Source organism: Rhinoderma darwinii, chromosome 5, assembly GCF_050947455.1.
Source record: "Rhinoderma darwinii isolate aRhiDar2 chromosome 5, aRhiDar2.hap1, whole genome shotgun sequence".
NCBI lineage: Eukaryota > Metazoa > Chordata > Amphibia > Anura > Rhinodermatidae > Rhinoderma > Rhinoderma darwinii.
Window position 1 is genome coordinate 253,588,686 of NC_134691.1, and position 72,089 is coordinate 253,660,774.

The 72,089-nt window shown below is 43.3% G+C and overlaps 1 protein-coding gene across 1 annotated transcript; it reads left to right on the plus strand.

The window, feature by feature from the left end:
- Window positions 1-7,329: 7,329 nt before the first annotated feature.
- On the plus strand, window positions 7,330-27,165 carry LOC142652581 (protein FAM200C-like). The gene is made up of 3 exons (XM_075828234.1): window positions 7,330-9,116; window positions 25,928-26,018; window positions 26,785-27,165. The coding sequence occupies exons 1-3, from the start codon at window positions 7,330-7,332 to the stop codon at window positions 27,163-27,165; spliced, it is 2,259 nt and encodes a 752-aa protein (XP_075684349.1).
- The last annotated feature ends 44,924 nt before the right edge of the window (window positions 27,166-72,089 follow it).

Below are 72,089 nucleotides of genomic sequence, written 5' to 3' on the forward strand. Positions count from 1 at the left end.
CCTTATGATGTCGCCCCTGGAGCTGCTGCCGGTCTCTAAATAGGCAATTGGTCCAGTAGAATTTGGATTTATTTTTTTTGTGAACCAGCTTAAAAAAATACAAAGCTTTTGTATTAGGGCCTGTTCACATCACCGTTCGCTTCCGTTCCGTCTGAGGTTTCCGTCGGGTGAACACCGCAATGGAAAGTGAAAGTGGCAGTACAGCTTCCGTTTCAGTCACCATTGATCTCAATGGTGACGGAAACATCGCTAATGGTCTCTGTTCGTCACCATTCCGGCTGGTTTTCGGACGGAATCAATAGCGTAGTCGACTGCGCTAATGGTAACGGAAACGGAAGCTGTGCTGTCACTTTCACTTTCCGTTGCGGGGTTCACCCGACGGAAACCTCAGACGGAACCCCGGAACAGGCACTAACACAAAAGTTTTGTATTTTTTTAAGCTGGTTCACAAAAAAAAAATAATTCCAAATTCTACTGGACCAATTGCCTATTTAGAGACCGGCAGCAGCTCCAGGAGCGACATCATAAGGGTAGGAACACACTAGGCGGATATGCTGAGTAAAACTACACAGGTAGCCGCAGGGAATTCTGCCAGCAAAACCGCACCAAATAGTGGCGCAGGTTTCGTGAGGCATGTCCGCTGCGGGAATCCTGCAGGGAAAAAAAAGTTTCGACTTGCCCCGGCAATATTTTAGGTGACGCATCTCTCTCTTCTGAACGTAACCCCGCCTCCTGGGATGACGCTGTAGACCATGTGACCGCTGCAGCAGTCACATAGGATGAAACGTCATGACAGGAGGCCGGGCTGCGCTAAGAATAGAGGATCGCGTCACCAGGACTACGGCCGGGGTAAGTCTAAACTTTTTTATCAATTTAAAAAAGTACCTTTTTTTTTTCTCATTTGTGATTTTTGCGGCAGAACCACAGCATTTCCACAACAGAGGAGCAGCGATTCCACAGAATAAATTGACATGCTGCGGCTTAAAAAGTCACACTGCAGGTCAATTTTTTTTTGCAGCGTGTGGGTGAGATTTGATCAAATCTCATCCACTCTGCTGCGACTGTAATACGCTGTGGATTTTCCACAATAAAATGTGTTGCATAAAATCTGCAGTGATCATGCCTAGAGTGTTCCTACTCTAAGGCCGTATTTACACAAGCGTGTGCTTTTTGCGCGCGCAAAAAACGTGGCATTTTGCGCATGCAAAAGGTCCATAACAGCTCCGTGTGGCAGCAGCGTATGATGCGCGGCTGCGTGATTTTCGCGCAGCCGCCATCATTATGACACTCTGTTTGTATGTTTGTAGCACGTGGTGCTTTTCTGTTTTCATCCATAGTTTATACTGCTGCGGAAGTGCTGGGCGTGATTTTCACGCACCCATTGACTTCACGAAAAATGCACAAGTATAGGACATGTCGTGAGTTTTAGGCCTCATTTACACGAGCGTGTGTGTTTTGCACGCATAAAAAACGCAGCGTTTTGCGTGCGCAAAAGGCACTTCACAGCTCCGTGTGTCATCCGTGTATGATGCGCGGCTGCGTGATTTTCGCGCAGCAGCCATCATAGAGATGAGGCTAGCCGACGTCAGTCACTGTCCATGGTGCTGAAAGAGTTAACTGATCGGCAGTAACTCTTTCAGCACCCTCGACAGTGAATTCCGATCACCATATCGAGTAACCTGTTTAAAAAAAAAGAGGTTCGTACTTACCGAGAACTTCCCGGCCGTTGCCTTGGTGACGCGTCCTTGGTGACGCGTCCTTGGTGACGCGCCTCTCTTGACATCTGGCCCCACCTCCCTGGATGACGCGGCAGTCCATGTGACCGCTGCAGCCTGTGCTTGGCTTGTGATTGTCTGCAGCTGTCACTTAGACTGAATTGTCATCCCGGGAGGTCAGACTGGAGGAAGAAGCCGGGAGTTTTATCGGTAAGTCAGAACTTTTTTTTTTTTTTACACGTTCACGTATATTGGGATCGAAAGTCACTGTGCAGGGTGCTGAACCAGTTTAACTATTTCAGCACCCTGGACAGTGACTGTCTCCTGACGTCGCGTCCCGCAACATTTTTTGCCGGGTTCGGCCAAAACGAGTTCGGCCGAACCCGGTGAAGTTCGTTTCGCTCATCTCTAAGACACTCCTTTTGGATGTTTGTAAACAGAAAAGCACGTGGTGCTTTTCTGTTTACATTCAGAGTTTGACAGCTCATGCGCGAATCACGCAGTTCGCACGGAAGTGCTTCCGTGCGACCTTCGTGGTTTTCACGCACCCATTGACTTCAATGGGTGCGTGATGCACGAAAAACGCACGATTATAGAACATGTCGTGAGTTTTACGCAACCCACTCGCGCTGCTCAAAATTCACGCATCGTCTGCACTGCCCCATAGAGTAATATAGGTGCGTACGACACGCGCGAAAAGCACGCGCGTATATTACGCTCGTGTAAATGAGGCCTTACTCAGCGGACACACGCTGCGTGAAAATCACTGACAGTCTGAACGGCCCCATAGAGCAACATAGGTCCGTGTGAGGCACGTGAAAATCACGCGCATTGCACGGATGTATTACATGTTCGTCTGAATAAGCCCTAACAATAATGCCCAGTTCACAGAGCTTTTGGGCCTTGATATTGACTCGGACACTGCGTCAGAATCAGCACCAAACAACTTCCAATACCGCCTCCCATTGATTTAATCTGAAATCAATGGGAGCCAGTCGCGGAAAAAAGAAAAAGCAGCACGTCCTTTCTTGCCGCGGTTCCGCCTCTGACCTCCCATCGAAATCAATGGGAGGCAGAAAATGCATTTTTCGCTGCATTTTTTGTCTGCTGTCCTCAATCGCCGCGGGCAAAAAACGCAGCAAAAAAACGCGGCAAGATAGTGCGGGCAGGTCAAAATCTGCCTCAAAATTCTTTAAGGAATTTTGAGGCAGATTTTTTTTTTTGCTTGCAAAATACTCTGTGTGAACAGGGCCATACATAAACAGCACTTTGAGATACTTTACTCACTGTGTCAGAAGAGCTGCTGGCTCCCACTCCAGTCCTCTTCAGGCGATGTCTTCCAGGCGATGTCTTCGGTCCAGACGTCTAGTCCTTCACCTCCAGCCAGGCTCCAGGTAAGTTGTGTCCATGTGTGTCCGCGGCTGCGCGCGCTTCGTTTGCGGGTGCGCGCGAGCTGTCGCGGCTGCGAGCCCCAGAGCTATCGCGGGTGCGCGCTTCCGGGCTTTCGCGGGTGCGCGCACGGGCGATCTCGAGTGCGGGCGTTCGTGGGTGCGCGCTCGCGTACGCTCGCGAGTGCGCACGCGCGGGAGTTTCCTTGTGCGCGCGATCGGTCGCGCGGGCGGGTGGTTTGACGGCCCCCATGACGAGAGGGGGGGGCCCGCAGCTCACGACATTCTTTTGGTGAAAAAAACGGGCCCCATTACAGGGGCCCGTTTTTTCCTACCAAAGGCAAGTCGCGGCAGTTGCCGGGCCCCCCTTTCAATTAGGTTTAGCCGGGCCCCTCACACCAGTACCCCTAATACCCCCTGATGGCGGCCCTGTATGTATATAATGTACAGGGCCACCATAAGGACAATATGGCTAGTAATGATGTCAGATGCCTGGCTAAAAGTATGAAAAAATAGGCCCGTGCAAACCAGCTGCCCACCCACTACCTGCCCATCCATTGCCTGCCCACCCACTGCTCGCCATGTTTGAGATAATATAATTGTACTTTGGGGAAAGGAACAGTCACCATTATGTCGAGGGGCCGATACCTTTCTCCAAAGTAAAATTTTCTTCTTACAGGGCCGTAGAAAATGTTGGGCCCATAGCAAACTTTTGAAAGGGGCCGCCACCCTTGAACATTAACATTTACCGCACATTAGACATTTATGGCGTATTTACAGAATATACCAAAAATGTCTGATGGATGAGGGTCCCAATTCTGAGACCTGCACCTATCTCCAGAATGGGGGTCCCTAATTCTATCCCACCTGGTGATTAAGGCTGGATCCAGGCTGAGAACGAAAAAAGAGGTGCCCGGGATTACAGAAAAAGCGGAGATTGCTGTGTTACAATGTTTCCGTAACTCCCACAGAGGTTAAAAGAAGTTGTGAAAACAGTGGAGCACAGCAAGCTTGGCTGTTTCCGTAATTCTCTTTTACCGTCACGCAGAAAGTCCTAGCGCTGGCTAGTGAGTGTCAGGACCTACATTGTGTGCCAGGTCTAATAGTGCACCCCCATGAGAGAGCGGGTCCCGTACTCTGGTGGTAGTTTCGCCAGAAATTTCTGATGATGGTGCTGATTAAGTATAAGAGAGTTGAGTAATGGAGCCAGGAGTGGAGCTGTAGGAGCTGACAGAAATTGAGAACTGCACGTGTGGAGGAGATGGAGGAAAATTTGGAGTTTATAATATAAATAATTTGGATATAGTTTGTTGAAGAAGAGGGGGTACCCTACGCAGGGAAAATGTGTGCCTAGACATAGTTTCCACCGGCAAATAACAGCTGTTCACTGGGGAATAGAGAGACTCAATCCGCGGTGATCACCAGGTTCTTTTTAAAATAGCCTTATCTTCAGGAGATAACTCCTTTAAGATTGCAATAATGGGCTGATTGCCTGATACCAAGCATTGGCCACCTTTAGAACCTAAAGGCCCTTTTGCACAGGCCGATGATCGGGGGAACAGAACGATCTCTCTTTCGTCCCCATACATTACAATGATTACTCTATGTAAATAAAGAATCAAGCGCCGAATGACGTGCTCTCGTTTACGGGCAGAAATCTGCCATTGTAAACCTAATTTTTTTGTGTCCAAAATTATCAGTTGTGCTGAAAATATTATTATAAAGCTAGAAGTACAATCTTCATGGCAAATTTAGCTGTAGAAGAAATCAACCACAACAGTGTATTCATGACTATATAGTTGACCTTTATGGAGCTCCACTCTTTACATGGATGGCTGTTTCATTGGTTTTAGATCCCTCACATCCATGTATAATTTATACCTTTATAAAGCAATCAGAATCCAGCTTCACTTTCAGGCATGAGTTTTATGTTGGCCACAGAGTTGTTCAATCTGCCCGGTTTGGTCAGACAAAACACAGTCCAACACTTCTTTCTGCACGGTGATGTACATAGAGTAAAAGGGGACTCCTTAACAAAAATCGAACAGTGGCTCCTGGCTGGTTCTATTTCAAGCCAACCCACCCCACCATTATGGGGCATAAAAGCCCAGTGCTTGTAGTACTTCCCTATCTATCTCTTCACAGAGATTATAGCAATATTATCTTATTGATGTGTCCTTCTCATTTGTTTGCTACCATTGCTTCAATTATAGCTATGTTGAATCTTGCGTGGGTTCATACAGCCTTAAGGAAAAGGGATTGCTCTAATATGATCTGAATTTCCATTCTCATTGGGCCCTATAGCAACTCCATGGGCTTCATCTATTGTATGTACATCATTGTTACTCATCTTAAGGGTATGTTCACACGGCCTATTTACGGACGTAAATCGGGCGTTATTGCCCCGAATTACGCCCGAAAATAGCGCCTCAATAGCGCTGACAAACATCTGCCCATTGAAAGCAATGGGCAGACGTTTGTCTGTTCACACGAGGCGTATATTTACGCGCCGCTGTCAAATGACGGCGCGTAAATAGACGCCCGCGTCAAAGAAGTGACCTGTCACTTCTTTGGTCGTAATTGGAGCCGTTATTCATTGACTCCAATGAATAGCAGCGCTAATTACGGCCGTAATTGACGCGGCGTTCAAGCGCCTGCACATGCCGTTACGGCTGAAATTACGGGGATGTTTTCAGGCTGAAACATCCCCGTAATTTCAGCCGTTACGGACGCCCTCGTGTGAACATACCCTTAGTTTACAATCGGTGTCAAATAAGGGTATGTGCACACGTAGTGACCAAAAACGTCTGAAAATCCAGAGCTGTTTTCAAGGGAAAACAGACCCTGCTTTTCAGACGTTTTTTGACCAACTCGCATTTTTCGCGGCGTTTTTCGCGCTGTTTTCGCGGCGTTTTTTACGTCCGTTTTTGGAGCTGTTTTCATTGGAGTCTATGAGAAAACAGCTCCAAAAACGTCCAAAGAAGTGTCCTGCACTTCTTTTGACGAGGCTGTATTTTTACGCGTCGTCGTTTGACAGCTGTCAAACGACGACGCGTAAATAACAGGTCGTCTGCACAGTACGTCGGCAAACCCATTCAAATGAATGGGCAGATGTTTGCCGACGTATTATGCCTCGTTTTACGTCTGAAAATAGGCCTACAATATGTCGGCAAACATCTGCCCATTACGACGATGCGTAAATAACAGGTCGTCTGCACAGTACGTCGGCAAACCCATTCAAATGAATGGGCAGATGTTTGCCGACGTATTGGAGCCGTATTTTCAGACGTAAAACGAGGCATAATACGCCTCGTATACGTCTGAAATTTGGCCGTGTGAACATACCCTAAAAGCAAATTAATGGAATGTGATAGCGGTATTTCCACTTTAAGGCTGGGTTCACACGACCTATTTTCAGACGTAAACGAGGCGTATTATGCCTAGTTTTACGTCTGAAAATAGGGCTACAATACGTCGGCAAACATCTGCCCATTCATTTGAATGCGTTTGCCGACGTACTGTGCAGACGACCTGTTATTTACGCGTCGTCGTTTGACAGCTGTCAAACGACGACGCGTAAAAATACAGCCTCGTCAAAAGAGGTGCAGGACATTTCTTTGGACGTTTTTGGAGCTGTTTTCTCATAGACTCCAATGAAAACAGCTCCAAAAACGGACGTAAAAAATGCCACGAAAATGGCGCGAAAAACGCCACGAAAAATGCGAGTTGGTCAAAAAACGTCTGAAAAGCAGGGTCTGTTTTCCCTTGAAAACAGCTCTGGATTTTCAGACGTTTTTGGTCACTACGTGTGCACATACCCTAAGGAATATAGCTCTGGAAAATAATCCCATCCGTTTTCTATATTTAATGATCATGAACAGCAATCATTGATTCTAATGACTGATGAATTTAGATGTCGACAAAAAGTGTTTGCTGCCACTGGGTCAAAGAGGGCTAATTCCATCCTTTTTCATGTATGACCATAGATCAGTGGTTCTTAACCTGGGTTCGATCGAACCCCAGGGGTTCGGTGAGTCAGTCTCAGGGGTTCGGCGGAGATCAAGACAGACACCCGACTCATATGATTCGTGATGACACGCCCCGCTTAGCCATCATTGGCTGCAGGTGATCACGCAACATCGCTTGGCCTAGTAGTCGAATTGTGACTGTCGTGATGGTACGTCGTGTGATTTCTTTCTTAATATTTTAATCCCTTCATACTAACTATGTCGAGCAAAAAAAGAAAGTGGTCGGACGAATATGTACAATATGGATTCACATGTATAACGGAACGTGATGGGAGTCAGCGTCCTAACTGCATGATTTGCAATGCTAGGTTGAGAAATTCTAGTCTAGCACCGGCAAAACTAAGAGAACACTTCCTTAAGCTGCATGGAGATGGACAATACAAGAACACAACGCTTGCTGAATTCAAGGTGAAGAGAGCCAGATTCGATGAAAAGGCTACTCTGCCTGTTCTCGGCTTTGTACCCATCAACAAACCGATCCTCACAGCATCGTACGAAGTTGCTTACCTGATCGCAAAGCAGGGCAAACCACACACCATTGGTGAAACACTCATAAAACCAGCTGTGTTGAAGATGGCGAATATCATGCTGGGAAAAGCGGCTGAAGTTAAGCTATCCCAAATTCCTCTTTCAAATGACACCGTTAGCGACAGAATAGAGGACATGTGCAAAGACATCTTGGCTCAAGTAGTTGCAGATCTGATTTCAAGCCCGGCAAAATTCAGCCTTCAACTCGACGAGACCACAGACGTTTCCAATCTAAGCCAGCTTGCTGTATTTGTGCGCTATGTGAAAGACGACGTGATAAAGGAAGATTTTTTATTTTGTAAACCTCTTACGACAACAACTAAGGCAGCCGATGTGAAGACACTTGTGGATGACTTCTTCAAAGACAACAATCTTCCGTGGGATATGGTTTCTGCAGTTTGTTCGGACGGAGCTCCAGTCATGCTGGGAAGAAAGTCTGGTTTTGGTGCGCTAGTGAAAGCCGATGCACCACACATCATTGTTACGCATTGTATTCTGCACAGGCATGCGTTGGCAACAAAAACCTTGCCTCCAAAACTGGCAGAAGTATTAAAAATTGTAGTGGAATACGTGAACTATGTGCGAAATAGTGCTCTGAGGCACCGCATCTTCAGTAAGCTGTGTAAAGAAATGGGCTCTGAATTCGAGGTACTTCTGTACCATTCTAACGTTCGGTGGTTATCCCGGGGACAGGTGCTGAATCGTGTTTTTGCCGTGCGTGTGGAATTAGCCCTGTTTTTGCAAGAGCACCAACATCGTCATGCAGATTGCTTAAAAAATTCTGAGTTCATTCTCATTTTAGCGTACATAGCTGATATCTTCGCAGCTCTCAATCATCTCAATCAACAGATGCAGGGCGGTGGAGTCAACATCATCGAAGCGGAAGAAAACCTGAAGGCTTTTCAAAAAAAGCTATCGTTATGGAAACGACGAACAGAGAACGATAACTTCGCAAACTTTCCCCTGCTGGACGACTGTGTAAGTAAGATCGAAGATGTATCTGGAATCGGAGACATTTCTGTACCCGCGGAACTGAAGCAAGCAATTGCCACGCACTTAGATGAGCTTGCAAAGTCTCTCGACGGATACTTCCCTACAAGAGAGTCATATCCAGCATGGGTGAGACAGCCGTTCACGTTTAGTGTTGAGACAACAGATGTCAATGATAAATACCTCGATGAAATCATTGAAATTCAGCAGAGCCAGGTTCAACAGCAACTCTTCAGAACAACAACGCTCTCAACATTTTGGTGTCAACAAATGGTAACGTACCCTGTTATTGCTAAGAAAGCTCTGGAGATTTTCATACCGTTTGTTACAACATATCTTTGCGAGCAATCCTTTTCGAGGATGCTGGACATAAAAACGAAGAAAAGGAACAGACTTTGTTGCGAAAATGACATGAGAGTGGCACTTGCCAAGGTGAAGCCGCGCATTTCTGAACTGGTCTCTGAAAGGCAACAGCAGAAGTCACACTGATTTCCAGTAAATATTCATTATTATGTTTTTGTTTTTGTGTGAAAATCATGTTTTAATGGTTTTGTTCTTTGAACACTGATGTTGATGCACGGTTCATTTTGTGCACCAGTAAAATATATACCTATGTTTTGAATTTTATTTTTCCAATTAAGAAGGGTTCGGTGAATGCGCATATGAAACTGGTGGGGGTCAGTACCTCCAACAAGGTTAAGAACCACTGCCATAGATGTTTGGAGTTTGGAAATAATTGTGTCCATCTTTTGAGTTGTAAGATTTGCCTTGCTTCTCTTTCTATAATCAATGTCAAACTATGTACATGGCAACGGGAGCTTCCTATAACTGTCATGACATATATGATTTTCTGCTAACCAAACAGAAGGAGCGTACAGACCACTGAATTATTGATGGAAACTTTTTCTCAGAACTTTGAGTCCACAAACACTTTTTATCCTGCAACTATTTTACTCAAAGAAAAAAAATCAATTCCTGACTATTTTATTAAATCTATGCTATTGATCTTGATAGCATTGTCTTTTTTTAGAGAATTTGACAGCATATGCATGGTACTCCTTTATTCTTTACTTGATGTACAGCAGACAGAAAATCTAGTGTAGCATCAGAAACACACGTGTGTGTGTGTGTGTGTGTGTGTGTGTGTGTGTATATATATATATATATATATATATACACATATATATATACACACATATATATATATATATATATATATATATATATATATATATATATATATATATATATGTATATATACACACACACATGCATACACAGTGTGTATATATATATATACTGTATATATACTAGAAAAAGATTTAGGAAGAACGGTGCTTCCTTCTTATTTCTAACTATATATACAGGGACGGCCTTTGGGGTGTGCGACCTGTGCCATCGCACGGGGCGCATCACTCCAGCAGGTGGAAGTGCGCTGGCTCCCTTCCCCTGCTTGTGTTTGTGAAAAGCCCGGGCCCAGCGACTCTGCAGCTGCCTTTCTGCCCGGGTGATCCTTCTCTACTCAGTGGCGTAACTACCACTGTCACTGTGGCAACCATAGCGGCTGCTAGCGACGCCACAGGGCATGAGGGCACCCGTGCCGCCTGTGGGACTGCCCCCCCCATGCCCGGTGGTGCCGCTAGCAGCCGCTATGGCTGCTACAGTGGTAGCGACGCTGCATTCAATAGTATATGCGTCCTTAGTTCGCAGATACCTAGGCTACAAGCTGTTCGGCCTGCAGCCTATCAGGCGCATGGACAGGATTGCTGCCCATGCTGGCATGATGACATCACTGGAGCACGCCGCTCTACGCAAGGATCCCGTCGGCATTGTAAAGCAGCTCTGTTCGTCGTGGGAATGGGGCCTAGGTGGGTATAAAGTTTTTGTTTTATTTGTTAAGGGAGCACTGTCTACATGGGAGAGGTGGGGGGCTACTGTTTACAAGGGGGAGGTGGGGGGCTGTATAGAACTGTTTACAAGTGGGAGGTGGGGGCTGTATGGCAGAATCTACAAGAGGGCTGTATGGCAGAATCTACAGGGGGCTGTACTGCACAAAATACAGGAGGGCTGTATTGACAATCTACAGGGGGCACTATATACAAGGGGGGATGTGTGTGGCACCCAGGGGAGGGGAGGGGGGACATTATACTGTGGGGGGGCACTAAGGGGGCATTATACTGTGTGGGGGCCAATAAGGGGACATTATACTGTGTAGGGGCACTACATTGGGCAATATACTGTGTGGGGGAACTATAAAGGGCATTATACTGTGTGAGGGCACTAAAAAGTATATATAAAATACAAAACAGGTAGTATGTCCAGGTGGGTGTAAGGATAGAAAAATTTAGTTTTATTAGCCCACGTGCAACACTTCGGCTCCACACACTAGAGCCTTTCTCAAGCTTGAGAAGGGCTCTAGTGTGTGGAGGCAAAACGTCGCGCATGGGCTAATAAAGCTCTATTTTTGTATATAAGCGTCCTCCCAGGATTGTTTTAACTCCGTTTGTTTTAAATATGATTCAATAAATCTAAATTTTATTGGAACGAGCGCTGAATATAACGTTTTACCAAATTTACTGCCTTTTGTATCTGCTGCCGACGCAGAAAATACACGATATCTGCGAGCACCAACAGGATCACAGCAGGGTACGAAATGCTTGAGAATACGGTGAGCGAACCTATGTTTTACTCTTTTGTGTACTATTTTTTCTATTTTTCTATCCTTACACCTGGACGTGCTACCTTTTTTTTGGCAGTTTGGGGACAATGGTCAAATCCCTGGGATCTGCACCCACCCACTTGTATATTATATATATATATATATATATATATATATATATATATATATATATATATATATATATACACAACCGTTCAAAAGTTTAGGGTCACTCAGAAATTTCCTTATTTTTGCAAGAAAAGCACAGTTCAATGAAGATAACATTAAATTAATCAGAAATACACTCTATACATTGTTAATGTGCTAAATTACTATTCTAGCTGCAAACGTCTGGTTTTTAATGCAATATCTACATAGGTGTATAGAGGCCCATTTCCAGCAACCATCACTCCAGTGTTCTAATGGTACATTGTGTTTGCTAACTGTGTTAGAAGGCTAATGGATGATTAGAAAACACTTGGAAACCCTTGTGCAATTATGTTAGCACTGCTGTAAACAGTTTTGCTGTTTAGAGGAGCTATAAAACTGACCTTCCTTTGAGCTAGTTGAGAATCTGGAGCATTACATTCGTGGGTTGGATTAAACACTCAAAATGGCTAGAAAAAGAGAGCTTTCATGTGAAACTCGACAGTCTATTCTTGTTCTTAGAAATGAAGGCTATTCCATGCGAGAAATTGCCAAGAAACTGAAGATTTCCTACAACGGTGTGTACTATTCCCTTCAGAGGACAGCACAAACAGGCTCTAACCAGAGTAGAAAGAGAAGTGGGAGGCCCCGCTGCACAACTGAGCAACAAGACAAGTACATTAGAGTCTCTAGTTTGAGAAATAGACGCCTCACAGGTCCTCAACTGGCAGCTTCATTAAATAGTACCCGCAATACGCCAGTGTCAACGTCTACAGTGAAGAGGCGACTCCGGGATGTTGGCCTTCAGGGCAGAGTGGCAAAGAAAAAGCCATATCTGAGACTGGCTAATAAAAGGAAAAGATTAATATGGGCAAAAGCACACAGACATTGGACAGACGATTCGAAGTTTGAGGTGTTTGGATCACACAGAAGAACATTTGTGAGACGCAGAACAACTGAAAAGATGCTGGAAGAGTGCCTGACGCCATCTGTCAAGCATGGTGGAGGTAATGCGATGGTCTAGGGTTGCTTTGGTGCTGGTAAAGTGGGAGATTTGTACAAGGTAAAAGGGATTTTGAATAAGGAAGGCTATCACTCCATTTTGCAACGCCATGCCATACCCTGTGGACAGCGCTTGATTGGAGCCAATTTCATCCTACAACAGGACAATGACCCAAAGCACACCTCCAAATTATGCATGAACTATTTAGGGAAGAAGCAGGCAGCTGGTATTCTATCTGTAATGGAGTGGCCAGCGCAGTCACCAGATCTCAACCCCATAGAGCAGTTGTGGGAGCAGCTTGACCGCATGGTACGCAAGAAGTGCCCATCAAGCCAATCCAACTTGTGGGAGGGGCTTCTGGAAGCATGCGGTGAAATTTCTCCAGATTACCTAAGCAAATTAACAGCTAGAATGCCAAAGGTCTGCAATGCTGTAATTGCTGAAAATGGAGCATTCTTTGACGAAAGCAAAGTTTGAAGGAGAAAATTATTATTTTAAATAAAAATCATTATTTCTAACCTTGTCAATGTCTTGACTATATTTTCTAGTCATTTTGCAACTCATTTGATAAATATAAGCGTGAGTTTTTATGGAAAACACAAAATTGTCTGGGTGACCCCAAACTTTTGAACGGTAGTGTATATATATATCTAGATCTATCTATATATATATATATATATATATATATATATATATATATATATATATATATATATATATGTACACACACAAACAAACAAACATACTAGTCCTTCTCAATTAATTAGAGTATCATCAAAAAGTTTATTTATTTCAGCAATTCAATTCAAAAAGTGAAACTCATAAATTACATAGATTAATTACACACAAAGTGATCTATTTCCAGCATTTTTTTTTACTTTTAATGTTGATTATTGCTAACATTAAATGAAAACCCAAAATTTAGTGTCTCAGAAAATTTGAATATTGGGTAAAAGTTGAATATTGTCGTCACATGATTTCACACTCTAGTCAGCTAATCAACACAAAACACTTGCAAAGGTTTCCTAAGCCTTTAAAAGGACTGGTCTGTTGCTCAGTGGTCCAAAGTCCTGTTTCCAGATGAACGTAAATTTTGCATTTCATTTGGAAATCAAGGCCCCAGAGTCTGGAGGAAGAGTGGAGAGGAACTCAATCCAAGTTGCTTGTGGTCCAGTGGGAAGTTTCCAGTCAGTGATGGTTTGGGGAGCCATGTCATTTGCTGGTGTTGGTCCACTGTGTTATATCAAGTCCAGAGTCAACGCAGCCGTCTACCAGGAAATTTTAGAGCACTTCATGCTTCCTTCTGCTGAAAAGGTTTATGGAGATGCTGATTTAATTTTCCAGCAGCACTTTGCACCTGCGCACACTGCCAAAAGTACCAATACGTGTGCTTGATAGGCCAGCAAACTTGCCTGACCTGGTATTGTCAAGAGGAAGATGAGAGACACCAGACCCAACAATGCAGACGAGCTGAAGGCCGCTATCAAATCAAAGCAACCTGGGCTTCCAAAACACCTCAGCAGTGCCACAGGCTGAACGCCTCCATGCCACGCCGCATTGATACAGTAATTCATGCGACAGGAGTCCTGACCTAGTATTGAGTGCATATACTGTACATACTTTTCAGTAGGCCTACATTTCGGTATTAAAAATCATTTTTGAAATTGGGCTTATTTAATATTCTAATTGTCTGAGACGCTAAATTTTGGGTTTTCATTAACGGTTACCATAATCATCAACATTAAAAGAAAATAAATGCTGGAAATCGATCACTCTGTGTGTAATGAATCTATATAATATGAGTTTCTCTTTTTTAATTGAATTACTGAAATAAATTAACTTTTTGATGATATTCTAATTCATTGGGAAGGACTAGTATATATAGTTAGAAAAGAAGGAAGCACCCTTTTTTCCTATAAGTTTTTCTTTTTTTATGACCACCTTTCCAAGACTTAAAAGTTCCATATTGCCCACCAAATGCTAGGAGAAAAATAAAGCTGGAGATCATAGCTTACATACTATATGCATAAGATTTACAAACCTAAAACAAATTCACATGAAAATATGGCTTGATCTCTGACAGAAGATATGTATAGATTTACACAGTCACTAAATCTTTAAAAGCGTGAAATCAATGCTATTCAAGGCACCAACATAAGTGCCAATGTCACAGTATGAGTTATACCCAAGCCTGCACAGAAAGTGGTGATACTTAGTGGTGAGAACTGATGAACTGTCAGTTACTTGACAGGTATTAAGAGCAAGAAGAAGACACACACTCTCTCATTTGTTGGGATCAATAGACTTGGTGTAGCTCTGGGTGTTATTTGATCAGCCTTCTTCAACCAGTTCTATGTAAGTGAAGGAGAATTCTACTTCACACTGTGAGGCTGTAGTTTGCTTCAAATACTAAGCTATCACTCCTAACTTCTTAGTGTGAAAATGATGAGAATTCAAAAAATAATTCAAACTAGTTTCTCCCCTTATTTATTGTCATTATTAGATTATGAGGAAATTGTATGCCCATTCATAAATATTAAATCTTAATAAAGCTTATCTAATGTTGAAAAATTGTACATACTGTATTTGTAGACTATTGAGAATACATAAATAAACTATGCACAAGCGTTTTATGCATTTACAATGTTTATCTGTGATGTGAATGACAATGTTTTTATTAGCCTTAACCCGTTAGTGACCGGCCCATCGTGTTTCTACGTCGGTCACTAACGGGCCTTATTCCGATGCCATAGACTATTTACGTCGCGGCATCGGAATAAGTAAACAGAGCAGGGAGCTGTCAAATCTCCCTGCTCTCAGCTGCTAGAGGCAGCTGAGGGCTGGGAGCGTCCCTGCTCTGCCGGGTGAGATCGATATTAGTATCGATCTCACCCGTTTAACCCCTCAGATGCGGTGCACAATAGCGTGCACCGCATCTGAGTGGTTTTGGAGAGAGGGTGGGAGCTCCCTCTCTCTCCCACCGACACCCGGCGATACGATCGCCGAGTGTCTGTGTCTCCAATGGCAGCCGGGGGTCTAATAAAGGCCCCCAGGTCTGCCTGGAGTGAATGCCTGCTAGATCATGCCGCAGGCATGACCTAGCAGATGCCTGTCCGTGTTAAACGAACAGGCAGTAATACACTGCAATACAAAAGTATTGCAGTGTATTATAAATGCGATCGCAGAATCGCATATTATAGTCCCCTAGTGGGACTAGTAAAAAAGTGAAAAAAAAGTTTAATAAAGTTTATTTAAAAAAAAAATTGAAAAAAAATGAAAAACCCAGCTTTTCCCCTTACAAAATGCTTTACTATTAACCCCTTAGTGACCAGCCCATTTTAGGCCCTAATGACCAAGCTATTTTATTCGTTTTTCTATAGTCGCATTCAAAGAGCTATAACGTTCTTATTTTTTCGTCTACATAGCTGTATGAGGACTTGTTTTTTGCGGGATTAGTTGTGCTTTTTAATGGCACCATTTTTGGGTACATATAATTTTTATATTAACTTTTATTAACCTTTTTGGGGGGGATTATAAAAAAAACTGAAATTCCACCATTGTTCTATGCGTTTTTAAATTGACGCCGTTCACTGTGCAACGTAATTAACATGTGACCTTTATTCTATGGGTCGGTACGATTACGGCAATACCACATGTGTAGAGGTTTTGCACAATAAAAACACTTTTGAACTAAAATTATTTGTTTTTGCATCGTCGCTTTCCAAGAGCCGTAATTTTTTTATTTTTCCATCAATGTTGTGATTTTTTGGGCTTGTTTTCTGCGGGACAAGACATAGTTTTGAATGGTACTGTTTTGGGGTGCGTGGGACTTATTGATTCATTTTTATTATGACTTTTTTGGGGGGCAATGGAAAAAAATTGCAATTTCGCCATGGTTTTTTGTGTTTTTTTTTACGGTGTTCACTTTGCGGTTTAAATTACATATTAACTTTATTAATGGAGTCATTACGGTCGCGGCAATACCACATATGTGTACTTTTTTTTTTTTTTTACACTTTTACTAAATAAAACCACTTTTTATGGAAAAAAATGGTTTTATTTATTTTTTTACTGTACTTTTTATTATTAATATTTATTTCACTTTGATGACTGATTTTATTAGTCCCACTAGGGGACTTTACTGTGCGATATTCCGATCGCTGCTATAATGCTCTGGTATACTTCGTATACCAGAGCATTATTGCCTGTCAGTGTAAATCTGACAGGCAATCTGTTAGGACGTGCCTCCGGCGCGTCCTAACAGGCATATGTCCAGGGCAGACCTGGGGGCTTTTATCAAGCCCCCGGCTGCCATGACACCCCATCGGAGACCCGCGATTGCATTCGCGGGCCGCCGATGGGTGACAGAGGGAGCGCACTCCCTCTGTAAACAAAGTTAAATGCCGCGGTCGCTATTGACGGCGGCATTTAACGGGTTAAACGGCCGCGATCGAAGTAAACTTCGATCGCGGGCGTTGGAGCAGGAGCTCAGCTGTCATCAGACAGGAGAGCCCTGGCTCCTGCCTGCACGGGAGACCCGTGCAGGACTTAGACTAGGCTGACGTGAAAAGGCGTCAGCCTAGCCTAAAGCCCATTAGTGAATCACGTAAAAAGGCGTATTAGTGGTCACTAAGGGGTTAAAAAAACAAAATAAAGTTAAAAAGTTACACATATTTGGTATCGCCGCGTCCGTAACGACCCCGACTATAAATTACATTATTTAACCCGCACGGTGAACGCCGTAAAAAATGTAATAAAAAACTATGGAAAAATTGCTGTTTTCTGTGACTACTGACTTTAAAAAAATGTGATAAAAAGTGATCAAAAAGTCGCATCTACTCCAAAATGGTACCAATAAAAACTACAAGTCTTCCCGCAAAAAAAAAGCCCTCATACAACCGCATCGGCGAAAAAATAAAAACGTTACGGCTCTTCAAATATGGAGACACAAAAACAAATAATTTTGAAAAAAATGCGTTTTTACTGTGTAAAAGTAGTAAAACATACAAAAACTATACAAATTTGGTGTCGTTGCAATCGTAGCAACCCGCTGAATAAAGTTATTGTGTTATTTATATCACACGGTAAACGGCGTAGATTGAAGACGCGAAAAAGAGTGGCGAAATTTCAGGTTTTTTTCTATTTCCCCCCAAATAAAAGTTAATAAAAATTAATCAATAAATAATATGTCCCCCAAAATGGTGCTATTAAAAAATACAACTTGTCCCGCAAAAAAACAAGACCTTATACAGCTATGTCGGCGCAAAAATAAAAAGGTTATAGCTCTTGGAATGCGACGATGGAAAAACTTAAAAAATGGCTTGGTCATTAAGGTTTAAAATAGGCTGGTCATTAAGAGGTTAAAGGATATATAAACCTTTGTAGCCTTTTTTAAAATGTATTATTATTTAATGTGTGTGTTTTTTAAACCTTTCTCTAATAGACATTTATTAAAAATTTTATTTCATTTTTGCACTGTAGTCTCTATGTGTCCACTATACATAGAAGTTAGTCAGCTGGACTGACGGCTAAACTGACAATGTCTCCCGTGTGCCTCTAACATACAATATAATCCTAATAAATCAAAACTAAGTTGATGAACTTAGATTTGATCAGTATTATGGTTATATTGTGTGTTAGAGGCATATAGGAGCCACTATAAGGACTCATGCACACGACCGTAGTGGTGTGCACGGCCCGTAGGTTGCGGCTCAGACCGCTGTAAAGTGTCACCCGCGGACCGCTCGCAAATCACGAGCCGTGCACATGGCCAAGTACATTCATTTCAATGAGCCTGGACCGCAAAATGCATGGCCTATCTTTTTGCATTCCAGGTTCCAGGCTCCCGGACAATGCACAGACCGTGGAAACCACGGTCATGTGCATGGGCCCATAGCAATCAATTGGACTGCAATTCACCCGCAGATTTGCGGCCGCAAAAACACATTAGTGTGCATGAGGCCTAAGCCGAGTCGTCAGTACAGCTTGTAGAGTGGAAATAAGGAGACAATTGGTTTCTTTCGTACTTTATTAATGTGACTTACAGTAGTAATACGCTGAGTGGTCCACTCGAGGCCGGGGACCTCAACTGAACGCAGGAGTCCCACCCTGTACCGGTTGCATCTAATATTCATGTCCGACCGGACGGTCGTTGTTCCTACTGTGCCTCCGTGGGTCACTGCGGAAACCACCCCACTACCTCACGGCCTACTCCAGGAGTAAGGGAGGAGCCCTCTGCTCGTGGTTGCGCCACGAACTTAGTGAGCATCGCTGCTATGCCACTGTAGGTCCTAGTGGCGGTTAACCACTACCTTTCACAGTTTCACCGGTAACACACACGAGCGGTTTCTTGCAAACATCACAAGCATCCCAATTTACTCTACCGACAGGGAAATGGTGCCACAGCATTAGTTCGTAGTCCACAATTCAATTTGCAGGCTACCGTCCCTTTAAGACCAACTCGCCATTAACAGGTTCCCGACCGCTGGCCGTAAATATACGGCCAGCGGCCAGGGTCTCTAAAGTCCGGCGTATAGTATATATACGGCCGCACTTCAGAGACTGTGCACGCGCGATCGCGTGCACACAGCTCTATGCCCTGGCTGTTGCTAACAGCCATGGGCACTGGGCAGAATGTCAGGGGTCAATCTTTTGGCCCCTGAACATGTGATCGCTGTGACAACCAATCACAGCGATCACATGCATTTCTGCATAGAAAACAGTGTGCACGCGATCGCGTGCACACAGCCCTGTGCCCTCGCTGTTACCAACAGCTCTGGGCACTGGGCAGAGTATCAGGGACCAATCTGATGGTCCCTGATCATGTGGTCGCTGTGAAAACCTATCACAGCGACCACATTTGTTTTATTTTGACTTTTCTGGCAGTAAATCTCCTGCCTCTTTTCTTCTCCTCAAACATTGTTTCAGTTTGAGGAGAAGAAGAGACTCGGGAGAATTGCTGCCAGAAGAATACAGTGAAAAAAAATACAGTTACACTAAAACATTCTCTGTATAGATAGATTTCTATCTATCTATACAATCTATCTATCCATCTATCTTTTTTTCTATCTATCTACCTTTCTTTCTTTTATTCTATTAGAATAGGCAGGTAGGGAGTATATAATTATATATATATCCACATATATATAATATATATAGCAATAGCGGTTTATTTTTTTGTTAGCGGTAGTGTAGATATATATAGCAGTTAGTTTGTGTGTTTTATAAAAAAAAAAAAAAAAAAAAAAAATTTGTTTAGTTAGTGTTAGTGTTAGTTACGTTGTGGCGAGGAAGTTGTTTAGCGCCGAGGAGGCATACGCCATGCTGTGGTCTGAGTCGGAGACCGCATCAGAGATGGCGTCCGAGATGGAACCTGTTTTAGGTAGTGACGATGACAGCGTCACTTCAGGTTCATCTTCAGGGGACGTTGTCCCTGATGCAGTCGAAACTGCAGAACATGAAAGTGCAGGGCCAAGTAGCGCTGTAGCACGGGACAGCCTGGTCCCTCCAGTCCAGGCTCTTGTATGGGCACCTGCCCCATCTTTTGGGCCTAGAATCCACGGATTTACGGCCACTCCTGGCATAACCGTGGACAATACAAATTTTGTCCAAATGGATTACTTCCATTTATTTATAACGGACGACATCCTAAATCAGATTGTCCACGAAACAAATTTATATGCCACGCAATATATAAGGCAGAAACCTTCATCCACCCATGCCAGAGATTGGACGCCCACCAATTTGCAGGAATTAAAAAATTTTTTGGGGCTCACCCTAAATATGGGTATTGTCAAAAAGCCCTCCATTAGGTCTTACTGGTCAACAAGACCCGCCCAAGCCACCCCAGTATATTCTGCAGTAATGCCCAGGTCTCGTTATGAGACAATAATGAGGTTCCTCCACTTCAATGACAACGCACAGGCCCCCCCAAGTACCGATGCAAACCGGGATCGGTTGTTCAAAATAAGACCGCTAATAAATTCCCTGAATAATTTATTTCTGCAACTCTACACCCCTGAGCAGAATGTAAGTGTGGACGAATCCCTCCTCAACTTCCATGGCAGACTTAGCTTTCGCCAATATCTACCTTCAAAAAGGGCAAGATATGGCGTTAAGCTCTACAAATTGTGTGAAAGCGGGTCAGGATATACCACCGCCTTCAGGATTTATGAAGGGCGGGACCGCACAATAAATGTTCCTGGATGCCCCCCTGATCTTTCCACCAGCAGTAAGATCGTGTGGGAGATAATGCAGCCTCTGCTTCACAAGGGGTACCACCTGTACTGTGATAATTTTTATTCCAGTGTGCCCCTGTTTAGGCATTTGCATGCTGCAAGGACTGGGGCATGTGGTACCATGCGCAAAAACAGAATTGGTTTTCCACAGCAATTAGTGGGGAAGCGCATGGTAAAGGGGGACTCCTGTGCTTATGCATCTGAGGAATTGCTGGCGGTCAAGTTCAGGGATCGCAAAGATGTGTATGTGCTAAGCACGATTCATACCGCAGGAACAGTGGCAGTGAGGGAAAGAGGGGCAACATCGGACAAGCACAAACCAGTGAGCGTGTCCGAATATAACAAGTACATGGGGGGGGTGGATTTAAGCGACCAGGTTTTACAGCCCTATTTAGTAAAACGCAAAACTAAAACCTGGTACAAAAAGGTGGCCATTTATTTGTTACAGGTGGCCATCCACAACTCATTTGTGCTCTATAAAAAAAACAGAGGCAGAGACACATACCTGGATTTCCAGGAGAAAATTATTGAAGGCCTCATTTTTGATGTTCAGGACACCCGAGAATGCCCCCAGTCTGAGGATGTCACGCGACTGACTGAAAGACACTTCGTCAGTCGGATTCCCCCAACAGCAACCAGAAGCAACCCCCAGAAAAAGTGCCGCGTCTGCAGAAAAGACGGGCACCGCAAAGATTCCCGATATTTCTGTCCCTCATGTCCCTCGCAACCAGGCCTGTGCATTGAGCCATGTTTTAAAAAATACCACACTGTTCTGAATTATTAGATTTTAGTTAATTTGTTGAAAATATATTTGCCCTACATAACGTTTTTATTTTTCCCCTGATTTTACTCCAAGGGTGAGGGAGGGAATGGGTGGGGGGTGGATGTCATGTTTGATGTTTTCTAAAGTTCATCTGCTGGAGAGCTCCATTTGCATTAACCTGAAATTTCTTATTTTAGAAAACCCCAAAAAATAAATTCCCATTATACCGCTAGATGAATATTTTGGGATCTCTGCTTCAAGAGCAGATATTTTGGAAGTGTTATAGAAACTCTGTTGAGTTTTGTAAAACCAGCTTTGAAAAAAAGCGATTTGTGAAATAATCTTCTTCTATCGTCCGCCCTCCTACATCTCTATGTGATAAATAAGGCCACATATTTGGTATCCCCGTGCACGGGAGAAGTGGCAGAATGTGAACGGAGATTAATTTTGACCGTGGTCTATACCGTGTGTGAAAAATGCTGGTATAAACTGACGCATTTGCTAAAAAATTGCTAATTTTATTTTGATCCATCTTATTCAAGAAACTTTCAGAAGAAAACGGGACTGTCTAAAAATATGATAAACCCCTTGAAGGAAACCTTGTGGGGTCTACTTGTGTGAATGAAGTCATTTATGGGGTGTTTCTAATGTTTCAGCAGCATTAGGCCCCCCAGAAAACAGTATGCTGCTATAAAATCAAGTGCAGAATTCCTGGACCGAAAAGGCCAAAAAGCCTCCTTTTATGCCAAGCCCTGGCACATGCCCGTGAATAAAGCACACATATTTGGTATCCCCATGCACGGGAGAAGTGGAAGAATGTGAAATGCGATGAATTTTGTCCGTGGTCCATTTTGTGTGTGAAAAAGCTAGCATAAACTGGCGCAATTGTTAAAAAAAAAAGGTAATTTTATTTTGTTCCATCTTATTCAAGAAACTTTCAGAAGAAAACTGGACTGTCTAAAAATATGATAAACCCCTTGAAGGAAACCTTGTGGGGTCTACTTGTGTGAATTAAGTCATTTATGGGGTGATTCTAATGTTTCAGCAGCATTACACCCCCCAGAAAACAGTATGCTGCTATAAAATCAAATGCAAAATTCCTGGACCAAAAAGCCTCCTTTTATGCCAAGCCCTGGCACATGCCCGCACAGCGAATAAGGCACACATATTTGGTATCCCCATGCACGGGAGAAGTGGAAGAACGTGAAAGGAGATGAATTTTGGCCGTGGTCTATACCGTGTGTGAAAAATACTAGCCTAAACTGACGCATTTGCTAAAAAAGTGCTGATTTTATTTTGTTCCATCTTATTCAAGAAACTTTCAGAAGAAAACTGGACTTGCTAAAAATATGATAAACCCCTTGAAGGAAACCTTGTGGGGTCTACTTGTGCGAATGAAGTCATTTATGGGGTGTTTCTAATGTTTCAGCAGCATTAGGCCCCCCAGAAAACAGTATGCGGCTCTAAAATCAAATGCAAAATTCCTAGACCGAAAAGGCCAAAAAGCCTCCTTTTATGCCAAGCCCTGGCACATGCCCCCCCATTGAATAAGGCACACATATTTGGTATCCCCATGCACGGGAGAAGTGGAAGAACGTGAAAGGAGATGAATTTTGGCCGTGGTCTATACCGTGTGTGAAAAATACTAGCCTAAACTGACGCATTTGCTAAAAAAGTGCTGATTTTATTTTGTTCCATCTTATTCAAGAAACTTTCAGAAGAAAACTGGACTTGCTAAAAATATGATAAACCCCTTGAAGGAAACCTTGTGGGGTCTACTTGTGCGAATGAAGTCATTTATGGGGTGATTCTAATGTTTCAGCAGCATTAGGCCCCCCAGAAAACAGTATGCGGCTCTAAAATCAAATGCAAAATTCCTGGACCGAAAAGGCCAAAAAGCCTCCTTTTATGCCAAGCCCTGGCACATGCCCGCACAGTGAATAAGGCACACATATTTGGTATCCCCATGCACGGGAGAAGTGGAAGAACGTGAAAGGAGATGAATTTTGTCCGTGGTCTATACCGTGTGTGAAAAATACTAGCCTAAACTGACGCATTTGCTAAAAAAGTGCTGATTTTATTTTGTTCCATCTTATTCAAGAAACTTTCAGAAGATAACTGGACTTGCTAAAAATATGATAAACCCCTTGAAGGAAACCTTGTGGGGTCTACTTGTGTGAATGAAGTCATTTATGGGGTGTTTCTAATGTTTCAGCAGCATTAGGCCCCCCAGAAAACAGTATGCGGCTCTAAAATCAAATGCAAAATTCCTGGACCGAAAATGCCAAAAAGCCTCCTTTTATGCCAAGCCCTGGCACATGCCCGCACAGCGAATAAGGCACACATATTTGGTATCCCCATGCACGGGAGAAGTGGAAGAACGTGAAAGGAGATGAATTTTGGCCGTGGTCTATACCGTGTGTGAAAAATACTAGCCTAAACTGACGCATTTGCTAAAAAAGTGCTGATTTTATTTTGTTCCATCTTATTCAAGAAACTTTCAGAAGAAAACTGGACTTGCTAAAAATATGATAAACCCCTTGAAGGAAACCTTGTGGGGTCTACTTGTGCGAATGAAGTCATTTATGGGGTGATTCTAATGTTTCAGCAGCATTACACCCCCCAGAAAACAGTATGCGGCTCTAAAATCAAATGCAAAATTCCTGGACCGAAAAGGCCAAAAAGCCTCCTTTTATGCCAAGCCCTGGCACATGCCCGCACAGTGAATAAGGCACACATATTTGGTATCCCCATGCACGGGAGAAGTGGAAGAACGTGAAAGGAGATGAATTTTGTCCGTGGTCTGTACCGTGTGTGAAAAATACTAGCCTAAACTGACGCATTTGCTAAAAAAGTGCTGATTTTATTTTGTTCCATCTTATTCAAGAAACTTTCAGAAGATAACTGGACTTGCTAAAAATATGATAAACCCCTTGAAGGAAACCTTGTGGGGTCTACTTGTGTGAATGAAGTCATTTATGGGGTGTTTCTAATGTTTCAGCAGCATTAGGCCCCCCAGAAAACAGTATGCGGCTATAAAATCAAATGCAAAATTCCTGGACCGAAAAGGCCAAAAAGCCTCCTTTTATGCCAAGCCCTGGCACATGCCCGCACAGTGAATAAGGCTCACATATTTGGTATCCCCATGCACGGGAGAAGTGGAAGAATGTGAAAGGAGATTAATTTTGGCCGTGGTTCATACCGTGTGTGAAAAATGCTAGCATAAACCGACGCAATTGTTAAATTCTTGCATTTTTTTCCAATTTTGCCCACTTTAGTGAAAAAAAAAAAAATGATATATACTGACAAATGCCACTAAAACAAAGCCCTATCTGTCCTTTAAAAAGAGTGTAAAATTCAAAGATGAACTTTATTCACCTGCTGAGTTATAGTCATGTAAAGAAGCGCATAGCAAAATTGTGAAATTTGCTCTGGTCATTTAGCTGTAAAACAGCCTAGTCCTTAACCGGTTAAACAGCAGCTTTGCAGATAGCAACACACTCTGCTTCACCAGTACACTAGAATGTAACACTTAAAGGGGTTGTACGAGATTTTTTTTTTTTTTTACATTTACAACCACATTGCAGATATTTTAAATTTCTTAATCTACTTACACTTGCAGTCTTGCTTCGGTTCTCCACTCTGGCTGCTTTTTCCTGCTCATCACATGAGCTCCGACGTCCCGTTTTCAGCCTCCTCCACTGTCGTGTCGTATACCCATCACATGGTCTCGGACCAGAGAGACCTCGGAGGGTATACGACTCATCAGTGATGACGTCTCTTTTCTGCGGTGGCTTGGTCTTTAGTGCCCGCGCAGCCTATGTAGTTATTCACTGTGAGCGCGCCTGTGCATGTTCACAGGAATTTTGGACGGCACTTGCGCATTAGTATCCTAGTCTACTAGGAGCCTCAGAACGCTAGTATAGACTCTGCTCCGATGTCAGGGGATTCCACAGAGTACCGGAGCAGAGCCTATAATAGTATACCGTATAAGATTAATGTCTGCTGGGGTCCTATATCTAAGCCTACATTGTGCTAGGCTTAGATACAGGGTCTAACAAACAGTATCACACATGGACCCTGTATCTAAGCCTATCACAATGTAGGCTTAGATACAGGACCCCAGCAGATAGTAATCTTATACAGTATACTAGTATAGGCTCTTCTTCGTGACTCTGTGGAATCCGCAGTACAGGGAAGGATGTCAGCGGGGATGAGCAAGGACAGCACACAAACTCTTGTTAGGATCTACATGCACGCTCATTACAGCCTGCAATGCATGCTGGGAAAAGAAAAAGGAAACATCAACAAACCGAACTTGGAGTGCATGTAAACAAACGGCGCTAAATTCGAAGAAAATATGGGGTAAGTGGATTTTTTTTTAATATACTGTTTTATTTATTTTGTCTGTATAAAGGGAAATGTATGAAACACTGTATCTCAGACAACCCCTTTAACTTGTCTTGCAGGGTCTACTGGTTGCCTATAGGAGAGACTGAGTGTCATGTAGCTTTCAGCAGACTTCTTCACCATATCAGAGCTGCTCCGTTCAAAGAATCAGTAATACACTGGACTCTCTTCCGCTGTTCCTGGATAATAAGGATGCAATTCAGCCTCCATTCACTGCTTCAGGCTGAGGAAAGCGCTCACTCTTCCTCACAGAGTGCAGCCTCTCTCTCTCTCTCTCTCCCTCTCTCTCTCTCTCTCTCTCTCTCTCTCTCTCACGTGTCACATGGCACCCCCTGTCCTCAACTTCCCGTCAGCCAGCTCTATATCTTAAGTCACTGGTACTTCATTGACACCTAGTGGCTGCTAATAACATGACAGGCATACACTAGATAAAACATAGGTGCAGATAAAACAGGAGCAGTCATCACTTCACACAAGAGGGAACACAGAGAAGACAGTTAAACTTAAAGGGGCAGTATCACCCCCTTACACATCCCCCGGCTTATTTGAGTGCAGTCCCTTGCACTCACAGAGGCGAGCCAGGCATTCATTGCTGTAGTCGTTACAGTTCCCCATTCTTCTAGGGTTGCTTTTCCCTTTTTGTCGACCTCTTGGAGTCCCACTGCATTTGGTTCTCCTACTCCCACTGGTCTTTAGGCTGGTCAGTTGTACAGACGAATGGCTGTTGAAACTTTGGTTCTTTGGGAACAAATCCTGGTCTTGAGTTGTTGGCTGCTATCAACTTTGGACATTGGAAGACTGCTGGTGTGAATTCTGCCGCTGCAGGAGAAAGGAGGCATGGCTGGTTACGAGACGTCTGGCTTGCCACTTGAACTATGGCCGGATCTCTCGCTTCTGCTAAATTCTCTCATTTTAGCTGGTGAAAGGGCCGACGAGGTCGTCACCTATCAGGGGCAAATCTGCTTCCCTTAACTGGAACACCACCGGGGCCTGTGACATTGGCAGCTTCAGTGCCTTTTCTTCCTCTCACCACATCAAATTCTACCATCTCTCCTTCTCCAACGCTGCACAGAGACTTGCGGGGGTTGCTACGCTTTACAGCAGACCAGTGGACAAATACATCGCCTTTATGGTCACTTCGGCAAATAAAACTGTAGCCCTTTCAGACTTTAAACCACTTCACCGTCCCTTTTACTTGAGTAGCAATAAACTTTCCTTCCACTTGGCTAAGATTCAATACCTTGTGCTGAACTGCTGGTATTCTTGTGCAGCACCCAATAGCTCTCTGCATGGATAATAGAGGGCCTCTACAAGGAACTTCCGCCACTAGGCCCTCAGCAGCGGGTCCTTCTAGTTTAACTGCAGCCGGGTGACTGTGCACTCCTGCGCCAAATGTCCCAGCTGGTCACAGCGCCAGCACCGCCTGTTATTGGAGACGGCAGCATTCCTCCTTGACACAAATCCATTTAACCCAGTTTCAACCTCATCAACGGGGTTAGAAGGTAACCGCTGGGCTCCCATAGTTGCCACAGTATTGTGCTCCTCAACCTCTCGGTGGCGGTCAATGGCCTCTGTAATTGTCTCTGCAAGAGTTATAGTTGCATCCGCCCGGATGTAATTTCTCAACACTTGCCGGAGGGGACGACTCTTTAGTCCGGCCACAAACTGTTCCCTAATCACACGATCATGGTCTGGGATTGTACAACAGCCATCTGGGTCTTTGAGAATCAGTCTCTTCCACAGGCTCCGATGACCTACTGAGAATTGTTGCAAAGTCTCTGTTTCACGCTGACTCCGTGTATAGAATCTCTTACGGAGTTCTGTAGCTGGTGTGATGTCCCTGTAGAAGATTTCTAACCTTTGGAATATATTGTCCGCAGTCAGATGTAGTTCAGTGGGCAGAACTACTACAGCTTCACGGCATCTCCTTCTAGTGCATTTAGAGCTAAGTCTGCCTGAATGAGCCACTGGTACTTGATACAACCGTGCTGCGGTCCGGACCCTCTCCTTCCAATCAGACAGCGTCAAATTCTTGCTATCAAACTTTGGCACACAGGCCATTGTGGCTCCGACTGGGATAATAACAGGCATGGTGGTCCCTCCTACTGTTCTGTCACTGCTGCTTGGAGCATCTCCATTGCTCTGCCACATGATTCTGGATCCTGCCGACTACACCAATTATGTAGAGCGGCAATAAGGAGACAATTGGTTTATTTCGTACTTTATTAATGGGAATTACAGTAGTAATATGCTGAGTGGTCAACTCGAGGCCGGGGACCTCAACTGAACGCAGAAGTCCCACCCTGTACCGGTTGCGTCTAATATTCGTGTCCGACCAGATGGTCGTTGTTCCTACTGCTCCTCCGTGGGTCACTGCGGGAACCACCCCTCTACCTCACGGCCTACTCCAGGAGTAAGGGAGGAGCCCTCTGCTCTTGGTTGCGCCACAAACTTAGTGAGCATCGCTGCTACGCCGCTGCGGGTCCTAGTGGCGGTTAACCACTACCTTTCATAGTATCACCGTTAACAAACGCGAGCGGTTGCTTGCAAACATCACAAGCATCCCAATTTACTTTGCAGACAGGGAAATGGTGGCACAGCATTAATTCGTAGTCCACAATTCAATTTGTGGGCTACCATCCCATTAAGACCAACTCGCCATTAAACAGCAGCTTTCGGCTGAGGAAAGCCCTAACTCTTCCTCACAGGGTGCAGTCTCTCTCTCTCGCGTTTTTGGCAGCGTTTTTTACGGCCGTTTTTGTAGCTGTTGTTCTATAGAGTCAATGAAAAACGTCCCAAGAAGTGACATGCGTCTTTTTACGTGCTGTTTTTGGAAAATGGCCACGTAAAAAAATGCCCCGTCGGAACAGAACACCGTATATCCCATTGAAACCAATGGGTAAAGGTTTGGATGCGTTCTGCTTCCAGCTGTTTTTAGGAACGTTTACGGGCGAAAAACGGCTGAAAACACTGCGTGTGAACATACCCTTAGGTTGATTAAAGTGAAGTGAATGACTTTTCAGTTGACAGGTTCACACTTCGTGTATTTGAAACGGTTTTTTTTGCGCATTTTACATGCCTCTCCAGAAACGGCCGGACACATCATGAAGTGATTGGGGGAGGCAGACATGACCAGGGTTGCAGGGGAGACGGAATGAGGTGAAAAGTTCAAAGGGAGGAGGGGGAGGAAGGTGAAGGGGAGGGGGCGAGGTTAACAGAGGGCATATAGGAAGGGTGAGGGACAGGTTCGCGCCATTCACACCCCAGGAAAGCAGTTTAGCCCGTGTCATACAGGACTGACCTGAGGCGTGATGCAGGCCCTGATGGAGCAAGTGCGGCAGGCTGTGGTGGAACGGGGCATGGCCTGGCTTGAGGAGGAGCTCGGGAGGACTGGTCCGGCGGCCTCGGTGCAGGAGTTGTCGGCAGGACTTGAGGAGGCAGCGGGTACGAGTGCGGCCGGGGCGCAGGCAGCACCAGAGGAGATGACGTCCCCCCTCCGGCCTCCAGAGCGCCTTAGCCCGGACGATTTGCCTAGGGCTCGGCGCAGGCTTGGGAGCCCCTCGAGGGACCCTTCGGCCCGGGATTCTGCTTCCACCGCTAGGGGGCGGAGGTCCCGGTCCGGGAGGAATCCCGGTCGCTGGTCGGGCCCTCCGGAGAGAGGAGGGCAGGGTCCCAGCCCAGAGGGACAGCCTCCCGTCTCCAGGTCAGCACTGCGTGGATTTGCGGCGGGCCGATCTGGCGATGCACCAGTCGGGCGGCCCGCCTGTCAGCAGGATGATGTCCCCGGACGGTCACGCAGGCCACAATCGGTGGTGCTGCAGAGGCGGAGGGAGGGGGCAGCAGTGGAGGGAGAGCGGAGGCCGGCACAGCCCCTGACGTCGTGCGGTAATTCCGAGGTCCAGGACGGTGCATTCGGATGCAGAGCCTGCGGCGCGGCTTCAGGCCCCAGATGTCCGGAGGCGAGTGAAGACGGAGGTGTGCCAATGGAGGATGGTCATCGTGGGTGTCCCGTCGCCCCGGCTGGTGGGAACTCAGCGCCCACGCAGTCTGGTGAGTCACTCTCACCGTTACATTCATTTCCAGGGATATTTAGATCCCATGGGGTTGGGGGGGTTCCCAAGGGGAGGCTGTTAGAGATGTTGATAATAGTGGGTAGATGTCTACTGTTAGGGGGGGGGAGAGGTTCAGGAATTGCTTGGCTGTGTAAAGGCGTTGCTAGCGCGTTGTGAGGGGGGTAGGTTGCCCGCTACATCCCCGGTCGCAGCGTAGCTCCCTGCAGCAGGGGGGGGGCGGGCGGAGAAACGGAGCACCCCCTGAGGGCGGTCCCCGGGGTGGAGGTCGGGGGGGTGACGGTTGCGGTTCAGACTGATAAGGATAAGGATGTGGATAGGGTAAGGTTAGATGATAAAGCCAAAGGCGAAGTGTATGTTTGTTTTGAGGGGTTGTTGGGGTCGCATTTAAAGACTGAAGTAAAGGAAAAAATGTGGAAAGATGAATACGTCGAAATTTTCTCGCTTCTTCCTTTGGAAAAATTTAATCTAGACAAGGGTAAAAGGTGGGAAAGTAAAAAGGAGGAGAAGGAGAAGCGTCGATATCGTTTAACCCCTCAGACGTTTGTGAATTGGTTACAGGCGTTTGCCATTCTGGCCAGTGTTATAGGGGAAAAGGCGCCGGAAAATTGTTCCGCCCTTTTCGGGTACATGGATGCGATAGGGGAGGCGCACCGGTCGTATGGTGGCCAGACTTGGTTGCGGTATGACGAACAGTTTAGTCAGAGGAAAGCGGTTCGTCCCAACATTAGATGGGATAATAAAGACATTGGGCTATGGTTAAAGGTAATGGCCCCTGCTAAGTTCGGGCAGTCCTTTCAAGGGGGGGGGGCAGGGGCTGGGGTTGCCGGCCCCTCAGGACAATTGGGACAATCGGGGGGAGGGACAGGAGGGAGGGCGGGCTTGTGCTGGCAGTTTAACGACGGCCAGTGCAAGTTCGGGGCGGGATGTAAGTTCAAGCATTCTTGCTCCTCTTGCGGCGGGACTTCGCACGGGTCCGCCAAGTGCTTTAAAAAAGGTAAAGGCAAAGGGGGAGTGGTGGGGGTCATGGGGCTGACTCCGGTGAGGTGGGAAGAGATGGAGCCGTACCTAAATAGGTTCCCGGATAGGGAGAAAGGCGAGTTGTTGTTGCGTGGTTTTCAGTTTGGTTTTGTGATCCCTTCCCCGGTTCACGCGGTCCCCCTTTCCCTACGGAATTTAAAGTCAGCAATGGATTATCCGGAAGTAGTGTCAGAAAAGTTGCGTAAAGAGGTGGGGTTAGGGCGCATGGCGGGGCCGTTCCCGTCTCGGCCCGTTCATGACATGGTAGTATCGCCATTAGGGGTTGTTCCAAAGAAGGAGCCGAATAAATTCCGGCTTATCCATCATTTGTCACATCCACGGGGATTGTCTGTTAATGATGGCATTGCCCCTGAGCTGTGCTCAGTGGTATATACGTCGTTTGACGCAGCGGTTGAGTGGGTGCGACGGTACGGGGTGGGGGCCCTTATGGCGAAGACCGACGTGGAAGCGGCTTTCCGGCTTCTTCCGGTTCACCCGGACAGCCAGCGGCTGTTAGGGTGTTACTGGGAGCGGGCTTACTATATGGATCGGTGTCTCCCGATGGGTTGTTCGGTGTCTTGCGCGTACTTTGAGGCATTCAGTTCGTTCCTGGAGTGGGTAATCCGTGAAGTGGCAGGGTTAGAGTCGGTCATACATTATTTAGATGACTTCCTGTGTGTGGGCCCAGCAGTTTCGGGGGTGTGCGCTAATTTGCTGGGGGCAATCCAGTGGGTTGCTCATCGTTTTGGGGTTCCGTTATCCCCAGAGAAGACGGTTGGTCCCAGTACTTGTATAGTTTTTCTTGGCATTACCCTGGATTCGGTGGCAATGGAATGTCGACTTCCTAGTGACAAGCTGGAGGCGCTGCGATTGGAAGTGAGCAGGACGGGTCGGCTTCGTAAGATTCAGCTGCGGGAGTTGCAGTCGTTATTAGGGAAGCTTAATTTCGCTTGTCGGATAATGCCCATGGGCAGAGTTTTTTGCAGGAGGTTGGCGTCAGCAACGGCGGGGGTTAGAGCTCCACACCATTTTGTGCGGTTGACTCGGGAGCATCGGGATGATTTGGCAGTATGGAGAGAGTTCTTACACTTGTATAATGGGAAGTCATTATTTTCTCGCCGGTGGTGGATAATGTGCAATGGGAATTGTTTACAGATGCTTCATGTAGTGTGGGGTTCGGTATTTATTGTAAAGGACAGTGGTGCGTGGGGCAGTGGCCGGATGAATGGGTATCTTTGGGACTGGTTCGTAATCTTGTATTTCTGGAGCTCTTCCCGATTGTGGTGGTGGTTGAAATTTGGGGGGAGCGTTTTCGGAATAGCAAGGTGCGGTTCCACTGTGATAATATGGGGGTGGTGGTGGCGATTAATAATGTAACGGCTTCTTCCCCCCCGGTGGTTAGGTTGTTGCGGCGGCTGGTGTTGCGTTGTTTGTCACTCAATGCTTGGATTGTTGCGGTTCACGTTCCGGGGGTGCAAAATGACATCGCGGATTCTCTCTCTCGCCTACAGTTGGAGCGGTTTCGTCTGTTGGCACCGGAGGCGGATCTGGAAGGGGTCGCGTTCCCGGGACGGCTTTGGGACTTGGTTTGCGAGCAGCAGGAGGTTTGATCGAGTCCTCTCTAGCGTCTGGTACATGGTTGGCGTACGACGCGGCGTGGAAGGACTGGGTGTCGTGGTTGACAGGTTTGCCCGAAGTCGGGTCGATGGAGGAACAAGTGGTGGTTTTGTTGGGCTTTTTGGGTCGGGTATCAGTGGAAGGTTGGTCGGTGTCTAAAGTGAATCGTTTCATTTCAGCTTTGGCCTTTGGTTTTAAACTAAGGGGGTTGGCGGACTTGACTAAGGATTTCTTGATTGTCCAAGCTTTGAAGGAGTTTCGGAAAAAGGGGGCGGGGCGGCCGGACGGCCGTCGCCCGGTTTCTTTCACGCTTTTAGAGCAGTTAGGGGAAGTATTGGGGAGGGTGTGTTTCTCGGGCTATGAAGTAGCATTGTTTCAGTTGGCTTTTTCATGGGCATTTTTTGGAGCTTTAAGAGTGGGTGAGCTAATCTCCCCCAGCAAGAAGAGAGCGGGGGGTCTGCAATCGGAAGATGTAACAGGAGGTGGGGAGAGAGTGGAATTCTGGGTAAGGCGGTCAAAATCGGATCAAAGAGGTAAAGCTAAACGGGTGGTACTGGGGGCTGTGGCGGGGGCAGGGATGTGCCCGGTGAGATGCTACGCGCGGTACACCACACTAAAAGGGAGTAGTGGGGGGCCGCTGTTATGTCATAAGGATGGTGCCTTCTTGTCACGATGCCAGTTTACAGTTGTCTTCCGTAGATGTTTGGAGGTGTTGGGTTTGGATAAGGGTATTTATTCACCACACACTTTTCGCATTGGGGCAGCCACAGAAGCTGTGTCATGGGGTTTGGGGCCTGATGTGGTGAAGCGCATAGGTCGTTGGGATTCTGTGAGGTATAAGTCCTACGTGCGTCTCCACTTTATGTGATTTGCATCCCTCGTCTCGTCATGCTATTTCCGGTTGGTGTCATCTTTGTTATTTTTCTATTACAGATGGCTCACCTGCACTGGTGTGGATACTCGGACACTCGTATGTGCACTGGGGGGCTTTGAGGGCTGATGTGCGGCCAGATGGGCGGCAACTGGGGTTCCAAAGGTCATTGGTGGTGATACGGTGGCTGGGCACGCGCGGCATGGTGTGGAGTCGAGTTTTGCCGGATTTTCATCGGTATGCGCAGTTGGATCGGGTTCCTGATTTGTTGGTCCTTCATGTGGGGGGTAACGACTTAGGTACTCGTCCGTTTAGAGAACTGATTCGGGATGTCAAGTATGACCTTCTCCGGCTTTGGTCCTGTTTTCCGAAGGTGAAGGTGATTTGGTCGGAAATTGTGCCGCGGAGTGTATGGCGAAATGCGCGTTCGGTAGCGCGTATAAACAAGGCCCGGGTAAAAGTTAATCGGGCGGTGTCCAGCTTTGTGGTAAAAAACGGGGGGTTTTTTGTTCGGCACTACGATTTTGAGGATGGCCAAGGGAAATATTGGCTGGGTGACGGAGTGCATCTGAATGCGGTGGGCATTGACCTTTGGGCTTTGCGGATTCAGGAAGGGATTGAACGCGCAATGATGGATGGTGGGGGCTCGCATACTTAAAGGTGGTTTAAGTATGCTCGTGTGGCGGATTGGGGGGTCCTTGGAGTTGGTGGTAATTTGAAGTGGGGGATTCATCAGAGGTATGGTCCCTAACAAATACATAATTGCTCATGGATATGGGCGTATTTTGGCCTCCTGCTGGGTGGTGTCCCGGGGAGTGGTTTTACATACTTGGCAAGCCAACTGCGGAGCAGAAAGGTGCCTCAGGAGACGGCTGGGGGTAAGTAGCTATACAGGGGGCAGTTAGGCGCCAAAGTTTTGGAGCTCCAAGGACTTCCCCTTTCCTAGGAATGTTATTTATAAAGTTATGTTTTATGTTCATGTAAATTTGTTAATAAAATGGCTGCTGTGGCCGAAATTTTCCAACCCACTGTCTCGTGTGTTTCACTGGGGATGGGAGAGTGGCATGGAAGAGGGGAAGGGCCATGAAGCAGGAAAGGGGGTGGACAGTATTAAAGGGAAGGTTTGAGCAAAAGGGTTCGAAATGGGGCGAGCTCTGTAATCCCATGGTCAAGAAACGGCCGGACACATCATGAAGTGATTGGGGGAGGCAGACATGACCAGGGTTGCAGGGGAGAAGGAATGAGGTGAAAAGTTCAAAGGGAGGAGGGGGAGGAAGGTGGAGGGGAGGGGGCGAGGTTAACAGAGGGCATATAGGAAGGGTGAGGGACAGGTTCGCGCCATTTACGCCCCAGGAAAGCAGTTTAGCCCTTGTCCCGCCCGCCCTCCCTTAAGGTTAGGTGTTATGTTTTGGTTTTGCAATGTGGATTCTTTGTTGCTGCTGGTGTTTTTTCTTTTACAGGGGACGACTGGTGGTGACTGGTAGGAGTGGAGTCACGGTGGCATTGTTTGTGGATTGGGGGGTCCTTGGAGTTGGTGGTAATTTGAAGTGGGGGATTCATCAGAGGTATGGTCCCTAACAAATACATAATTGCTCATGGATATGGGCGTATTTTGGCCTCCTGCTGGGTGGTGTCCCGGGGAGTGGTTTTACATACTTGGCAAGCCAACTGCGGAGCAGAAAGGTGCCTCTGATCCTGTAGGGAGACGGCTGGGGGTAAGTAGCTATACAGGGGGCAGTTAGGCGCCAAAGTTTTGGAGCTCCAAGGACTTCCCCTTTCCTAGGAATGTTATTTATAAAGTTATGTTTTATGTTCATGTAAATTTGTTAATAAAATGGCTGCTGTGGCCGAAATTTTCCAACCCACTGTCTCGTGTGTTTCACTGGGGATGGGAGAGTGGCATGGAAGAGGGGAAGGGCCATGAAGCAGGAAAGGGGGTGGACAGTATTAAAGGGAAGGTTTAAGCAAAAGGGTTCGAAATGGGACGAGCTCTGTAATCCCATGGTCATGCTAAATGTCTTTATCCCTCCATCCTGCTGACAGTCTCCCCAGGATCACCACCCAATACTGCTGAGTTTCCTCCAGCGTCACCATACAATCCTGCTGACAGTCTCCTCGAGCATCACTGTCAGCAAGATTGTATGGTGATGCTGGAGGAGACTGTCAGCAGTATTGGGTGGTGATGCTGGAGGAGACTGTCAGCAGGATTGTATGGTGATGCTGGAGGAGACTGTCAGCAGGATTGTATGGTGACGCTGGAGGAGACTGTCAGCAAGATTGGGTGGTGATGCTGGAGGAGACGGTCAGCAGGATTGTATGGTGATGCTGGAGGAGACTGTCAGCATGATTGGGTTGTGCTGATGGAGGGGACTGTTAGCAAGATTGTATGGTGACGCTGGAGGAGACTGTCAGCAGGATTTTTATGGTGACGCTGGAAGAGACTGTCAGCAAGATTGGGTGGTGACGCTGGAGGAGACTGTCAGCAGGATTGTATGGTAACGTTGGAGGAGACTGTCAGCAAGGTTGGGTGGTGATGATGGAGGAGACTGTCAGCAAGATTGGGTGGGGACGCATCACCATACAATCTTGCTGACAGTCTCCTCCATCATCACCACCCAATACTGCTGACAGTCTCCTCCAGCGACCCCATACAATCCTGCTGACAGTCTCCTCCATCGTCCCCATACAATCTTGCTGACAGTCTCCTCCGCAGTAGAGGAGACTGTCACACCACTCTGAGATAGGAATAACCATCTGCTGCTGACAGTCTCCTCCCCAACCTCCTGCTGACGAATACCTCACCTCCTCACCCGATCACAGTCCGCACACCGACCACACTGACAATACATCTCACACTCAGCATTGCTACATACATACACACACTCAGCTCTACTACACAGACACACACACACACACTCAGCTCTACTACATCTGACAAGCTTAGCTCCGCACACCGTCCACACTGAGAATACATCTAGCAACAGGGGGAGGCCCATCGGGGGGGGGTGCGAGTGGTGGGGCCTGCCAGGTGGGGGGCCCGTCGGGGGTCACGAGAGCAGGAGTCTGTGAGAGAGAGAGAGGGACAGACAGACACACACCTTACCTGCAGTGCAGCTGGTCTTCATAATGGCACCTGCTATCGCCCTACAAACCGACTTCTCTGCTGTGTGACTCTGACCTGAGTCTGCGTAGTACAGAGCCAGATAGCAGAAGCAATGAACGGCTCACGTTCATTGTGCCCTATGCCGTGTTAATCGACACATACGGAGATGAAAAAAAAATGGCAGCCCCCATAGAGAAGTAAAAGTATGAATACATTAAAAAGTGGAAAGTGACCACACAAATAAATAAAAAAAAAAATTTACATTATATTAAAAGCAATATAATAAAAAATAAATAAAAAATCATGACACCTTCCCTTTAAGTCACTGGTACTGCAGTGACACCTAGTGGCTGCTAATAACATGACAGGCATACACTAGATAAAACATATGTGCAGATAAAACAGGCACAGTCATCACTTCACACAAGAGGGAACACAGAGAAGACAGTTCAACTTAAAGGGGCAGTATCACCCCCTTACAAGCTGACTGAGGCATTCGGCTTACAGCAGCATTATGTAGCCTTTATGTATAGTGAATAAATAGAAGTTGCAGCACAAAAACGAAATAAAATTTTTCATAAATGTCTATTATAAAAATATTCGTAAACACCAAATACATACATTAAATATATTTTTAAAAAAGGATACTAAAGTTTTGCAGGGTCTTTAAATGGCAACCAAGAGTTTACCATAGGCTACAATCTGGTAGATAATAGATTAGGTAGAAGTCACATAATGTGTACTATGTTTCAAGCACTACCATCATTAAAAATACTTACTCAAGAAGCTCATGTAGTAGCAAGGAAGTGAACTCTGATTTATCAAAGATAGATTGCCAAACTTAGTGTCGATCGCCGATATAGTCATTCATTTTCCCAGAACTTGCATTTAGGTGTTACGATTACAGGGTGTTTTTTTGGGACCTACAATAGTTTATGTGATCGCATGCCTTTGCTCCTCTCATGATTTCTCCATTAGACGAGTGTATGTACTGCTGACAAATTCTAAATTTTAGGTCATCATAAAAAATTATATATTAATGACAAACTAGCAAATTATCACTGGTCATTTGTTCGCTGCACATGTTACAATGAACAATAAAATCGGGAACGTTCATTCGATCTAACGATTGTTCGGCGATTATAGACTCTTGTAAAAGGCCATTAAGGAAATACCAAATGTATGCTCATACTAATAGTTATTGTGGTTTGACTATAGTATTTAGGATATATGGCTAAAAAAGTTAGATCATGATGAAATATGAGATGTGAGTCATGTGATACCTAATGATATTATGGCTAGCTTATTGCTATTATCATTACTGATCACCTTATTACAATGTAGGAGGCCAGTTCAACCTGCCTTTGTTTTCTAATATAGCCCTGCCTGAGAAAGGGGAAAACATGCACATCAGTCTCTCCAGAAAGAAGACATGCAGTTTTTACCGCACTTGCCTTCCCAATCATTATATATTCAGCGCTCAATGAGTATTGTGTATACAATACAGGATATGGTAGTTCTGCATCCCGTATTAATTTTGCTGATCAATAAGACTTGGCAGGACTCTTCTTTGCAGGTCCATTGTGAACTCTTGGGGGATATGTTGTGAAACAAAGATAATAATAAAAAAAGGATATGTCTGCTAACACTATTCATAGTTGTAGCCCATGTCTTGACCCCAAAACAAAAACCTCTATGTATGTAAATATATATATATGTATATACAGTAAATAGAAATATATATATATATATATATATATATATATATATATATATATATATATATATATATATATATATACACTACCGTTCAAAAGTTTGGGGTCACCCAGACAATTTTGTGTTTTCCATGAAAACTCACACTTATATTTATCAAATGAGTTGCAAAATGACTAGAGAATATAGTCAAGACATTGACAAGGTTAGAAATAATGATTTTTATTTCAAATAATAATCTCCTCCTTCAAACTTTGCTTTCTTCAAAGAATGCTCCATTTGCAGCAATTACAGCATTGCAGACCTTTGGCATTCTAGCTGTTAATTTGCTGAGGTAATCGGGAGAAATTTCACCCCATGCTTTCAGAAGCCCCTCCCACAAGTTGGATTGGCTTGATGGGCACTTCTTGCGCACCATACGGTCAAGCTGCTCCCACAACTGCTCTATGGGGTTGAGATCTGGTGACTGCACTGGCCACTCCATTACAGATAGAATACCAGCTGCCATCTTCTTCCCTAAATAGTTCTTGCATAATTTGGAGGTGTGCTTTGGGTCATTGTCCTGTTGTAGGATGAAATTGGCTCCAATCAAGCACTGTCCACAGGGTATGGCATGGCGTTGCAAAATGGAGTGATAGCCTTCCTTATTCAAAATCCCTTTTACCTTGTACAAATCTCCCACTTTACCAGCACCAAAGCAACCCCAGACCATCACATTACCTCCACCATGCTTGACAGATGGCGTCAGGCACTCTTCCAGCATCTTTTCAGTTGTACTGCGTCTCACAAATGTTCTTCTGTGTGATCCAAACACCTCAAACTTCGAATCGTCTGTCCAATGTCTGTGTGCTTTTGCCCATATTAATCTTTTCCTTTTATTAGCCAGTCTCAGATATGGCTTTTTCTTTGCCACTCTGCCCTGAAGGCCAGCATCCCGGAGTCGCCTCTTCACTGTAGACGTTAACACTGGCGTTTTGCGGGTACTATTTAATGAAGCTGCCAGTTGAGGACCTGTGAGGCATCTATTTCTCAAAGTAGAGACTCTAATGTACTTGTCTTGTTGCTCAGTTGTGCAGCGGGGGCCTCCCACTTCTCTTTCTACTCTGGTTAGAGCAGGGGTCTCAAACTCGGCCGGGTAAGTGGGCCGCATATAGAAAAAATGGGAAGTTGACGGGCCGCATTACTTTCAAATTTGATACAATACAAAATTATTGCTAATCAATTAGTTATTTGAACTACTATAACACTATATTACTAGAATAATAATACTACATTACTATAATAATAGCGCTAGGTTTAAAATTTGAGATATTTCTCCACGTGCTTATTTCAACAATCCAGCTTTCCAGTTTAAGTGTCACTAAATGCAGTCCGGCGGCTCAGTTAGCACACATGTCAAGATTGGGCAGCCCCTTTTTAGATAGTGCCGCAGTGCCCTCTGTGGATGCTGCCGCATTGCCCTCTGTGGATGCTGCCGCAGTGCCCTCTGTGGATGCTGCCGCAGTGCCCTCTGTGGATGCTGCCGCAGTGCCCTCTGTGGATGCTGCCGCAGTGCCCTCTGTGGATAATGCAACACACCCTTAGATAAGGCCACAGTGCCCTCTGTAGATAAGGCCACAGTGCCCTCTGTAGATAAGGCCACAGTGCCCTCTGTAGATAAGGCCACAGTGCCCTCTGTAGATAAGGCCACAGTGCCCTCTGTAGATAAGGCCACAGCGCCCTCTGTAGATAATGCAACACACCCCTAGATAATGCCAGTGTCCTCTTCAGATACTGCCACACACCCACTTGTAGATAATGCCACAGTGCCCTCTGTAGAGGCTGCCACAGTGCCCTCTGTAGAGGCTGCCACAGTGCCCTCTGTAGAGGCTGCCCCAGTGCCCTCTGTAGAGGCTGCCCCAGTGCCCTCTGTAGAGGCTGCCCCAGTGATGTCAGGGGCTTGCCCAGAGCTGGAGTCCCGGAGCAGAGCCGCTTCTGACACTCTGCCTGGGATTCCAGCTCTGTTCCTGACATCACTGTCCATATATGGACAGAGATGTCAGGGTCAACCCCACAGCTGGAGTCCCAGGCAGAGCGCTAGTAGGCTCTTCCTGGGACTCCAGCTGTGCTCCTGACATCACTGGAACTCCTGCTTTGGGGAAGCCCCTGACATCATTGTCGATGTATGGACAGCGATGTCAGAGGCTTCCCCAGAGTCCCGATAATAGCGCTCTGCCCGGGACTCCGCTCTGGGGAAGACTCTGACACACTGTCCATATATGGGCAGCGATGTCAGGGAATTCCACAGAGTCCCGGAGCAGAGCCGATACTAGCGCTCTGCCCGGGACTCTGCTCTGGGGAAGACCCTGACACACTGTCCATATATGGGCAGATATGTCAGGGAATTCCGCAGCGTCCCGGAGCAGAGCCTATACTAGCGCTCTGCCCGGGACTCCACTATGGGGAAGACCCTGACACACTGTCCACATATGGGCAGCGATGTCAGGGAATTCCACAGAGTCCAGGAGCAGAGCCTGTACTAGCGCTCTGCCCGGGACTCCGGCTCTGGGGAAGCCCCAGACATCGCTGTTCATATGTGGACAGCGATGTCAGCGAATTCCACAGAGTCCCGGAGCAGAGCCGACACCAGCGCTCTCCTCGGGACTCCGGCTCTGGGGGAGCCCCAGACATCGCTGTTCATATGTGGACAGCGATGTCAGGGAATTCCACAGAGTCCCGGAGCAGAGCTTACACCAGCGCTCTGCTCGGGACTCTGGCTCTGGGGAAGCCCCAGACATCGCTGTTCATATGTGGACAGCGATGTCAGGGAATTCCACAGAGTCCCGGAGCAGAGCCTGTACTAGCGCTCTGCCCGGGACTCCGGCTCTGGGGAAGCCCCAGACATCGCTGTTCATATGTGTACAGCGATATCAGCGAATTCCACAGAGTCCCGGAGCAGAGCCGACACCAGCGCTCTGCTCGGGACTCCGGCTCTGGGGAAGCCCCAGATATCGCTGTTCATATGTGGACAGCGATGTCAGGGAATTCCACAGAGTCCAGGAGCAGAGCCGACACCAGCGCTCTGCTCCGCTCTGGGCAAGACCCTGACACACTGTCCATATATGGGCAGCGATGTCAGGGAATTCCACAGAGTCCCGGAGCAGAGCCGACACCAGGGCTCTGGTCGGGACTCCGGCTCTGGGGAAGCCCCAGACATCGCTGTTCATATGTGGACAGCAATCTCAGGGAATTCCACTGAGTCTAGGAGCAGAGCCGACACCAGCGCTCTGCTCCGCTCTGGGCAAGACCCTGACACACTGTCCATATATGGGCAGCGATGTCAGGGAATTCCACAGAGTCCCGGAGCAGAGCCTGTACTAGCGCTCTGCCCGGGACTCCGGCTCTGGGGAAGCCCGAGACATCGCTGTTCATATGTGGACAGCGATGTCAGGGAATTCCAGATTCTCGGAGCAGAGCTAATACTAGCCCCAGGGGCAGTATGCGGCCCACGGGCCGCGTGCTTGAGACCCCTGGGTTAGAGCCTGTTTGTGCTGTCCTCTGAAGGGAGTAGTACACACCATTGTAGGAAATCTTCAGTCTCTTGGCAATTTCTCGCATGGAATAGCCTTACTTTCTAAGAACAAGAATAGACTGTCGAGTTTCACATGAAAGCTCTCTTTTTCTAGCCATTTTGAGAGTTTAATCCAACCCACAAATGTAATGCTCCAGATTCTCAACTAGCTCAAAGGAAGGTCAGTTTTATAGCTCCTCTAAATAGCAAAACTGTTTACAGCGGTGCTAACATAATTGCACAAGGGTTTTCAAGGGTTTTCTAATCATCCATTAGCCTTCTAACACAGTTAGCAAACACAATGTACCATTAGAACACTGGAGTGATGGTTGCTGGAAATGGGCCTATATACACCTATGTAGATATTGCATTAAAAACCAGACGTTTGTAGCTAGAATAGTCATTTAGCACATTAACAATGTATAGAGTGTATTTCTGATTAATTTAATGTTATCTTCATTGAAAAAAACTGTGCTTTTCTTGCAGAAATAAGGAAATTTCTAAGTGACCCTAAACTTTTGAACGGTAGTGTATGTATATATATATATTTATATATATATACACACACATACACTAGTCCTTCTGAATGAATTAGAATATCATCAAAAAGTTCATTTATTTTAGTAATTCAATTCAAAAAGTGAAACTCATATTATGTAGATTCATTACTCACAGAGTGATCTATTTCCAGCATGTTTTTCTTTTAATGTTGATGATTATGGCTAACAGTTAATAAAAACCCAAAATGTGGTGTCTCAGAAAATTAGAATATTATATAAGCCCAATTTAAAAAATGATTTTTAATACCGAAATGTAGGCCTACTGAAAAGTATGTAGAGTACATGCACTCAATACTTGGTCGGAGCTCCTTTTGCATGAATTACTGCATCAATGCGGCGTGGCATGGAGGCGATCAGCCTGTGGCACTGCTGAGGTGTTATAGAAGCCCAGGTTGCTTTGATAGCGGCCTTCATCTAGTCTGCATTTTTGGGTCTGGTGTCTCATCTTCCTCTTGACAATACCCCATAGATTCTCTATGGGGTTTAGATCAGGCGAGTTTGCTGGCCAACCGAGCCCAGTGAATCAGCATCATCCACTTCTCTTCGTTACCACCCAGCTTCTGGCAGTTCACAGACACACAGCGTGTCCTCGCTCATCCGACGCGATGAAGTTCCTGTGGGAGGAAGTGAGTGACGTCACAGCGTAATCTCGCGAGGACACGCTGTGTGTCTGTGCACTGCCAGAAGCTGGGTGGTAACGAAGAGAAGTGGATGATGCTGATTCGTCAGCATCATACACTTCTATTCACAACGCCCAGCTAGTAAAACAGGTAAAAACGCCCAGATGTATACACACAATACACGCCCACTTGGACATAACATTAAACACGCCCAGTTGTACTTAAGAAAGGCTCATTTGCATAAATATAAAAATGGTCATAACTTGGCCAAAAATGCTCGTTTTTGAAAAAAAAAAAACGTTACTGTTATCTACATTGCAGCGCCGATCTGCTGCAATAGGAGATAGGGGTTTGAAAATCTGGTGACAGAGCCCCTTTAAGTAATTTTATCAACCTCAGCAAACTTCCCTTAGAAACACAGCTTTAAATGATATTATGGGCAAAGGTTTAATGGTTAGCTTTTGCCTGGATTCCAAGTGCCCAAAACTTTCACTAAGTTTGTTGCGGCTGGTCTCAAGATCACCCACTGTCTTCTTACAGCCTCTGCTCTAGCTTTCTCTCTCTGTGGTAGTTGTCAGAAGCCACCTGAGACTCTGCACAAGAATGAACCACCGCTCAGGACTTCACAGCAAGAGTAGGCTTCAACAGAGGGCTGCAAGGACAATCAGCGCTGGCTTTGGGGGTGGGAAGGGCACCTGAATTTTGGGCAAAAGCTGACTTTTCAGCTTTTTCTAGCTTCCCTTTTAGAGGAGTTTTCTGGTACTGTAATATGGCTGGCCTCTTCTTAGGATAAGCCATTAATAGCTAATAGGTAGGGGTCCGACAGCAAAATGAAGGGCTGCGGCACTACAGCAAGCGTCAGGTCTCCTTCATTGTTAGACAATGCACAGCGCTGTACATCTGGTTGTGGTCGTAGCTGGTACTGCAGCTCAAAACCATTAAATTGAATTCAGTATAATTCCTTCACTTGTCCTCTGTTTATAAAAATGATCCACTTATGTATCTGTTGGATGACAACCAATATGTTTTCCACTATAGCACCCAATGGATTGTCACTACAGATTTTATACTGTAGAAAAGCTTGTGATAAAAAAATAATTGGTAGTGACTCAGTCTTCTGAGAAATATAATAGTTTTTAATAATTTGACAGAAAAGGATAGATCAAGGGCTTATGTTTTTGGGGATTCTAGGGGTAAATGCAAAAATACCATGAATGTCCAATAGGGTCACTAAACCCCCAAGTCTCATATAGGTCATTTAAAATATGTATAGTCTCAGCCTCCCATATTAATGTGTATTTTCATCTGGATTAAGATCTTTTACAACAGTATTATACAGATAGTTTACATTATTTTACTGGAATATAATGAACTTTTTTAAATTAATTTATTGTTTAATTTCCACTATAGCAAAACATATATTATTTAGCCGTGCTTCAAATATTAATAATGTAATAATACGTATGTACTTGGACAGTGTAACAGAGTGGATATAATAAACTAGTACATGACTTAAGTAACATGAAGGATGTTATTGAACAAAATATATTTTCCCATTTGATGTCTTTTACAACAAAACTGGTGTAAAACCTCAGCAACGTGATATCACTTTTCCACAGCTGAAATTTCACTTTCCCTTACATTACATACAGCGTGAACACTTCTAATAACTTTCAACTATTTCAGTGCTGTACGACAGTATTTCACATTCTGATTTGATTGAGGAATGGTATAGGAGAAGCTAAAGAAAGCACAGCATAAGACACAATATAGGACCTCAGACCTGAGTCAATTTCCGTAAAAGTCTGATATTGCAAACCTTGAAATGGGGCCATGGCTGAGGTAAGGGTTTGAAAGGTAATTAAGAAAACAATGGGGCCTATTAACAAATTTCCTGGCTTTCCTTAGCTTAGTCCTGCAGCTGCGGTGAAAGTCAGAGAACTCTACAGCCATAAATGGCAAGTTATTTGAGAAATATTATGTCATATTCTTACTTAGACTTTTCCAAGCGTTTGTGAACAAGAAACACATGCTAATTAACACAATGATGCATCTGTTTTAGTGAAATTGTAGTTTGTTTAGTACTTGCATTTTTAGCATACAATAGTAAGAAATAAATAATATGTATAAAGATGAAGGAAAGGTAATTGAAGAGGTATTTGCATATAATAAAGTAATGACATATCGCTGCCATATGCCATCACCATATGATTGGTGGGTGTTCGACCTCTGGGACCTCCACCGATTCTGAGAATGAAGGGCTTGTAGCTACATCCCCTATACTGCTTTTCCCTGCACAGCAGCACTTTGGCCACCCATTGTGCAAGAAACTGCAGCATGGCTCCTTTCAAGTAAATGTGACCGGCTTTAGTTCCCTGCACAGCCACGTGGCCGAGAGTGCCACTGTGCAGGAAAACTTCTAAGTGGATGCAACGCTAAATCAGTGATGATATGCCATCACTTTATAATATAAGAATAATTCTTCAAATTGTTCATCAAAGGCGTGTAGGCTCAATGAATGGACACAGAGAATGACAGGATAACTATTGTCATGCACACAGTGTCTACGTCCTATATTAATCAAAAGTTCTTTAAAGCGGTTATTCGCTTTCGACATTCCCTACTTATTAGAAGGGTCCCTTGACAATAAGCTGTCCACAAAGTGCTCCCCTGCTGGTACCCCCAACAATCAGCTGTAATTTGTGGGGAAATCTGTCAGTAAGTGTTACATTTCCCCACATTCCCCACAGCACCACCACAGGGGAAATTAAGCATTACACATTGTCCATTCATATCAATGGGACGTCTGTGTAAAGAAGGACAGGGGAGGACCTCCTGAGCAAGAAACGCTCTTTGTAAATGCTCTGAATTCTAATCAAGAGATGAGGATCCTCAACAGAGAACCCCCCCTTATTAACTCAGAATTAATGGAATGTATGAAAATGAGTGTTCTACACTGGACAACCCCTTTATCATAAATCAATAAATATTATACGGTAGAATATAAAATAGCGGAATATATATATGGAGCATGTTCATTATATTCTCTCAACTTGCATATTATTTTTTTTAGTTCAGAAAATACACCAATTTTATGTGTTAAAATAGAGGCATAAGCTCTTGCGCCCCAGTACAAAACTTGTAAAAGGCCCCCACCTACCATATGCTATTTATAATACTTGTGTCTTCTTCTGTAACAGATCGCCTTTTATCCCCTCTGGCAGCATGGTCCATGTGCAACTGCTACCTCTGCACTCCCTATAGCTACACCACCACAGTAGTAAAATAAGCAAAGAAATGAATTGGTGAACAACTTTGTATTGCAAAACAATAGGGAGAAAGTTATATTCTTCCTCCACATAGTTTAGGTGCTACACTGGTGGTGCCCACCACAGTTACTACATTACAGCAGAGGGAATGCATATTGGTCAGGCATGAAAAGAAATTAAGCTCCATTAATATGCAATCCAATATCCAATCTATTAATTTAATAACTATACAATCAGCACTGCCCCATGTTTGTTACAGAGGCTAAAAGTGGTAGTAGTTATCAAACCTACAAAGACATTCATATGGAACTTATATTTCTAGTTAGGAGAAAAACTTGTCCAGCCTAGTTGATGTTTCCATATCATACGTTTTCTTTTGAGTCTATAGAAATATATGAAAATCTCTATGCCCAGACTTTTGTTTGTGGCTTTTTTGTTGTTTTTGTGGTTACTGGCGTATAAAAAACGAAAAAAACAAAATGCATGGTCTGGGTATGTTGTTTTTCATTGCGTTTTTTACCGGAGACTTCAAAACGCTTTTTAATAGAGCAGAAAAGAAAACCCTGTGTGAACCCGGCCTAACAGGATTTTTTTTAGTTATGAAAGAATGGATCATTTAGCTATTTCAAAATATTAAATTAAATAAGACAATGAGAAAAGTAAAAAACAAAAACTTGAATACTATGAAATATTAAACAAATATATTAACCGAAAATTAACAAACCTAACAAAAACTGCTATTAAACATCTGTTTGGTGTTGTGCTTGTAGAATTGATAAATGACATCAGGACACGAATAATGAATCTGCATATTCTGTATTCTTATGTAACAGATGGTGACGCAGTCCCAAATGGGAAAAAAAAATCAACCTTTTTTGGTGAGCGTCCACCCTCTACAACCGTTTTTCTTTTACATTTGCACAATTTTTCTGCTGTAGGGAAACATTTGTTCGGTGTAGGGAGGTTTTAGCTTCAGGAGGAAATGATTTTATCTGCAAGACTCCCTGGTGATCAAGCGGACTTGGAACTGCTGCTAATCAGCCTGTCTGACAGGGTGACTTGAATAATACTTCCCATGATGCTTTGTGCGTTTGTCTTAATTCTTTCCTTTTGAACTCGCCATGACTTATAAGTGTCTTTTCTTCCCCTTTTGTGTGTCTGAAGTTATCCCTCTATTAGTTTTAATTGGAAAGGTACCTTTCATTCTTCCAGTGTAGTCATTGACTGGCTTCAGAACTCTCTAGACTTAAATCTTTGAGGCAGGAGTCAAGAGTTACTTTTCTTTTTTAATCTGTCCCTTCTGCCATCCTGTTTCCATCTCCTACCCAATACCCTCTCAGTTCCAGTTGTCTTAATTATTTGTAAACCTAGAGTATTGAGTAGTTTCCCATCTGTACAGATAAGTGGGGAAAAAAACTAAAATAATACCTCTCTATACCTTCTCCTTTACTGTGACCTACAATAGGTTTAAAGAAATTGGAGAAGCAACACCTTTTCTTAATAAACAAAAGGGAAAACTGAACTAATTCCCAGGAAGGAAGAACAAACTTTAGCATCTCCATGTTTCGTAAATATTTTTGTGATGTTCATGTATATAAATTAGAAAAATACTGCAATGAAATCAACAGTGAATCATCTGAATAGTGCCAGCATAAGAAACTTGTTATTCAATGTACAACTAAGAAGAGTAGCAACTAGAACGTAAAACCTTCATTTTACGAATAAAAAAAGTAAACCATAGAATGCAGCACATAAAAGAAGACTTTTCATAAAAGCTTTATACTATGGAGCAAATGAAGGAGGAAGCCAGCAAAATTTTACATGTTTTAGTCATTTGGCATTAAATTGGAAACACTTGGTAACTTGGTACAACAAACAACTAAATAATAGCAGATGTCCAGCGTACAACGGAAGGTTTGCAGAGCATGACCAGGAAAAAAAAAAAAAAAGAAGCAGACATTTAGGGCATAAGGGTTTCCCATAAAGAAAGTGGATAGAATATATCTAAATCCAACAGAGCAGATAATGATCTACCATAAAAGAGAGGAGATAGAAGAAAAAGAGGTCAGTAAGCAGAAAGGAGGAGACGAAACTGCTCAGACATGATAAGTGAAACCCTAAAAGCATGAAGTTCTATCATTGTTAAGAGTCGATTCATGTTCAATATTTTTTACTCACCCCTAAAAATGAACGTGTTGTACTAAAAGGAGAAAAAAAAAATAATCTTCTGTTATATACCACATATTATTTTCTATGAAGTTGGTGACACTGTTGCCCTTAAAGCTAAATGAGGTCCAAAGATTTCAAATTTTTCTAAAGCCAAAATTTCTACAGAAGTTCTTTGTCTACATCTGGTAAAGAAATTTGTAATGTTAAATGAATAAAGGAAGAGAATTTTATATATATATATATATATATATATATATATATATATATATATATAGGTGCTAAACTTGTAAAAAATTTATAAGTGCATTTTTCTGCTTTTTTTTGTTGACCTATAAGGAAAGTGTAAGTGATTTGAGCAGTACAACTACATTAATACAATATGTAGTTATAATAGCTGTAATTGTTTATTTAACCCTTTTCATGGCAGAGACATAACTGTTACATCATTGAAAGGGTGGAAACACTTATAAGGGGATATGACCATCACATAATTGTAAAAATACAGTATTGCAACATATACCGATCAACCCAAACAGTAAAACCACCATCAGAATATTGTGTAGGACCCCCTCAAACCTCCATCGAGGCATGGACTCCACAAGACCTCTGAATAAAACAGGTACTTTATTGCTGCTGATAGGTCCTCTCTAAGTCCTGTGAGGTATGAGGTGGGATCTCCAGGGAACAGACTTGTTTTTCCAGCTCATCTCACAGATGCTCAATCGAAATCTGGGGAATTTAAAAGTGAAGTCAACACCCTTAAACTCATTGTCACGTTCCTCAAACTGGCAAGAGCCAAATTGTTCCTCAAACTGTTCTTCAAACTATTCTATTTTTCAACACGGCTGGGTGCATTTTCTTGCTGAAAGAGGCCACTGCTATCATATTTAGGTAGGTGGTATGTGTCAATACATGTGAATGCCAGGACACAAGCTTTCTCAGCATAACATTTTCCAGAGCATCCCACTGCCCCCTCCGGCTTGGCCATTTCCCATAGTGCATCCTGTTGAGATCTCATTCACAGTTACGCGACAAATATGTACCGGCCTTCCACATGATGGAAAAGAACACAAGTCATCAGACTGATGCTTATGTACCCATTGTAGGCATTCAATGATGGATAGTGCTCAGCACCATGGGCACCCTGACCAATCTGCTGCTATGTAAGGCTAAACGCAGCATAGTGCGATGCTGTGTGTTCTGAGACCTTTTCATCATAGCCAGCAATTTGTGCTACAGTAGCTATTCTGTGGGATCAGACCAGATGGTCTAACCACTCCTCATGTATATCAATGAGCCTTGAGCATCCAGGACCCTGTTACCGAGTTCACCAGTTGACCTTCCCTGGAACAGTTTTGGTAGGTACTAACCACTGAATACCAGGAATACCCCACAAGACCTGCCGATTTGGCGATGCTCTGACCTGGTAGTCTAGCCATCACAATTTGTCTCTTGTCAATTGTAACAAGATAATCAATGTTATTCACTACACCTGTCAGTGGTTTTAATGTTATGTCTGATCGGTGTATACAGAAATCAGCTAAACCTATAATTCTTCCGCTTTGTTGTCTTTGTGGTGCTCCTTGCTACAAACAGTACATTTGACCTTATCAGATATGTTTCTTGCAGTAGATATCTTTTAGGTATAGTAAGGCCAAGAGTCCATATATTATGGTGCCCTCATTGAGTAGACCATTTGTTTACATGCTCTACCATTAGGACTGGAGTTCTTTAGTACGCTCCTAAGATAGAAAACACAGAATACAATATTATACTAATACAAATTCTTATTTATTAGAGTATCTCAAGTAAAAAAAAAAAAGTCTTCAATGCATTTAGATAATCACCCAGGATAATATAATATGCCATCTGCACAATTGCAAATATTTAAAATGTCACATAATGGAAATACACCTTCTAAACATGTAAGGATAGGTAAAGCTGCATATCACAAAATTAAAAAAAAACTCAATAAGGACAAAAGGATACAGAGGATACAATTAAAGCAGCAGGTAAAAGTTATACAGACCGGGATAGAACACTGCGCCCCAAAGTGAGTTTCGCCCCTGCTTCGTCCCAAAGTTAATAAGCTGTATGTGGGCAGAGAAGCAGAACTCATATATGTTTCTATGAGTCCTGGCAGCATTTAAACAGGTTTTTACATGAAAATACCAGTTCAAACCATAGGAAACTATATTTTTTAACACTAAGCAGGGCAGCAACACTGGCACAGAAGAACTGACAGATCCATGTATTGGGTAAAAAACAGGAAGTTTTAGCTAGAGTTAATGCACTCTACAAGCCCCAAAGTTCCACTTACCTGAATGTCACAATTCTAGAGATTCCCGTATATCCTCTTCAAGGTTGAAGCTAAAGCCTGTGCTGACCATGACAATATGACAACCAAGTCATGAGCCACTTTGCAATCACAGGATAGGTCATCAGTATATAATCAGTGGGGGCCCGACACCCAGACCCTGCACTGATCAGGTGTTCCGGCTGCCTCCGGGCACCAGATGTTATGCAGTGTTAGTGCCGGAAGCAGATGGCTCCATGCACTGCATAGAGGCAATGCTGCAGTACTACAACTCTGCTCCTATTCACTTGAATAAGTGCCTAGAGGCAGACAGAGCAGCTGATTAGTGTGGGGTCCAGGTGTCGGACCCCCACCGATCATATACTGCTGACCTATTCTGTGGATAGGTCATCAATATGAAAAACCAGTCTGTGGCCGGACAACCTATTTAAGCCTAGAGTTGACAGTGATATAAATGAATAAATTACAGGTTATCCTCAATCTTTTCAAACAAAACATCATATGAATCTGTACAGCTCCTTCTGCTCTATAACATGCTTCCCACAGATGTGACAGCATGTTTGACGTGACAGGTTTCCTTTAAGCTGTAATTGTAATGTTGCACACTAAGATCGAGACATCAGGTGCTGGAATGTTAATAGAAGGGAGAAATATTATGGCATACATTGTTGTCATAGAGTTTTCCCAATGTACATAGTAAATGTAGGGGCAAAATGTAATGTGCACAAAGCCTTAAAGAATTTTAAAAAATTATGTGATTTTAAAATCTCTTCAGTGCAACAATGTTTTCATTCCTATTAAATAGCCTTGCAAGTGCTACAACTGCCATCATCACTAGATGATGATTCAATTACATTTTCTCAAATTCTATAGTAGATTCAGCTATATTAAATAGACAAAACGAACCTACGTATTGTGAAGTATTCTGCCAAATAATATTGTAGCTATGTCCACATGAATAAATCAAACAAACTGTTAAAATGTCAATAAAAATTAAACTACATAAATGTATACTATATAGGCCTCCTTCAAGTCCAAGAAAACAATTACATCTTCTTATATTTCACCTTCAGTCGGAAGAACGTAGAAAATCCGCTCCCCTAATTAAGCTAATGGAGCAATCTTATTTTTTCCTCTGACAAAATAATAGGCTGCAGATTTCACTCTTTTTAATGAAGGGAACAATTGCGTCTTTCAGTAGTCAGTTAGGCCTCTCTTTTACTATTGCCTGCAAGTGCTTTACAAAGGGTGGTGGTTGGGTTCATGCCAACTGTCCCAATCAGCGAATTCTAAACCTGCTCTTAGAATCAGTATCTACAAAACCATCATACTCTGACTACTAAGCTCTGCTTATCCAAGACATAACATACATATCAATCTCATATGAATTCTACTGGGAGAAAATAAGTCTGGCACTAGAGGCAAATTACTATCGTTAAGAAAGTCAAAGTAAAGAATGAAACACTGAAAGTTTCATGGTGCCCCTAGTATAAGTAGTAGGTGCTTTTGTCAGCATATACAATAGCCACAAAAAGAAAGACATGTCATTGACAACGTGTAGGGAAACGCGGACATGTTCTCTCTACTCTTTAATACTATATTACATGAAGCCATTTTAAACTTTAAAGGGACACTCTGGCCAAAACTAGATTTTCCCATGTGTACCTTTATGGTATTCCATGTGTCAGTCTCTCACCTGTTATTTTTCTTGCTGCTTCTATCTCTTTATATCAGACTGTTATGGTTGCTTTGCAACAGTGTGAATCGGGCTCGGACACACTTTCTCTACTTGAGTCTATGGAGATCTGTGTGTCACCCGTCACAGGCTTCAGCTGTTCCTGTACCACGCTAGTTTAGCACAGGGGAGACAGAAACTTCTATTATCAGCTACCACTGATACTTAGACAGGTTACTGTCACAAAGGTATAAAGTAGAAGAATATAGTGCAGCCTCCCTGTCTGTATACTTATGGTTTCTCAGCTTATTTAGGAGAATATAGAGAGAATTACAATCAGGGTCCCCCAGCACGCAGAAATGGTATGGTCTTTAGCTGGTCATGTGATGCTGTGCTAAAGCATCATGGGATTAATAGCAAAGTAGAGAGGAAGAGAAAGCCGGGGAAATCTAAGAATCAAGATGTATTTTTAAAGCACAGACAAGGCAGTAGTTCAACATGTAAGTACAGTATACATAAAAGAAGTGTAGAGTGTGGTATATAGTCAGGTGGGGAATGCAGACATGGAAAGTTGTGTTTCCACTGAAGGATTTCTTTACCTATTTAACCAGTTACACAGCATCTGACAGTGAAAAGAGTATACTTTGTTGTATTACCGATCAAAGTTGTACGGATCGATAAAACAGCATCCATAGCCTCCTTTAGGCGCATACTGTACCTCCGTATGTTTCAGAATTTATATAGAGGAACACTGAGGTGTTTTCTATGGGATTCATTTGAAATCTATAAAGAAAAAAAAATCTTACCATGTTTGATTGCATACCGTATTTTAAAGGAATTCCCCCCATAGAATCATTGCTTCCAGGGAACGGAACAGTGCCTCATAGAGGAACCATACAGAAGCAGAGTGCCTGCAGGTCCACATTATGGATCCATAGGTATTCTGTGTGATTCTGTACAGATCTAGTAAAGGGTGCATGATGGACAGTGTCAGGGCGGCTTGCGCTGTGTTCCCTCCCGTGACAACACACACAGTCCGAGAGAGCGCTCCTTGCAGAACCACCAGTCTGTGTGTGTTCTCGTGGGAGGGAACACAGGGAAAGCCGCCCTGACACTGTCCGTAGCTGATTGGACAGTGTCAGAGCAAAGACATCATGCCCCCTTGCCTTTTAGTTAGATAGATAAGCCCCATTGACTGTTCAGGGGCTTATTTACATATCGGGCACCAAATATAACGGCACCGATATGTAAATAACGGAGGAAGATAGGAAACATTTTTAAAGTGACACAGTGTTTGTGAAGCCCTGCCCATTACATGCTGCACAGGTGAGAGGTTCTCTTTAAATGTATTAGAATGGAACCATCCAATATGTCATTGATCCTGTAATATGAAAGTCTTGAGGCCAGTGTGTACAGAGCCCAAGTTCTGTAAATTTGATGAAGATTAAGGTAAGGTCTCAAGGTCACTTAAACACCATTTAATATCAGGTAGGATTTTTTTGTGCAACTTATTCGTTCGATTGCTGCTTTGTTTGCACACAGTGGCGTAACTATAGGGGTCGCAATTACGAGTGCAGATTCCCCTTCATTCCGCTCACTTGCTCACACTGTGAATCGCGGTGTCGGCGATTCACAGTGTGAGCAAGTAACCGGAATGAAGAGGAAGCAGCGCTCATACGAGCGCTGCACCCCCTTCAGAACAGCTGATTGGCGGGAGTCCCGTCAGTCAGACCTTGACCCATTGATGGCCTATCCTCAGGATAGGCAGTCAACTTGTAGGGACTGGACAAGCCTTTTAAGACTACCATGTGATAGGCTTAGATGGTGTGATCTTGTCTGCTGGGCCCTGTATCTAAGCCTACCTTGTGGTAAGCTTAGATACAGGGCCAAGACGACAGGATCACACATGGTGTGATCCTGTCTGCTGGGCCCTGTACCTAAGCCAACCATATGGTAGGATTAGATACATGGCCCATGTGTGATCCTGTCTAATGGGCCCTGGATCTAAGCGTGGTAGGCTTAGATACAGGGCCCCAGCAGACAGTAATCTTATACTGTATAAGATTACTGTCTGTTGGGGCCCTGTATCTAAGCATTGTCCCATGACCAAATGGTAAGCTTAGATATGTGGCCCATGTGTGATTCTGTCTGATGGGCCAGGTATCTAAGCCTACCACATAGGAGGCAGAGAAAGCGGTTTATGCTGCATTTTTTGCTTGCAGTGCTCAATGGTGGCGAAAACGCAGCAAAAAACGCAGCAAAGAGAGTGCCGGCAGGTCATTCTGCCTCCAAATTCCTGATGAACCTTGTTGTAGGCTTAGATACAGGGTCCAACAGACAGTATCACACGTGAGTCCTGTATCTAATGGTTTTTTTTTGTTTGTATTTTTTTACAGGTTCGAATGTTGGACTTCTTCGGATTCGCGGACTACTTCGATGATGGCTTTTTTTTTATTCTCAATAAAATATTTTTTCTGTGTATTTTTTTAAATCTTTATTACTACCTCCTTAGTAATGGCCACTGGCTGATTGATAGCATCAATTATTAAGGTGGGGCTTAGTGTTAGCCGATGCAGAAGCCAGCACTAACCCCGATTATTACCCCGGTACCCACCACCCCCAGGGGTGCCGGATTCGATCCATTACCCGACCATCTGTAGCGTTGGCCGGGAACTGGGGCGGCCGCAGGCTGGTAATATTAGGCTGTGAAAGCCTAAAAACAGTGGCCCTTCCCACCCTGCTAATGCAAGCCTGCTGCTGCTGCTGCTATGTTGTATCTGGCTGGCTATGAAAAATAGGGGAACCCCACGTCGTTTAAACCCCCCCCCCACAGTTTTCACAGCAAGCCAGATACAACTTAATATTACAAATACGTGCAATATTACTATCACTCGTCACTTATTTATATACTTATATATTTTGTAATATTTATTAAATTCTCACCATTATTTTATTTTATTATTTTTATATTTATATTTATTTTTATTTCCGTTTCTATGTCTGTATTATGCACCATGGTATCGTGATATTTTATTTTGTCTCTGTGTACATCGTAGGGGGAATATAGAGTCTGAATGTACCCAGAGGAATGCCATGGAGCATGAGTTGAGACAGCTACACATATAGGCGTTAGACACTTACCTTACATTGGGGTAGCGCATGCGATAGGGATGTCGGGCCCGTTTCTCGGTCCCCTTTCGTCAATATGTCGTATGTGCGCTTGCGCTGTCTCCATGGAGACGCGTCTGTGGAGGCGCGCGGGCGCACTAGCGATGTGACGACGGGTGATCGGGATACTGTGACCTTTGACATTATCCCGCGCATGCGCCGTGGACCAACAAGGAAGTGAATTCACACGGAACTTTGGAATTTGCATGATGAGGGACAATATATAAGGAGGACAGGATACAGTTGAGTTTATACCCCCTGAGGAAGCTAGAACAGCGAAACGCGCGTTGGGGTGTTATTTCTCCGTTACATGGACCACGTGGATCGCAGGCTCACCACACTTATGGGTAAGATCCGAGACACTTAACCTCTTCTGGTTGATTCCAGATTGGAAGTGCCTTTCACCTTTGGGTACATTCAGACCATATTCTTTTTGGATATATGGCACCGAGGTCCTCTCTCGGAACACATGTGGTTGTGATTGTCTATTCAGATACTTTACATATGCGGTACATGAGATTGTGGTCATGTTACATATTGGACAGCAGTTGATATGGATTATGTATCATTACTATTTTTCTTGCTGATTACATGATCTTATATTTGTCATCATAGTCTACCGCTACCATGTCCCTATGTTTAGGTGTATGTGTACACCATACCCTATAATCTGGTGGTGCATTGGCACCATTACTGCGATTCCATAGTATTTCGAATGGTCCATATATAACTTTCTTCTTTTTAGAAACCTCGCTTGTTTTTACTATGTATGATATATGTTTATATATTTCTAATAAAATTTACTTTTGATAATATATGTAGCTCTGTGACTCTTTGTTCTCTATTTCTTCATCTGATATGGTAGAGTCCTGCTATCTTTTGATTAGATACTTTGGGGGTACTTTGTACACATGTGCGGGTTGTACCTAACCACTTACCTTTTTCCCTGAGAGACATTTATTCATAATTGTATCTTCTGTGTTTTTCACAGCTTCTGGCTCCAGGCCTAGTATGGATTTTCGTTTGCGAGACCAATCTTGGATCTCGCAACTTAACGAGGTTTTCAAAGAAGATTTTAATATGCTTTTAGACAGTAATGGCAGGGATACGAGGGTATCTACTAATAGACTCAAAGAATTGCTCAAGTTAAGAACTAAAATCTGGTGGAATAAGGCCTTCTTGGACAGGTACCTTGGTAAAGGCCTGATTCCAAGAGGCCTTAGAATCCAGGTATTTCCCTCTTTTCCCATAGAGGAAGAAAATTTTAAAGATAAATGGGAAATACTATCTACAACGTGTTCACGGGGATTTATGGATCTTCTGATCCAATCAAACACAACTACCCTGGTGGGAATCGAAAAAGAAATTGAGGAAATACAAGTATCCCTCAAACAAGATTTGTCGAACGACGCACTGGAAAAGCTGAACTCAGAGTTAGATAAAGATTTCCAGAAATGGGAACAGGAGATATGTTCCATCAAAACTAAAAAGTTTCAGAGGGACATTGCCGATTTTCAGCAGGGCAGAGTCTATAGGTGGCGTCAAGGAAGGACACGTACTGGCTCCCACTCTAGATCAGGGTCCATATCCTCTCAGACCTCAGACGAACATATAGGGAATAGATGGAACGCGGAGACGGCTGTAAATAGGCAAGATATTATGTTTCCGAGAAGGAATAAAGAGAGACAAGCCGCCAAACGCAAGACTCCATCTCCCTATCAAAGGGGTAAAAAAAACAGAAACCTTGAGGTAATCAATTTATCTAAGCATACCCTCTCTGACACGCAATGTGATATCCTGAATAAAGGACTAACATTTTCTCCAAGTAATTCGTTTGACTACTTCACAGCTCTAAAGGACCTTCACCTATTTTCACGGAAGCTGATCCTGAGAAAACTTCACAGTAGGGGAGATTTAGACGTTGGTCTGAATAGTGAGCTGGAAAAAGAAACTCTAGCAGCTCTGGAGGAGCTATTACAAGAACAAAGTTCCCCTCAACAAGGTGGGTTTCCAACTTCAATAATCCCTAGGTCAACAAGGTTCCCCCCCATGTCCCTCTGTCCACAGGTTGAAATTTTTACGAAATTAGTGATGGAGGATTTCCAACAAATTTCAATTTGTAAACAGTATGACAACTTGACGGCAAACCAAAGGAGGGCATTGAAAGAACTACAATCTTATAAAGATGTGGTATATAAGCCAGCGGATAAGGGGGGGAACATTGTAATCTGGCCAACAAACCTTTACGAGAGGGAGGCCTTCCGTCAGCTGAGGGACAAACGGACATATGAGAAACTCTCATATAATCCGATGAGCTCCTTTTCCTCTGAATTGGGTAAAATTTTGGATAAAGCCTTGGAGAAGGGAATAATTCCTAAAAAAGTGTTTGATGGCCTGAGGGTTCAATACCCTAAAATCCCTACCTTTTATTTGTTACCCAAGGTTCATAAAAACCCATTGGAACCCCCAGGAAGACCCATAGTCTCGGGGATAGATGGCTTATGCGACCCTACATGTAGGTTTATTGATTTTTACCTAAAACCTTTGGTTGAAACGCTGCCCTCTCATATTAAGGACACAACCGACATGCTTAGGAGAATTGACGGTATAATATTGGAGTCAGATATGTTGTTGGTGACGGCGGATGTCGAATCGCTATACACAAGCATTCGACACCAAGACGGGGTTAATGCAGTCCGCTTCTTCCTGGAGATGAGCAACTGGGACAGCCAAACGAGAGAGCTGATCATTGAACTCCTGGAATATATCCTAACCCACAATCTGTTCGTGTTCAAAGATACCTTTTACGTACAGAAGCAGGGCACTGCCATGGGTGCGGCATGCGCTCCGGCATATGCGAACCTGTTTCTCGGTTTTTGGGAGAGACAGGTTCTGCAGGATGGCGGCGCCCATGCCGCTGACCATGTGCAGTGCTGGTTGCGTTACATAGACGACGTACTTATCATCTGGCAAGGTACTGAACAACAGCTGATTGAGTTTATGGGGGTGTTGAATATCAATACATTTAATATCAAATTGACATATACCTTTGATGGACAGAGAGTGGATTTTTTGGATGTGACGATTGAGGCTGATACAGAAGGAGTATTACAGACTGATGTCTATAGAAAGGAGACCTCAACTAACTCCCTTCTGCATGCCACCTCAGCACATCCATACTCCACTACTAGGGCTGTCCCAGTTGGTCAATTTCTTAGAATGAAGCGGATCTGTTCCTCTGAGGAGAAATTTGAGGAACAATCACAGGACCTCAAAGAGAGATTCAGAGCCAGGGGCTATAGCCACAGATGCATCAAGCAGGGATATAGTCGTGCTAAAAACACGGAAAGAAAAGATCTATTACATCTGATAAGCACTAAAAAGAAAAACCAGGCGGACAATAAAATTAGATTCATCTCCACATTTAATAACCAGTGGCAAACAATGCGATCAGTCTTGGAGAAACACTGGCCGATCCTACACACAGAACCTGCCTTCTCAAAAGCTCTGCCAACTATTCCTCAGATGACGGCCAGAAGGAATAAAAATCTGAGAGATATATTAGTAAAGAGCCACTATGTTCCATTACATTCCAACCCTTTCTCCAGACGTGGACCTATCCAGGGGTGTTTCCCCTGTGGAGACTGTGTGGCATGTGCCAACATAGCACGGACAACCTCCTTTATTTCCGTTAACAACAAACGCCACTTTAAAATTCTGCATTACATAACATGTAGCACAACCCATGTTATTTATTATGCAACATGTGGATGTCCAAAGGTTTACGTGGGATTGACATCTAGACAGCTTAGGATCCGGATCCGTGAACATGTGAGGGATATCCTGGCTGCGAAAGATGTTAGTGATCTTACAATACTAAAGACGATCCCGAAACATTTCAAACTTTACCATGGCTGTGACCCCAAAACCTTTTTGGCATGGGGCATAGACATGGTACATTGCGGTGTCAGAGGGGGAAATGCGATCAAGATCTTGGCACAAAAAGAGTGCCGATGGATTACTACCCTTGGAACTATGGCCCCCCTAGGTCTTAATGAGAAATTGAGCTTTTCTGCGTTTCTATGAAGGGATAGTCTCGTCCTTTGCCAATTTAATATTTTTAGGCGATTTTAACTTATTCTGAGTATATGTCCTACCTTAAATTGAGATTGATTGCATTTTTTTGTGTCTAGATTTGGATTCTGTTGAATTTTCTCCAATGGTGATGTGCTTTTCTCGGACGGCTGTGATATTACTGGCGATTGTTGGAAAACGAATATCCGATTCAGTACAGATTGATACATTGTTGAGAGAATGAACATTCAGCACCTAGATCTAAACACTGATTCTGTTTGTTATAAATAGGTTGCATGCCTTTTTGATGATGTTACTATTTTAACATTAATGCAATATTCTATTTTTCCCTCGTTCCTAACCGTGTAATTTTATTGATTTCATGATTATCATTTTTTTCAGGTTGTTCTCCACATATATGTTCCCATTTTATGGCGAATGGGCGTATTATGCCCTTGCTGTTGTGTGTAGCATCGATTTCATGCTCCTTGCCTGATACTTATTAATAAATTATATTAAGGCATTTTTTCACTTCAGCACTTTTCACTTTTTCACATTTCTTTCTCTTTTCACTCTGTTATAAATTATGCTTCATCTCACCTACAGTATATTTAATATATACAATTGATTATTCACATTTTTCTTCATTTTAGCACTGTTAAGACTTTGCCTAATACGTATTTTTCTATCATGAATCCTTTAAAGACCTTGGATGAATATTACAAATACGTGCAATATTACTATCACTCGTCACTTATTTATATACTTATATATTTTGTAATATTTATTAAATTCTCACCATTATTTTATTTTATTATTTTTATATTTATATTTATTTTTATTTCCGTTTCTATGTCTGTATTATGCACCATGGTATCGTGATATTTTATTTTGTCTCTGTGTACATCGTAGGGGGAATATAGAGTCTGAATGTACCCAGAGGAATGCCATGGAGCATGAGTTGAGACAGCTACACATATAGGCGTTAGACACTTACCTTACATTGGGGTAGCGCATGCGATAGGGATGTCGGGCCCGTTTCTCGGTCCCCTTTCGTCAATATGTCGTATGTGCGCTTGCGCTGTCTCCATGGAGACGCGTCTGTGGAGGCGCGCGGGCGCACTAGCGATGTGACGACGGGTGATCGGGATACTGTGACCTTTGACATTATCCCGCGCATGCGCCGTGGACCAACAAGGAAGTGAATTCACACGGAACTTTGGAATTTGCATGATGAGGGACAATATATAAGGAGGACAGGATACAGTTGAGTTTATACCCCCTGAGGAAGCTAGAACAGCGAAACGCGCGTTGGGGTGTTATTTCTCCGTTACATGGACCACGTGGATCGCAGGCTCACCACACTTATGGGTAAGATCCGAGACACTTAACCTCTTCTGGTTGATTCCAGATTGGAAGTGCCTTTCACCTTTGGGTACATTCAGACCATATTCTTTTTGGATATATGGCACCGAGGTCCTCTCTCGGAACACATGTGGTTGTGATTGTCTATTCAGATACTTTACATATGCGGTACATGAGATTGTGGTCATGTTACATATTGGACAGCAGTTGATATGGATTATGTATCATTACTATTTTTCTTGCTGATTACATGATCTTATATTTGTCATCATAGTCTACCGCTACCATGTCCCTATGTTTAGGTGTATGTGTACACCATACCCTATAATCTGGTGGTGCATTGGCACCATTACTGCGATTCCATAGTATTTCGAATGGTCCATATATAACTTTCTTCTTTTTAGAAACCTCGCTTGTTTTTACTATGTATGATATATGTTTATATATTTCTAATAAAATTTACTTTTGATAATATATGTAGCTCTGTGACTCTTTGTTCTCTATTTCTTCATCTGATATGGTAGAGTCCTGCTATCTTTTGATTAGATACTTTGGGGGTACTTTGTACACATGTGCGGGTTGTACCTAACCACTTACCTTTTTCCCTGAGAGACATTTATTCATAACAACTTAACAGTAGCAGGTTGGCATTACGAGGGTGGGAAGGCCCACTGTTTCTGGCCTATCCTAGCCTAATAATACCAGCCTGTGGCCGCTCCAGTGCCTGGCCATCACTACAGATGGTCGGGTACTGGATCACACCCGGATCTCCCTGGTACCCCTGGTGGAGGTGAGTACCGGGGTAATAATGAGGGGTTAGTCTTAACCTTTTCACTGGTTAACATTAAGCCCCGCCTTAGTAAAGGACGCTGTCAATCAGCCAGCGGCGATTACTAAAGCAGTAGTAATAAAGTTCAAAAAGGATAAAGAAAAACCCACACAACCCTCATTAACCATTTTATTGCGAATAAAAAAATCGTCGTCATCAAAGTAGTCCTCAAATCCAAAGAAGTTCCACAACTAAACCTGTAAATAAAACAGACACCAAAAAAAATTAGTAACATATAAAAAAAGCAAAGCAATTCTTATACTTACCTTTCCTGGGTCCAGCGCTGGAGCCGCAACGTCAGCGAGCTGGGCTCTATATCTAAGCCTATCATATGTGATAAAGTATGCTGAGTCACTGTATCTAATCCTATCCATAGCTATTGGGTCAGAGTGCTACAGATATGCTGCCTCCTATATACACATATACATACATGCACTTTTTTTTGGGGGGGGGACATATGTATTTGGGCTATTGCTAATGACGTTTTAAGACCTTAGTGATGCCCCTGGCTGCTAGTGCTGCATCGGTGGGTTACTTAGGAGACCCAGCGAAGCAGCTGAAAGCTGCGGGCAGTCGGCAAATAAGAAGAATTTGGGAGAGGGGCCCAAGAAGAACTTTTGCATCAGGGCCCATGAGCCTTTAGCTACGCACCTGTGTGCTATCACTTTGGGCCGCAGTGTGGGACCGTACATACCATCATCATTATGGGTAAGCCTGCCATATAAGCGATCTGCTCTTTGAGTAGATCCCCCTGGATTTACACGTACCTTGGATGTTTTCCATGCTTCTTCTCTTCTTTCTGACTCCAATACTGTCGGTTGTCTTTCTACTAAATGTTGTCTTGGAGGGTTAGGATCTTTAATCCCTTGCCCCTGGACATTCACAAATACCCATTGCACCTGGTAATGAATGTACTGATGCCCAGGGACAGGTGCTACTTTTGATACACCGATCATATGTGCTTCAATTAGTACTGTAAAATCTTTCCTTCCCTCCCCTCTCCCTTCTTTTCTTGACAGATGCACTGTCATTTTTCATGTCATGGATTCCATTCTTTGTAAGATACCCTAAACAATTGTTTTCTCAACCCATACTGTTCTTTTAGATCTCCTTGAAGTTTTAAATTTTGCGATTGTTGTTGTATGTTCCAATAAAATTTGTACTTTTTCATTAATTTTATGGCTTTTTGACTTCTTGGTTCTATATAAGTTGTTTCCATACAATTTCTATGCACACTCCCTGTAGCATTTATGAGGTTTTTTTAACAGTGGTTATAATATAAAATATGTTTTTTGAAGTTACTAAGGGCATTGTAATGACAGCTGGGAAATGCAACGTCTGTGAGATCATTTTTCCCCTGTCGTCTCTATAAATTTAAGGAACATATGGGTATATCAGTATATTTTCCATATATAACATTTTATTAGACTCTTGTATATCCTTTTATTTTGTTCTAAGGTTGTTAAAAGGCTCTTATGAACCACACACTGATTTAAAGCCTAAAAGAAAGTTGTATATCCCCAATAAGGATCTTCAGTATGATTACAAGCATATTTGTTGGATTAGATAGTGGTTGTCAATAAACTCTTATAACACTCTAACAAAATAGAGAAGGAAACTAAAGGTCTAACGTACCCTAATAAATTCAGGTATAGGCATAAACACCTGATCACCTATACGACAGACATATTGGTTACATCATTGTGCGGTCCAATGAAAGACCTAATGTACCAGGTTTCCATATGTTGTGAGAAGTGTAGTTGAGAAGCGAGAATAATACTGCTGTGTGTCTGCGTATAATGTTTCTTTTTAAAAAACCACATGTGCAGTACCACATTTAAAAAATGAGCATTTGTTACCCATTTTTCTCTGCATTAGGTGAACAGGGAAAATGGTTGCCCTGGGGCATGCTAAATTTAAAAAAAAAATGCAGGAGGCCTCACTATTGATGGGTTTTAATGGGGATTTGGACATTTTCAATCGCTCATGTAACTTCTGATTTACATCAGCCTGTGTATTAAGTGGAATGAGAGAATACAAACTGTCATGAATAAATAATTTCCTGCAGAGTTGCAGGTCGGATTACTCTTGCATGAAAAGCATGCAATTCCAAAAATAACAATATATCATAGAAGATTTTCTTAAAGTGGGTTCCATGAAACCCAAGGGTTAAGCTAAGGAGTCTCAGGGGAGGAAGAAAGAACATGGTACTGGAAGCAACGTGGCACTCCATCTGAAATATCATGGTACAGAAACAGATGTCCCATTACAAAACAGGGTTTATATATCCTGTATACCCACCATGCAGGCAAGATACATAAGGTTCACAAGGGGTCGGCGTCCAACAAAAATGTAGAACTTTTGTCCATATGGTTCTTGGCAAACCTCCCAATTTTTTGGATGATGAAATAGGGACACTTGTGTAGAGAAAAGATGCCTTTTTGACAAATTTAGTAAATTTATTAATGAAAATCTACATATCAGGTCAAAAAGAAGGACATTTAAGCAGCTAAGAGGGACAGACGGAATTGAATAAAAAGTAGTGACTGTCCCTCCAAAGGTAGGTATGTTTTTTAGTGTGGAAGACCAACTTCAGCAGGACACTGAGGGCAGGAAGGCATCTTCACTACTTTACAGTTCCAAACTTCATGGTGTGTGGTTATGAAACATTTCTATAAAAGATTTACTTTGTCACCTGTCCACCTGCTGTACTGGCAGTTACCGGAGCAGAAGGAAAGACAGATCAGTGGCATTTTTCTTTATTCAACAGTCAGTATCAACACTGTAAAACCGGTGGAGATTGTCTTCCAAACCCGTTGCTGACTGCCCACTGTCTTTTGACGGCGGGCGGTGTAGGTCCCGAGTCCACAGTGATGTCTCTAAAGTGAGAGCTCATGCTCTAAGCAGGAGCTGTTATTAACAGCTCCTGCACTTAGAGCAGCCTCCTGAATAATGCTAGGGTCGGAGAAACCTCCGTTCCCGGCTGTTTAACACTTTGGTTGACGCTGTCCAACTCAACGACATGCTGAAAGGGGACTCTCTTCTTCGATTGAAGACTGGGGGAATCCTCTGCAGTCAGCCCTGGGGACCTAGAAAGAACCCCAAGGTTGTTTGTTGAGTTTGCCTGCTGTTAGGGCACACTATGTGTTGCTCTAACAGCAGCCTGTGTAAGAGTGGCACAGTATAATGTATTAGCATACAGAAGTATGCTAAAACATTATAAGTATAAAATAAAGTTGTTAAAAATTTGTCCCTTCATGGGATAAAAAAAGAACGTAGCAAAAGAATAAAAAGAAATGTCGACAAAAAAGTCATTATTTAACATAACATTAAATATATTTTATTGCCCATACATTACATAAAAACAAAAAACCTACACATACTAGGCACCTACACGGCTGTAATAACCTGAAGAATTAATTTAAAGATAAAATATGAGCGGTATAAAAAAAGAAAACAAAAACATTTAGAAAATTGCTTTTTTCTATATTCACGCCATAAAAGTAAAATTACATAAATTACACAAACTGCACAGGAAAAAAATACAATTTCTCCCGCATTAAAAAGGCCTCATACAGCCATGAAAATGAAAAATACAAAAAAAAATGACTGCTAAAATGCATAGAGGCAAAAAATAAAAAATTTATCTGGTCATTAATGGGCTAATGGTACTTCAATATTGGGATATGCACTGTGATGTAATTGCATAGCCTAGCTACTTTGAAATCATTAGGAAACCGAATGCATCGAAGTTGTTAAACAGGTTGTGCCAAGATTAACATTTATCACCTATCCACAGGATAGGTAATAAATGTGTGATCGTGGTCGCTGGGGGCCCCCCCGATCACTTGAACAGGGGTTCTGAACCCCCGTTCCTCCTCACTGTATGATTGCAGTTAGGAGGAGCTTGAATGGAGCTGAGGACAAGCTGGTGCCCTGCTACTTCATTCAAATTCTATGGGAGAATTCAAGCTCCTCCTTACTGTGACCATCAGTGAGGCGGAACGAGGGTGTTTGGGACCCCTCTTCTAGTGATCGATGGGGTTGGCCTTCAGTGATCAGACATTTATCACCTATCCTGTGGATAGGTGTTAAATGTTATTCTTGGGATAACCCCTTAAGGAAGAAACCGTCAAACTGTGCCAGCCTTTAGGTAAAAAAAGAAGAAGACATTTCCTCATGGGGCTGAAAGTGTCGAGGCCATTTTGGAGGATCATCATCACTACATGACACTGTACTACTACCAAGAATATATCTTGCTGAAATCGACTATTTTTAGAAAACATTTATTTATGCAATTCACTAATATAATCTTTAAATTGACGCCAAACCATAAAGATTACCTTAACGGAAACCATATCAACTGTCACCATATATTACTAGCTATACAATAAACTACAGTAACTACTTGGGTTATGAGCTTGTCATCATTCAATGCTGTTCAGAATATTTACTATTCATATTTTTACCATTTTCTTTTATGAGCTTGTCAAGTTGATTTCTATTCAGTCAACCTACAGTACTTGGACATATTCTTGTTGACATTAAAATAATAAAGGCCGAAAAGCTAAAAACATAACACATTGAAAAAGTCGAGCCACAGGTTCTTCATGTTCCTTTGACTAACACTGGCACACAATAGCAGATGACAGATTACTTGTAGCCAAAACCTGGATAGAAATTTTAATTGATAAAGATTGTCTGGAACAAAGGGCTCCTTCACGGAACCTCCTGTTAATTAAAATCACAGGATCAGCCCCAGTAGAGGAAAAATGTCTGTTTACAGAAATGTTGTATATTTAGACTTGGCATAAGTTGTAGAATACCATTAGTGGTTGAATTATCTCTATAATATAATATTTTCACAATCCTAATGGATTTTTTTCCATGAATTATTTTGATTCAGTTAGGTAACGCGATCCAAGGTTATAGAGCTTCACTAAATTATATATTCCTAATAAATCTATGTTTTTCCATTTTAACAATAAATTTTTCTGTTTAAAGCATTTTATGTTACTTTTAACAAAGTAAATGTCCCTCTGCTATAAATTTGTGTTTCCATTTAAGTTGTAGAATAGGTATGTCTTATTTTATGCAAAGAACCATGATCCAGAAAGATTAAAACAATTCATACATTACTGAGCAAAAGTTTTAGGCAGTTATGGAAAAATGCTGCAAAGGAAGAATGCTTTAAAAAATAGAAGTGTTAATGTTTTTTTTATCAATTAGCAAAATGCAAAGTGAATGAACAGCATCAATTCTTATAGGCACACTTGCACACAGTTTTTGAAGGAACTCGGCAGGGAGGTTGTTCCAAACATCTTGGAGGACCGGCCACAGATCTTCTGTAGGCTTTCTCAAATCCTTCTGTCTCGTCACATAATGCCAGACAGACTCGATGATGTTAAGATCAGGACTCTGTGGGCAACATATCATCACTTCCAGGGCTCCTTGTTCTTCTTTACACTGAGGATAGTACTTAACCTCTTCACGCGCTGCTCCGCAATAGTACGTCCTGCAGAGGGGTTAGTTCCCGCAGGGGTTAGTTCCCGCATCCAGACGTACTATTGCGGAGTAGTTCCCGGCGCACACTGTCCTAACGGAAAGTGTCCGGGAATCGGGAGGTCAGCTGTCCCCGACAGCTGACACTCCAGCCTTGCCGGTCAGCGGACCATCGCCGCTGATTTCGGCAATTAACCCCATAAATGCGGTGACGGATCGCCGTCCCCGCATTTAAGTGGTTTGAAGCACATCGGCAGCCCCCACGAAGTGATCGTGGGGGCTACTGATGCTTGTCACGGCAATCGGAGGTCAGACAATGACCTCCGGGTTGCCATGTACGGAAGCCTCGGAGGAGCAGCCTCCGGCCGGTCCTCCGAGGCTTCCTGTCAGTGTGACTGTCACGTCACAATGACAGTTAGAATACATTACACTACGTGTGTAGTGTAATGTACTCTAGCAGCGATCAAAGCTGCAAGTCTAAGTGTCCCCTAGTGGGACAAGTGAAAAAAGTAAAAAAAAGATAATAAAAATGTTTTAAACAAAGTGTAAAAATAAAAGTTAGAAGTTATATAAACAAACACTGCATTTTTTTCCTATAATAAGTCTTTCATTATAGGAAAAAAATGAACACGTTAAAAAAAGTACACATATCTGGTATCACCGCGTTCGTAACGACCCCAACTATAAAACTATAATGTTATTTTTCCCGCACGATGAACAACCCAAAAAAATCAATAAAAAACTACACCAGAATCGCTATTTTTTGGTTACCACCCCTCCCAAAATAGAGAATAAAAAGTGATCAAAAAGTCGCATGTACCCAAAAATAATACCGATAAAAACCCGTCCCGCAAAAAACAAGCCCTTACACAGCTTTTTTGACTGCAAAATAAAAAAGTTACGGCTCTCAGAATATGGTGACACAGAAAATAAATTATTTTATAAAAAAGTGATTTTATTGCACAAACGCTGCAAAACATAAGAAAACCCTATATACATATGGTATCGCTGTAATCGTACCGACCCGCAGAATAAAATAATGGTCATTTATAGTGCACGGTGAACGCCGCAAAAAATAAACTAAAAAACATTGTCAGAATTGCTTGTTTTTGGTCACCCGGCTTGCAAAAAAATGTAATAAAAAGTGATCAAAAAAATCGCATGTACCCCAAAATGGTACCAATGAAAAGTACAGATTGTCTCGCAACAAATAAGCCCTCACGCAGCTCCGGTGGTGAAAAAATAAAGACGTTCTGGCTCCCAGGAATATGGCGATGCAAAATGTGCAGTGTTTTCTAAAAGCGGATAAGATCCGACACCATTTATCAGTGCGACACCGGCCACATATCTATGAATTATTATTTATTTACCGCATTTTTATACCCTCTTATTATGCCCTGATGTTCTCCGCACAGATTACATACGCCCCCACATTATAAACTGAAATACCAGCAAAACCCCAAACAGAAAAATTACCAAGCAAAATCTGCGCTCCAAAAGCAAAATGGCGTCCCTCCCTTCTGAGCCCTGCAGCGTGCCCAAACAGCAGTTTGTGCCCACATATATGGCATCGCCATACCTGGGAGAACCCGCTTAACGCTTTATGAGGTATTTGTGTTCAGGGGCACAAACTGGGCACGACATATTATGCACTAAAATGGCATATCAGTGGAAAATTGCAATATTCACACCATCGGCTGTGCATTAACCCCTTTGGGCACTATGACTTAATAGCACGTCATGGTGCGGGGGTGATGTATGGAGCGGGCTCACGTACTGAGCCCGCTCCATACGCTGCGGGTGTCAGCTGTGTATTACAGCTGACACCCGGGACTAACGGACAGGAACAGCGATCGCGCTGTTACAGGGGTCTGTAAAAATAATAATACACTGCAATACATTAGTATTGCAGCATATTGTACCCGCGGATCCAATGATCGCTGGTACAAGTCCCCTAAGGGGACTAATAAAATGTGTAGAAGAATTAAAGTTATTAGTAGTGAGAAAGAAAAAAGTTTAAAGTAAAAAAAAAAAACCTTTTCCCATTTTTCTTCAAAAGTAATGTAAAAAAATAAACAGAATTGATATCGCTACGTCGGTAAAAGGCCGAACTATTACAATATACCATTATTTAACTCGCACGGTGAACACCGTTAAAAACTTAAATAATTTAAACCGCCAAAATCGCTGTAGTTTTCGTTTTTACTGTAAAAACAAAAAACCCAAAAAAATGGAATCAGATTTTTTTCCTATATTCCTATATATTCCTATTTTTTTTTCAGTTTGCCAGTACTTTTTATGGCACTTTAAATGGTATCAATAGAAACTACAATTCCTCCTGCAAGAAATAAGCTCTCACATCACTCTACTGACGGAAAAAGAAAAAAGTTATGGCTCTTGGAAGGCGGGTAGTGAAAAACCAAAATAAGAAAGCAAAAAATGGATCAGTCCTGAAAGGGTTAATTCATTTCTAATGAAAAAAATGTATGACCACATGTGGGGTATTTCCGTACCCGGGAGAAATAGCTTTTAAAAAATTGGTTGTTTATTTCTCCTTTATCCCTTGTGAAAATGAGAAAATTCAACATTTTAGTGGAAAAAAATTGTGATATTAATTTTTTCCGCCTAATTCTAATAAATTCTTCAAAAGACCAGTGGAGTCTAAATGCTCACTATATCCCTAGAAAAACTCCTTGAGGGGTGTTTCCAAAATAGGGTAACTTGGGGGGCTTCCACTGTTTTGGTCCCTACAGGGCGTTGCAAAGGCGGCATGGCACCGAAAAACAATCCAGCAAAATCCGTGCTCCAAAATCCAAATGGCGCTACTTCCCTTCTGAGCGCTGCCATGGGTCCAATCAGCAGTTTATTACCACATATGGGGTATTGCTGTAATCAGGAGAAAATGCTTTACAAATGTTGTGGTTCTTTTTTCCTTTATTCCTTGTAAAAATTAAAAATTTCTATGCTTTTTCAGAAAAAAAGTTGATTTTCATTTTCACTGCCTAATTCCACTAAATTCTGCAAAAAACCTGTGTGGTCAAAATGCTAACTATACCCCTAGATAAATTCCTTGAGAGGTGTAGTTTCCAAAATGGGGTCACTTTTGTGGAGTTTCCCCTGTTTTGGTCTCTCCAGGGCGTTGCAAACGCGACATGGCACCGAAAACCAATCCAGCAAAATCCATGCTCCAAAATCCAAATGGCACTCCTTCCCTTCTGAGCCCTGCTGTGGGTCCAATCAGCAGTTTATTACCACATATGGGATATTGCTGTAATCAGGAGACATTGCTTTACAAATGTTGGGGTGACTTTCTTCATTATCCCTCGTAAATATTACAAATTTCTATGTTTTTTCAGAAAAAAAGTAGATTTTCATTTTTACAGACTAATTCCAATATATTTAGTGAAAAAGCTGTGTGGTCAAAATGATAACTATAGCCCTAGATAAATTCCTTGATAGGTGTAGTTTCCAAAATGGGGTCACTTTTGGAGGGTTTCCCCTGTTTTGGTCCCTTCAGGGTGTTGCAAACGCGACATGGAACCGAAAACCAATCCAGCAAAATCCGTGCTTCAAAATCCAAATGGTGCTCCTTCCCTTCTGAGCCTTGCTGTGGGTCCAATCAGCAGTTTATTACCACATATGGGATATTGCCGTAATCGGGTGACATTGCTTTACATATGTTGGGGTGCATTTTCTTTATTATCTCTTGTAAATATTAAAAATTTCTATGTTTTTTCAGAAAAAAGTAGATTTTCATTTTTACAGACTAATTCTGATAAATTTAGCAAAAAACCTGTGCGGTCAAAATGCTAAGGTGCCTAAAATATATTCTAAAAAAAAAGGAGGCCCAAAATCCACTGGGTGCTCCTTTGCTTCTGAGGCCAGTGCTTCAGTCCATTATCACACTAGGACCACATGTGGGATATTTCTAAAAACTGCAGAATCTGGGCAATAAATATTGAGTTGCATTTCTCTGGTAAAACCTTCTGTGTTACAAAAACAAATGTATTAGAAATGAATTTCGGCAAAAAAAATAACATTTGTAAATTTCACCTCTACTTTGCTTTAATTCCTGTAAAACGCCTAAAGGGTTAAAACACTTTCTGAATGCTGATTTGAATACCTTGAGGGGTGCCGTTTTCAAAATGGGGTGACTTCTGGGGATTTTTTAATATATAAGGCCCTCAAAGCCACCTCAGAACTGAACTGGTCCCTGAAAAAATAGCCTTTTGAAATTTTCTTTAAAATATGAGAAATTGCTGCTAAAGTTCTAAGCCTTGTAATGTCCTAGAAAAATAAAAGGACGTTCAAAAAACGATGCAAACATAAAGTAGACATATGGGAAATGTTAACTAGTAAGTATTTTATGTGGTATTACTATCTGTTTTACAAGCAGATACGTTTAAATTTAGAAAAATGCTAATTTTTGCACATTTTTTCTAAATTGTGGTGTTTTTCAGAAACAAAATTTTTTCACTAACATAAAGTACAACATGTCACGAGAAAACAATCTCAGAATCGCTTGGATAGGTAAAAGCATTCCAACGTTATTACCACATAAAGTAACACATGTCAGATTTGAAAAAATTGGCTGGGTCCTGAAGGCCAAAACAGGCTGGGTCCTGAAGGGGTTAATGACATTGGATGTATGTTTGGGGTCGTCTTACTGCTGCAGCATAAATTTGGAGCCAATCAGACGCCTTCCTGATAGTATTGCATGGTGGAT

Excerpts from the sequence above, each read along its gene's own strand:
- LOC142652581 (XM_075828234.1), top strand. The coding sequence starts at position 7,330 with ATGTCGAGCAAAAAAAGAAAGTGGTCGGACGAATATGTACAATATGGA. Across the intron at positions 9,117-25,927 it reads TCTGAACTGGTCTCTGAAAG|GGTCTACTGGTTGCCTATAG; the intron begins GCAACAGCAGAA and ends CTTGTCTTGCAG. Across the intron at positions 26,019-26,784 it reads CTGCTCCGTTCAAAGAATCA|CTGGTGAAAGGGCCGACGAG; the intron begins GTAATACACTGG and ends CTCTCATTTTAG.